This window comes from Malus domestica, chromosome 09 (assembly GCF_042453785.1).
Source record: "Malus domestica chromosome 09, GDT2T_hap1".
NCBI classification, from domain to species: Eukaryota; Viridiplantae; Streptophyta; class Magnoliopsida; order Rosales; family Rosaceae; genus Malus; species Malus domestica.
The window spans coordinates 17,526,744-17,598,832 of record NC_091669.1 but is presented as its reverse complement, the minus strand read 5'-3'; the positions used below and the strand labels follow the sequence as shown (position 1 = coordinate 17,598,832).

Sequence of the window (72,089 nt, the reverse complement as noted above, 5' to 3'; positions counted from 1 at the left end):
ATCTCACTCATCACAAAATATGATTTAAGCTTAACTAGATAAATGATCATCGTGGTGAAAGGGTACTCATAAGGTAGCTTATATGGTAAAAAAAAATCGTATTTAAACCCTTGTGAGGGAGTCCGTTAGGAATTAAGCCCCCAAAAATAAAATTTCCGTTAGTTGCCACTTAGTACCATGGTATAATGATATTCTTTTTCACTTGTAAGTAAGAGGTCTTAGATTCGATTTTCGCCAATACAAATTTGAACCACATTATTATGACTAACTTAGTGTGAGGCTTGACCCACTTCCGCATTACTTAGTGTAGATAATATTTTTTCTTAAAAACACAAATAAATTTAAAAAAAAAAATTTGTTAGTTTCTCCGTTAGGCTTTTTTTTTTTTAAGTACATGGGTTAGATAGTGCAACCTCTTTAACAAGTTTCTCATCAGTGTTGTTCCAAAACATATTGCACTGAAAGTGTTTGATTTAATACCTGAGAGACGGCTTGAATTAAGGGCTCCGACTTTGGGAGCTGCGGAGGAAGCAGAACGTAGCCTCGAAGTCCAAGAGGTCACTCCGCCATGGACAGAGAAGCTGTAAATTGAGTCGAAGAGACTTGAATGAGCTTTTCCTATCACTAATTTCCAACACCACCATTTTTAGGGTTTTGTTTTTGCTATTGCAAAAGTTTAGAGAGAAAGAAGGAAGATTTTAGGGCGGTAGCAAATGATAACATTTTTCAAGCTGTGGTTAGTTGCTTCGCAATTGGCAGCGGTGGGGAAAGAAAACTTGGTTGTTGAGTGCAGAGCCATGACAAATGGGGTTAACCACGGGGGCTACTTCCCAACTAATCACGCGGACATTTATCCAATTAGGCCTATGATTTATACAAACGTAGATTAAAAATAAAGTTACCAAACAAACCATTACACTAAAGTAACCCTATGTAAGGTTCAAATGACTTGAACCTTGACTTGTCAACAACTCCTAATAAGAAAACAGAAATTCAGGGATGCAAGAGTTGACGAAGAGAAATTAAAATGCTCAAGCCTGTATGCCCTACGTAAGGTTCAAATGACTTGAACCTTGATTTGTCAACAACTCCAAATAAGAAAAGAGAAATTCAGGGATGCAAGAGTTGACGAAGAGAAATTGAAAAGCTCAATTATGTGCTCAGCTTGTTCTTAGATGTGTGTTGGGGACGTTCTTTTCAGGTGGTTGGGAAGCGGCTTTCCGGCAAGGGCGTTTTAAAGATGCTAGGGCTTGCTTTGGTATTTTCTTTGTTTTGAGCTCAAAATTTTGCTTTGGAAGTCCAATTTTTTTGTTTGCGTGTTTGTATTTGGGTCTTTTATTATTATTATTATTATTATTATTATTATTATTATTATAGAGCAACCCTTCACAAAAAAAAAAAAAAAAAAAGAGGAGCATACATGGCATTAATCTTTATGTCTAGGTAATTATTAGGTAGATCAACTTTTTAGATCAAGTTTACAAACCATATAATATGTCACCAATATGAAATAAACACGTTAATCACATTTAAGTAATAACCTAGTCATCATCAACAACCATGTCATATGATTTACAAAATTTGATCTAAAATGTTGGTCTCACTAACATTACCATGTTCCATGTTTGACGGAGTTTTCATTTGTCTTAACCAGGTCTCTAGTTTCTTTGACTTGCACATGAAATAGGAGGAATTTTTCTTGCAAGTAAATTGAGGGGTACTAAAAATATAACTGAGACTGAAAATTAAAGATCTAATGATTATGAAAATCAAATCAAATAGCCTAAACACATTATTACAATGAAGCTAACACTCATTTTTGGGGTGAACAGAATGAATAATATACCTTAAAGTTTCATTATAACTTGTTGGAAAATTTAATAATAATATTATTATATTAAATTATTAATTGAATGGAAATTAGAAATGGATTCTTTTGGTAGAAAGATGTATCTACTCAAATGAAGAGTTGCAACTTTTGACTCTTCATGAATAGTTACATGCTTTCTAAAAAGGTATATTACATTCTATAAATAGGGAAGCCCCCTATAATCACAAAATAACTTTCATTCTGTATAGAATCATACATAGAGTCATTAAATATTAGAGAGTCTTATAGAGTCCATAAGAGAGAGTTTTCAACACAATTGTGGTTCATGGAGCCTTGTGATTTTGAGTGCTACTATTACAAGAACGTGGTCGTTGTATCTTGGGAGACATGTACCGATCAATCATGAGCACCGTAGTGGGGCGTAAACTTGTCTTAAGGACAAAGTATCTAACACTTGCCTCGACCGTATTTCCTAGGTTTTTCTAATCAAATATGTCATGTTCATTTAGCATTGGTTACTCATGTGCATGCATTAATTTTGATATATAATTGCATGAATTATTTCTTAAATTTTTATGTAATTTAATATAGCAATTAGACCCCAATTATTCCAACACAACTATTATAAACAAATCAAATTCGGACCACAAACAACAGCCCATGTTGAGGATGAGTCGAACACCTCTATCAACAGCCTAAGCATCTCATTTGTAACAATTTCTCCTGCTCGACAATGTTCCTCCTTTTTTTTTTTTTTTACAACAGAATATTTTAAACTATCCGAATTTAAGTGAGTATGATTCGAACTTGGTTGCAAGAAAGCTGAAAATACCCTGGCCAACTGACGCAACCACATCGACCTACAACATTCTCAATTAGCCTATAGTCTTCGGTGTGTTCTCTTTAATGTTGAGATTATAGATTCACTCAAAAATACTTGACACTACAACAGATAATAAACCAATTTTTTTCAAAAGAAAATGTTTGAGCTACTATATATTATGGATCAACTATCAATTTAGGCAAGAAGTTACAAGTCCTGAACGGAGGGCAATAGAAGATGTTGCCCCACACTAATCATGCTGGAGTCTTATTGAGGAACCAAGATAATGGTTCCGATACACCATACATAAAAGATAATTTTACACACAGAACTTTGTGAAATAACAAGGAAATACAAGTCTCAATCTCCAAATTTGTCAGTTTTTCTATAACTTTACTCAATAATTCGGATCTTGTTCTATATAATTTTGTTATTATAACATATGCAATGCTATAATATGTGATTGTTTGATATACCGTATACAATTTATTTCGAGTTTTGTTATAACAAACATCTGAAGTGTTGTTATTCTCCTCCTTCCGTCTGTATATCTTAAAAATTCCATATACTCTGAAATTGCTCCTACAAATAGAATTTTCATCTTTAAACTTTCTGATGTAATGTAAAGAATCAACAAAATCAACATATATGTACTAGCAAACTGCTTGGAGGCTTGACCTTCTAATTGCCATGCAATTCCAATAGTTCAAGTACACAAAGGGTTAACACTGATTTGAGATATAGTAATTAATCAAGTATCAACTTTAACAAAAGCATGGTCCAGTGGAAGTACAGGCTCCAACATATAGCCATTGCTGTTCAAAAGTGGCTTCCTCAACTTCTGAAGTTCTGTCAATAACCAAGTTGCAAGATAAATCGTCACCACAATTCACCCCCAAAAGCTTTGAATCTTAACAGATTCTAAGCAATGCCGCCAACATCTGATGTTCCCATCTACACAACACTTGGTATTTTCTTCCCTACAGATTAACTCCTCGTGCACCAACTACAAGATTGCACAAAAGACATCGAAACAGAAATATGTATATATGCATAGTGCATCGATTAGTATAACTCAACTAAATTCTCTAAATTAAAAAGTAATCTTATTGCAAATATTACCTTAGCAGAGTGTTTGACTGATCGATACCGCCACTGAAAGCTAGCAATAACACAAGTACCATAATTGATTGATAGAATATGTCCCACTGACAAAATTTTGGACTTCTGTAGGCAGGGGAATTTTTATTCTCTCAATTCATCCAGAGAAAATTTGATCTGCATATGTTAGAAAAATAAGATAAGGTGACAGATACAATTCCTGAACACAAACATCAGAAATAGTGCCATCTGCATTTCTGGACTCACTTTTCCTTCCACATTAGGCATCTCAAATGTTAAGGTGATTTCTTTGTGTGGCATGAACTTTGCAAGGAATTGTCGCAAATTGAGAAACCATGAAGTGTCAAGATGCTTATAATTAAAGCATCTTAGTTCAAGTTTTACTACACTTGGCTTCATAGAGAAACAAAAACAAATTTACTGGCAGTTTTTCTTTATATGATCACTGTACGAGTAAAAATGAAGACTTGGAGTATCGATGCTGTTCTTCATATAACTACAATGTATTTTTACTGTCTCGAGTTGATGAAGCGACATTTTCATCTCCACTGGTTTCCAACAATCAACCGTCAGTTCCAAATCCACAAGAGAGGGAAACTTCGAAATCCGTTTCTCAATATATTCGGAACTAATGTTAATACTTATGCGTATATTCAACCTTTTTAAATCACTGCAGCAGACTGCTTCAAGCTTTAAAGGTGACCGTGGTTCGTAAGTAAGAGTTTCCAAGACTGGCTTCTTCAATCTTGAACCTATTTCTTAAATAACTGTACCATTTTAACATTTTTGAGGTTTGGAAATTCATCACAAAAGTTGAAGATCTTTTGTGTTTTGACAGCAACACAAGGCCAAAGTCTCAAGCGCTAGCGAAGGGCTCCGAACTAAGGACCCAAGATCCAAAGTAGGAATACGAAAATAATCATCTCTTATTCTAGTATCTAGCAATTTGAGATAAGTGCTTGCTTACAAACTTGAAGCAGCGGTCAACAACATAGGCTAGACTTTTCTAGAAATAATCTTCCAATGACAGCGAAAATTAAATTATCCTCTTTTGATCTTCATGTTGATTGAGTCTTCTCAAGGATTTTTCTTTTCTTTTCAAGAATTCTTAAACACAAGTTTTTATATTGGTTTTACCATAGCTTGGGCCTCAGCCTCACCATTTATCCCATTTACTGTGAATAAGGGGTGGGGGGAGCTCTAGCTCTATTAAGGGATTCCTCACCCCTCATCTTAGAAGAAAAAACTCTAGCTTCTCTACTCTCTCAAAGCCAACAAGCTTCCATGTACAATGTAACTCTCATTCTACGTGGTGAAATTGAATCTACACCAACGTGAACATATGTCTAACTTAGGGTCAACCACGATATATTTTATGTTCTTGTGCATTTGTGTAATTTCAGTGGAATCTAAGTCGGGCCAAGATCAACCCGATTTTGGACATCAACAGTATTCTTTATTAGGTCATAAGAAACATGAACAGAAAGATGAGATATTGGTACTGAGTGACATGCCCTGGACAAGGAACTCGACAAGGAACTCATACGGGCTGCATCATCTTTAGGCAAGTAAGAAAGGATTTCCAGCATAAGGGGTTCCGGCAATTGTGACATTCGATCCATATTATCAAGGCCGGCCCGGAGGGTAGCCCAAGTAGGCGCCCGCCTAGGGCCTCCATTTCGGAAGGGTCTCAAAAAAAGTTTATATCCTGTAATTAACATATAAATATAAAACAAAAGTAAGAAATATCATAATTCATTTGTTAGTGCAATGGAAATGTTGGTTTTATTTTTCTTTGGGGTGTTGAGTTCGAAACACGATACTGCTTTTCAGTCACTAGATTTTTCTTAATTTTTCTTGTTTTTCAAATTTACTGTCATTCATCTATCCAAATGCATATAAAGTTATAAAACTCAAGTCTCTTTGCAATCTTTTTTCTTTCAACTTCTCATTCTCTCCATTTCTATTGAATGTTTAAACTAACAATCATATGATCTTAAAGATTGTACTGTAAGGTAATCAAAACTTTGAATTTTATATTTTTCTTTTCAATAACTTTTTATTCAATGGATTATTTTAATATTCAATTCGTTAGTGTGATGTTGATTTTAGAAGAAAAAAAAAACACAAGAGAAACAATTGGCGTTGAATTTATTATACTCGTCAATCAAGTTTTATTGTTATTTACTCTCTTGATCATCAAATTTTATTGTTCTTCACTCTCAATCTTAAACTCTTGACTACAAATATTTAGTACATTTGTGTCTAAAAATGTGAATCGTGTAATGTTTAAATAATGTTTGTATATTTATCTTCTTTTGATATTAATTTTTAATGATATTTGATGTGAAAATAAACTTTTTATGTATTTAGCGAATTCTTTTTTATACAAATCAATATACAAATAACCGGAGATAAGAGAATTTTAGGGCCCCACTTCGAAGGATCGCCTAGGCTTCCAAATTTTCAGGGCCGGCCTTGCATATTATGGGTGATCATGGCCACGACCAGTGGCGGATCTATTAAGGGACCAAGGTGGTCCCAGGACCACCCGAAGCTAGGAAAAATTGTTGTGAGGATCTTCAAGGACAACCCAAGTCTGGGCAGTGATGGAGAAGAACAGCAGCCATGGCTGCCGCACTCTGTGCAAAACCGGAGGAGGAAGAAGAAAGCCAAATTTTATTTTTTAATGACTTGGCCAAAATAGCGTCGTTTTGAGCCAAATCATTAAAAAAAATTTAAAAACTCACTCACCTCACGTGAGAACCTTCACACGGTAGAGCATTGGTTCCTTCACACGACAGAACCTTCACCTTACGAATACCTAATCGTCCGCCGCTTGCCCCGTTTCTGTACCTTACGGCATCGATCAACTCTCTGCACTCTCTGCAACTTGCACCGACGAGCGATGACATCGGAGGCTGGTCTGGACTCTGCACGACATCAATCTGTAACCCTTCTGCTGCTCTGCATTTTTTCTCTGTGTAAAGCTTTGGTTTGGACTCTGGAGGTTGCTCATCTTCTTCTTGGACGAAGAGGTTTGTACTCTCTTTGACTCTGTCCATTAAATAATCTATTGCTTTTTTCATATGTAGTTGTAGATGATATTTTGTGTGATTGAGAATTTGAGAGGGCAATTCGAATGATTTTTGTGAAAAGGTTTAAACTTTGATGTTGTAAATTGTGAAAATTAAGTCTTGATTCTGTGTTAGCTGTGTTCACTTATTCATGCATGTAGAATTTGCATTCTTGGAGTGAATAGAGTTACATTTTCCATGAAACTGGATGCTTTTACAAGTGTTTCTTCGATTGAGTTGAGACTGTTTGCATTCTTGGAATTAGCGAATTTAGAGGAAGATAGGTTGGGAAATCAACTGTGTTGGATCAAAGTCCAAGTGTAAAGAGTTTGTTTGTTAATATTGAGTTGAGTCTGTTTGCATCTCTATTAAAGCATGATGTAGCCGTAAACAGGATGTATTGCATTTGTTCTTTTGCATCATGTAACCCAAACATGTGTCAGTTTTTCTTCAATTTAGTTCATACCGCAGACAATTAAGTTTCAACAGTGTGATTACTAGCAAGTAATTGACATTACTGCATAAAACTCTGATTTTGGAGTTTGTTTTGAAGCATCGAACAAGTCTCAACCTTGAATACAAGTTATACAACCAAGGAGCTTAGCTAGAAATGTTAACAGTAAGATTGAAACTTCATTATAATTGAGTTTTAGTTGCAGAGGTGTGGGGTGATTGTTGACTCAAAAGATAGTTTCTTACCCAAACGACGTCGTTTTGAGTTTAGATGGTTTTCACAAAAAAAAAAGGGTCTGACAAGGCGCCTGGATGCCTTGAGGCGTGCCTCCGCCGCTTTAGCGTCTCCGGCGAAGCATTTCGCCTACTCCAGCAAAACTGAGGCGTTTGCCTCACCGCCCAGCCTCAAGGACGCCCTAGGCGCGCCCCGAGGCGAGTTCTTTAAAACATTGATTGGGACCACCCTAAGTTGAAATCCTGGATTCGCCACTGGCCACGACTCAGTGTTGCTAAAGTTGATGCCCATCTTATTAATTTACACTGTTATATATATCTTTCAAAACCTACTTTCTAGCTCTTAAACGTGTATGGGACGACTAATAAATGCATATGTTCTAATTATGGTTAGAATTTTAAACATTTCCTTCCAAATTTTTCTTCAGTCGAATCTTGAGGTCTTCCTAAACCCACAGAAAACATCATAACACATAAACGCCATAACCAATATTCTCACTAGTAAACTGCCGTTTTACCTCTTAACATTCACTCTGGTTGAAATTGACCATGTATACTATTGTTTTGGTGAATCTAGCAAATGAGTAATTAACTGGAAAAATTATCTGGCATGTATACTCAAATCCTTGATCGTGTCCTTCTTACTCACATGCACTGGCAGATCCGCATGTAGATACATACAGACAACTTCTGTGATTAAGGGAACAACAAAGAAGACTCCCTTTTGTCATTAAGGGGAACAACAAAGAAGACTCTTGAAACTTCGGCTTGTTTGGGTATCATTTAATTTTTAGTTTCTAATTTTCGCGAGCTATAGTGCCCTGTAATCGAGTTGGATTCCTTTTTTGTTCCATTCTTCCTATTGGCTGAGTAGTTTAAAGTGTAAGTTGCAAACAAAATAGCTAACAAGTCAATGTAAGAAAGAGAGTGAGTGGGATAATCAATAGAAAATATCCATTCATTCGGACTCCCAGTAAGAAAACGTGTGCTTAAGATATGTTTGGATGGGTGAAGAAGGCTGATGGGAGAGAGGAGAAAGGAAAGAGAACGACACAAGAGATAGAAAGCAAAACAAATTAATATAGTGTGTTTTTTTTTTTTTTTTTTTTTTTAAGTTTTCACGGATTGTGATTTTCCTTGTAATCTTTTTCTACTTCTCTTTCACCATAGTTCATCCACTTTTCTTCATCCCTTATTTTCCCCATTTATTTCTCATCTACCACTAACTAAAAAATGTAAAATCCAAAACCAAAAACGTTATCATACAGACTTAACTTGTGTTCGGTTACGGTGGTTTGGACATGTGCAAAGAAGGCCTACTGACGCTCCGATTAGAAGATGCAACTAAGGGACAGAGGTTCAGGGCCGAAGGGGTAGAGGAAGACCTAGGAAAACTTTGGAAGAGACTTTAAGAAAAGACTTAGAGTACTGGGATCTAACGAAGGACATGACTTAGGATCGAGCACAATGGCATTCTAAGATTCATATAGCCGATCCCACTCAGTGACTTGGATTTTCCAAGTCTCCAACCGAGAAGTTTTCCTCACTCGGGAAATTAAGGGAACACTACCCCAACCTACATGCTCCACTCAGAAAGCTTCAATATACAAGCTTCAACAAAAGAAAATTCAAAGAACTTAGCGAAGAAGGCTTTGGTGTATTTAACACAATACGTTGAAATGAAGGAAAGCTTATTTATTGATATCCCCGATAAGCTACAAATATGTACATATACATGAGTCAAAATAAACACACAAGAGGGAGCCTTCACAAATGTTGCTTAGGAGAAGTCTCAGCAGTCGGTAGAGCCCCAGAAAGAGAAGGCACCGGAGGGGGATCATTTGGAGCCTCAGTACTGGACAGAACCCTAGAAGGAGGAGGCATCAGAGGTTGATCATTCGGAGCTTCATTACGCGGTACAGCCCCAGAAGACGAAGGCAATAAATGCCTTTGGAACAAACCCACAAATCTTTGATGATCAAGTAAAACCTGACCATCAGTTTCCTTCATCTGGTCAAGCTTCCTCTTCATGTTTGTAGCATAGTCATGTGCGAGCCGGTGCAACTGTTTATTCTCATGCTTGAGCCCTCTAATATCCTGTTTGAGACTCATCACTTTAGCCGCCAATAATTCAACTTAGAGGGTTCGAGTAAATAGGCGTTGGGCCATATTAGACACAGAACCTGCACACTGAACACTGAGAGCCAGCGAATCCTTAACAGCTAACTCATCAGACCGTTTGGAAAGTAGTCTGTTATCTTTGGGAGTGAGAAGGTTCCTGGCCACCACCGCAGCGGTCATATCATTCTTCATCACGGAATCCCCAACGGTAAGAGGACCAGTAGGGGAGACGAAGGATGGGTGCCATATGTTGTCTGGAGAAGGCGGGGCTGCCTCTTCAACAAGGTTCAAGTCAAAACGACGGTCGGAGGGGCCAGACATTTTCAAAGGTGTTGAAGAGAGAAGAGGTCGGACAAATCAAGATCTTAGAAGTGCAAGAATGAAGCTTCTACTGGTGGAGATTCAAGTGTGCTTTGGAACTTAATGCCAGCCCCTATAAAAATCTGCACTCGACGGAGCTTCAGAAATCGAAGAGGCGCCTGCTCAGAAATCGAAGAGGCGTTTGCTTTCTCAAAAGCTGGGCTGCTTAGAGATCACGAGGGTTGATCTCAGAAATCGAAGAGGCGTTTGCTTTCTCAAAAGTTGGGCTGCTCAAAGACCACGAAGGCCAATCTCAGAAATCGAAGAGGCGCTCGCTTTCTCAAAAGCTGGGCTCCCCAGAGACCACGAGGGCCGATCTCAGAAATCGAAGAGGCACCTACTTTTCCAGCCTTGTCAGCACCTGTCACACGCACACTCAGCTTTGCGGAAATTATGGGCATTCTGTCGAAGACTTCTGGGGAAGTAGAAAACACATGAATCTTACTGTTCAATCACCCACTTCCCACACGCAACAATAGCTCATGGGTACCACAGATAACTTTGCCAAAGTTCTCTGCCAAAGTTGAGCACGTGAAGCTTGCAGCTCCCACTACATCGCTCTGACCAAGAAAGGTAAAAGAATAGCAAAGAAACAGCACTAACAAAGTTTAGACACATAAATTTTGAAGGTCTAGCTACCATATTATTACCCACAAGGGTAAAGGAACAGTACCATTGCTGGATAATTGGAAAGTTCCTGTGTGTCAACCTCTGTGCTTCGTGGCAAGGTAGACTAGCAAACATGCCCAACCTTTACTCACATTCGAGAAAACACTCCCAACAAGATTGCTTGCTCCAAAATCGAAGAGGCACCGTCCTCCGAATCTCGAGAGCCAGACTCCCAACATGACTACTTTCTCAAAAGCGAAGAGAGGGTAAAGGAACAGTACCATTGCTAGATAATTGGAAAGTCCCTGTGTGTCAACCTTTGTGCTTCGGGGCAAGGTAGACTAGCAAACATGCCCAACCTTTACTCACATTCGAGACAACACTCCCAACAGGATTGCTTGCTCCAAAATCGAAGAGGCACCGCCCTCCGAATCTCGAGAGCCAGACTCCCAACATGATTACTTCCTCAAAAATCGAAGAGACACTGCTCTCCGAATCTCGAGAGCCAGACCCCCAGCATGATTGCTTTCTCAAAAATCGAAGAGGCATCATTCTCCGAATCTCGAGAGCCAGATACCACAGACCACTTTTTCAAAGTGCTCTGACAGAGTTAAAACATGTGAAACTGGCAGCTCCCACTACCGTGCTATGACCAAGTAGGGTAAATGAATAGCATTACTACTTGTTGTTAGGGAGACTCCTATATATGTCGGCCTCCATCCCCAACGGACAGGCAGACTTGCAAAAATGCTCAACCCTTCATCATATCTGAGAGGGCACTCCCAACGAAGCCTTTCAAAATATTCAGCTTTCTTTCCCCCCAATACCTCTGCAAACAAGCTATACTAGAGCAAGAATATCTCATATCATCAGGGTTAAAAGCAAGAGTATCCCATATCATGCTTTTTCCCTGTCTTTTCTTTTGGCCTGTTTTTACCTGCAAGACAAGGAGAAAGAGAGCAATCAGTCAGCACTTGGAATCAAGCTTCCAGCCAGGAACTGACTGCCTGGAACCCCTTACCTGATTACTTACCTGGCATTGCTCTCAAGTACTCATCTTCAACATCTTATGTTTCCAAGGAAGATTCCGCATCTGCTTGAGGAACAGATAGGGCAAGTGCGAAGGATACAAGGAAGCATGTGGAGACAAGCGTAACAGCATACGTGCCGATACATCCATTACTCTGTCAAAAGCAAAAGTATCCCATATCAGCAGGGTGGAACGTACTCTAGATTTGATGGACTTGTTTTGACCCTCAAATTCTTCAGTCGGCCTTATACTCTGGAGGAAACCAGAAAGCCCTCCAGCTCAGTTCAAGAATAAGCCTGTGGAAAGTTACTTCTTCAAAAGCAAAAGTATCTCATATCATCTCTTCTCATTTTTCTTCTCTTTATCCTTCATGCTGCTGCAAGATGGGGAGAAGGTGAACAATCAGTCGGAGCTCTGATTGCTTACCTTGTCTGTCACCTCTTTCAGCAGACCCCCTAGCTCGGCGACTTGGGGGACTCCTACTACATGGTTTGTATCGCGCTTGACCAAGCTTGAAACTACAAGTAAGCTTCAAGTGAAATTGATACATTACCTTGTGCATCTCCACCAGTTAAAGATACCACCCCTGGATGGAGGAAGAGTACTTCCAGAGAAGATGCCACATCTACCTATGAGACAGATAAGGCAAGTCAAGACGACACCACACTCCGATACTTAGAAGTTTCGTGATTACGAGATCATTCTCCCACAATATTTCCTAATGTCATTTGTACTAAATCATTCACTTGTACTCACTAAAAGAGAGCTTGAACCTATGTACTTGTGTAAACCCTTCACAATTAATGAGAACTTTTCTATTCCGTGGACGTAGCCAATCTGGGTGAACCACGTACATCTTGTGTTTGCTTTCCTATCTCTATCCATTTATATACTTATCCACACTAATGACCGGAGCAATCTAGCGAAGATCACAAAAAGCGACCGTTTTCGCTACCTAGGATCTATCTTGCAAGAGAACGGAGAATTAGATGGAGATCTCAACCATAGAATACGAGCTGGATGGATGAAGTGTAAGAGTGCATCCGGCATGTTGTGTGACCGTCGTAGGCCACTGAAGCTCAAGGGAAAATTTTATAGGACGGCAATAAGGCCAGCGATGTTGTATGGCACAGAATGTTGGGCGGTGAAGCATCAACACGTACACAAAATGGGTGTAGCGGAGATGAGGATGCTTTGTGGGATGTGTGGGCACACGAGAAAGGATAAGATTGGGAATGAGGATATCCGAGGTAAAGTAGGAGTAGCCGAAATTGTAGGAAAGATGAGAGAAAATCGGCTCCGGTGATTTGGACATGTGCAAAGAAGGCCGACTGACGCTCCGGTTCGAAGATGTGACTACGGGACAGATGTTCAGGGCCGAAGGGGTAGAGGAAGACCTAGGAAAGCTTTGGAAGAGACTCTAAGAAAAGACTTAGAGTACTTGGATCTAACGGAGGACATGACACAAAACCGAGCGCAATGGCGTTCTAGGATTCATATAGCCGACCCCACTTAGTGGGAAAAGGCTTTGTTGTTGTTGTTGTTGTACATATCCCCTCTTTCTATTTATCTCCTCATGTATATTGGTGCATGCAAATGTTTATACGCGTTACAATTCAATACGATATGAGAGTGCAGGAAGACAAGCACTAGTAGTCAAGCACCTCATCTCTATATTTGAAAAAACAAACACTAGGAGCTAAAGCGAAAAAAAAAAACCCCTATCAGAAACCTTTTCGCCGCCGGCCTCCAGCTCCTACTTGGGGCCGGTGGCTGCTACCCTTTCAATTTTTGTGTTATCCTCCTCCCTCTTTCTTCCTCACTCGGCTATGGTCCAGGTTCTCGATATGGTTGGAGATCTATCTCCAGGGTTTTTATCCCTCCCCGCAAATGCGATCGCCCCGATCCTCTTCTTGGATCGGTGGAGCAACCAGCCATCTAGAGGTGGTATGGATGGAACTTTGTTTCCGGGTTTTGTGCCCATGTTTCAAGGTACTATTCCTTTGATTTGGGGTTTTTGGGATCAGAGTAGGGGTTCTTGGGGTCGACTTTGGGGTTCTGCTCTCAAACAACTCTAATACTTCTTATCTGCTCTCCAATTCCACTCCTGTTTTGGGGGATTTCATCTCATCTCTTGTATGCTACTTTTGGTCAGAGACAACTATATGTTGTCACCCCTACAAAGGTCTGGTATCTCTTTAGAATGGTGTTTACACCACCTGACCTTTTTGGTTACAGCTTGGTTTTGGGTATTCGTTTGCGCTTGTGTTCGTCTAAGGACCGAAGGTGTGGCGTTCAGGATGGTTTGGGGTCTTCTTGATATGCAGGTTGGGCTTCTTTTCTACAACTTTGAAGCTTTGATGGGTTTTTGTATTGCTCTTTGCGGTGGTATCTCACAGGTTTTCCGTTCGCCGGTCGTCTCCATCTTTTCGGCGGCGGTTGTGGCGGCTGGTGTTTTTCGGCTTAGGGTTATCGTTTTTTGTATAGGGGTCACTTTTGGGCCTCTTCGGGTGGACTCTGGCTTTTGGCCCGAGCCACATTTTATGTAATTTTTTTTTTGTTTTTGCTTTTAGGTATAATTGAGAACCTTTACTCATGCGATAAATGCATAAGTGGCGTCTCTCCTCAGTTATGAGGCTGTTGTCTTTGTACTGTGTCCGTTTGGACTTTGTTATAAAAATCCTCCTTGACCAAAACAAAAGTAGTCATGCACTACGAGTCTCCTCTTAGCAACACAACTGAATAAACAAACGGTGAATCAACAAACAAAAACAAGCCAGATAGTGCAGGAAGACGATTGAAAATGATTTCCCATTCATATATGGAAGCTGACGGAGTCAAGCACTACTCATCATATTTCAGATGTTGAGAGTTGTCCCACATCGATGAGGGATAAGGTTTATTATGTGCTTATATGGTCTTGGGCTACTCATCATATTACCAATTGGTTTTATGGTGGAATCTCAATTTCATCATGGTATCAGAGTGGGTTGTCCTCATGTGAAGCCAAACGACCACATGCGCTCCACGTCACCCAATTGTTGTCCACGTGTAGGCTTGAAAATCCGCCCCCGCACCGGTGAGGGACAAGGTTTGTTATGTGCTTATATAGTCTTGGGTTACTTTCCATATTATTAATTAATTTTATGATGAAACTTCAATTTCATCTTCAGATAATGGGTCCTTCAACTCCTACAATATTTTAATATCTGGTACTGCCCGTAGTCGTAAGATTTGACATTTCCATCTTGGATCCATAAACGCCATCTCTGATCAACTACAATAATATCCTCGATCTGCCTAAATTTGCCCTTTCCTTCTATGCTAGAAATCTAAGATCTGAGTGAATTAATAATGGGCAACATCTTTTCAATCTCCATATCATGTGATGACATACTTTCTCGCTGCTGGGATTCCACAGTTGGACAAATAGCATACCCTTGTATGTTCAAGTCCCACCTTCATGATCTGCAGACTGCTTTAGAAGAATTAACGGATCTAAAGAACGATTTGAAGAGAAGGGTTGACAATGCCGAGCAGCAGCAACATTTGAAACGCTTAGACCAGGTACAGAGATGGATAACAAGGGTGGAAGCCATGGAAGCTCAAGCCAATAACTTGGTGAACGGGAAAGATATCAGAAGTCAAAAAGTTGAGAAATTACGTGATTCAGGAGGTGGGTTGTTATGTAATTGCAAAACCCACTACAAGTTGGGGAAAAAATTGGCTAAGATGTTGATGGAAGTGAGTGCTTTACAGAGCAGGGGAGCTTTTGAAGTTGTGGCTGAACGGGTACCTGCAGCTATGGTGTATGAAAGAAGTGTTGAACCAACTGTGGGCATGGAGTCAACATTTGGCAAGGTCTGGGATTGCATTGAAGATGAGCAAGTGGGAATTATTGGCTTGTATGGGATGGGAGGTGTAGGTAAGACCACCCTTTTGACCAAGATCAACAACAACTTCCTTCATACCCCCAATGATTTTGATCTTGTGATTTGGATAGAGGTCTCTAAGGATCTAAAGCTTGAAAATATTCAAGACAGCATTGGGGAAAAGATAGGGAGTTGCGATGGCTCGTGGAAGGATAAAGATCACCTTAGAAAAGCTGAAGACATCTTTGCGGCTTTAAAATCGAAGAGATTTGTATTATTGTTGGATGATATATGGGAGAGGGTTGATGTAGCCAAAATCGGGGTTCCGATTCCTGACAGAGAGAATAAGTCTAAGCTTGTATTCACAACTCGCTCTGAGGAGGTTTGTAGCCGTATGGGTGCTCACAAAAAGATCAAGGTGGAGTGTTTGGCATGGGACAGAGCATGGACTTTGTTTCAAGAGAAGGTGGGTGAAGAAACACTTTATATTCATCCAGATATCCCTACACTAGCAGAGATGGTTGCCAAAGAATGTGACGGTTTGCCACTGGCTCTAATTACAGTTGGACGGGCCATGGCTAGCAAGAAGACACCCCAAGAATGGAATCATGCAATTCAAGTTTTAAAACGATCTGCCTCGGAATTTTCAGGTATGGGAGATGAGGTATTCCCTCTTTTGAAATTCAGTTATGATAATCTACCTAGCGAGAAAGCTAGATCTTGTTTCTTGTATTGTGCATTATTTCCGGAAGATTTTCTCATTCACAAAAGAAGATTAATATATTGTTGGGTTGGGGAGGGAATACTGGATGAGTATGATGACATGACTGGAGCTCAAAACCAAGGTTATGATATTATAGGTACTCTTGTTAATGCATGTTTATTGGAAGGTAAGGAAGATTATGTGAAAATGCACGATGTTCTTCGTGACATGGCATTGTGGTTGGCCTGTGAATGCGGGAAGGCCAAAGATAATTTCATAGTTCGTACTGGCGCTCATTTGATTAAAGCACCAGATTTGGAAAAATGGAAGGGTGTGAAAAGGATGTCACTAATGGCTAATCAGATTGAGAATCTGGTGGAAAGATCCACATGCCCCAGTTTATCCACCTTGTTTCTAACTGATAATCGTTTGAAGATAATTAGTGAAGGCTTCTTTCAGCATATGCCCAGTTTAAGAGTTTTGGACCTGTCGGAAAACAAGGGTATAACGCATTTGCCATCGGGGATATCAAAATTGAAGTCACTACAATATCTCAATCTATCACAGACAGGTATAAGAGGGTTGCCTGTTGAGTTAAAGGCCTTAGACAAGCTAAAATATTTTGAGCCTAGAGTTTACCAGTAAGATGGATATTGTTCCGAAGAATGTAATTTCAAGTTTTCTGATGCTCAGAGTTTTGAGAATGTATGATTGTGGTTCTTCTGACTATATTCTGTTTGGTGGAGAAGAAGCTTTAGTAGAGGAATTGGTGTGCTTGAAACATTTGGATGTGATGACTATGACCATGAGGTGTGTCTCTGCTTTCGAAAGATTATGTACCTCCCTCAACTTACTAGCATGTACTCAAGTTCTATGCCTTGAGTCCTTCACCTCTGGGATTTCCCTTGATATATCGGCATTGGCAAATATGAAACACCTTGACATCCGTAATATTTGCAACTGTGAAAGCTTAGAAGATTTGAAAACTGATTTGTTATGGAATGGAGGGGCTGTACAAGTACCTAATGATCCTTGCAACTTGATCATCACGATCAAAAGTTTCTTCCATAGCCTTCAGCGGGTAAGTGTGTATGAATGCCCCAAACTAAAGGACTTAACATGGCTTATTTTTGCTCCAAATCTTGTGACCATAGACATACACGACTGCCCTGAAATGGAGCAGATAATCAATAGTAGGCAGTTGAGTAAAATCGAGGAGGTTGTGGATGGTTTTAATTCATTTGCAAAACTTAACAATTTGATACTGCTTAATCTCTCGAAACTGAAGAACATATACGCAAATGCATTGCCCTCACCGTATCTGATGACAATTGTTGTGTTTAACTGTCCACAACTCAAGCAGCTCCCACTGGATTCCAGTGTGAACAGACGGAATATTGTCATCGAAGGAGAGGAAGAATGGTGGAATGGGTTGGAATGGGAGGATGGAACTACTCGAAATGATTTTATTTCCTGCTTTAGAAATTTAAATATTTGACGTACCTGACGTTGTTCTGTCATTGCCAGTTTTCCTTTCATATAAATTGATAAATATTCTTCCTTTCTGTACAAGTTTCTATTATAGTCTGTAACTTACCCTAATCAAAGAACCACAGGTTATGCCAAAACCCGAAACTTTTATGAAATTTACCATCATGGAGATTAGCTTATATCCGAGAATTTGAATTGCGGTTATGAGTTTGGCTTATTTGGTTAAGAACCGATTGTATTTTTGAAATAATCAGTTTCGACATGAAGAGCTACCAAGAAAAACAAAGACCAAACTACAGGCTGGGTTTTTTTTTGTTTTTTGGAGAACCAGGCTGGTTTTAGTTTCTAAGCGCAGAAGAGAGAATTTGTAATCGTAACGATCACCAATTCTCTACTTCTTAGAGGTTGTACTTTCATATGATTGTTTATGAGTTGAAGGTGCCGACATTACAGAGGATGCGCTTCCTGCTAAAATCGCTGCCAATGTTACAGCATGAAAGCACGTCCAGGCATCATAGACACTTCAGAAAAAACCACTAAATAGTCCTCTTAAAGCGCTTCTGAACATTTTTCGCCAAAAGAAATTTAAAAGCAGAGGTGTGAAGTGCTTTTAGTTAGACCAAAAGCAAGCGTAGCAGTGGTACCGTCCCAATAGATAAGAAGTCAGGATGCATAAAAAAATCAGAGCGGCTAATGCTATTAGTTGTTTTCCTTGAAAAACTAGACACCCTTCTACTGAAACGCCTTAGTAAATGTGGAACACAACTTCATCATCTTTGATAACTAAAATTCATTTGCTTTGGCAATACAGAAACACTAATTCTCCAACAACCAATTTAGCTTAAAAGTAGCTGCTTTAACTTCTTCAAGATCGGTTGGTAACACAGTTAAATCTTCGGCGTAGAATTTCCGTCCATTTTTTGTACCAATAAGTCTCTTAATCGTAACAGACTTTAAGCGCTGCTGCAAACAATCATTGTGGTTGTCACTCAAGTAATCGGCATTTTGAACTTCTTTAGACATTAAATGCTTGTATATAACCTGAAATCAGCAGAATCAAATAATGAATAAGCAGGGTCGATATCATAAACATACAACGTAAGACTCAAATAAATTTCCAAATAAAATTACAGAACTCTTCTTCTATGTATACATAGCTTGCTGATAGAGCTAATGTATGCGTTGCTAGAGGAGATAGGGACACAGCTGTTTAATTCCTACTTTCAAAAGGTTTCTATATAAGGCTTATGGAAGGGCTAACTGACACAACTAAGGGGCTTCCGACTACGTTTGGTGGAAAAATCTAAAAACACTTATGGGCCATAGAAATGCTTTATGAAAAAGCACATGCTAATGCACTTGAATTTATGAAGAACCACATGCTGAATCGTATTAGTCCAAATTTATGTTTTTTACAGTTTGATAGATACTGGGAATTATACAACTACGTACCTTTACCATGTAATTTATATTAGGTGGATAGGAAGCTGTCACAGATAGGGTGAGTGGATGACAGCACAAGAGCAAACCTTCAACAAGAGCTATAAAATCTACCATCACTGATGGATTGTCTACCACCCTCAAATGCGTGATTTTTGCTAATGACGATGAAGGAACTGTTTGAGCTTCACGTATATCTCCTGGAAGGAAACCCATCTGCAAATTTCAGAAAAATAATGCAAGAGGAAAATTAATACAAGCAAATTTTATTAGCAGCTTCCTTGGCACAATTTACACATGAACATAAGCTGGTATCAGGAATAAAGTTGTGTTATGAACTTACTTCTGAGTGAGGCTTAACTCCTAAATTCAATTCTTCAACTGGTGTGAAATTCCCAAGATATTCCCGCAATTTAAGAAACCATGATCGACCAAGAAGCATACCACAGCTAAAATTTAACTCAAGATTAGCTACTCTTAGCTGTGTAGAATTCAATGAAATCGTGGATGGGATATTGTTAGCTGTGCAACTGTACAAGTAAACGAGAAGATTTGGAGTATTTATGTTGACCTCCTTCACACAATTATTCCCATGTAATGTTATTGACAATTTCCTGAGTAGATGGCTAGAAACTTTTAGGATCTTTGCGGAATCAAAAGAGGCGGAGAAGGTCAGCTCCTCGAGATATGGAAACTTAGAAATAAGTGTCTCAATAATTTTGTTGGTAATGAAAGTGTGATATGTAGAGCATAAACTCAACTCCTTTAGATTACTGCAGGAGACTGCTCCGTTGAGAATTGACATTTCCAAAAATTGAGGAATTTCATACAAATGAAGAGTTTGAAGAGTGGTCGCATCAATATAGTACGTATAAGCTTCAGTTTGGAATCCAAGAACATTCTTGAGCTTGAAGTTGGAACTAATTTGAAGATGTTTTATGTTCCTGCATGACTTGATGTCTAAAGTCTCAAGGGAAGGGCATATTGAAAGGAGGTGTCCGGCTAGCCCGTTCAAATCCACATTTGACAATCTCAGCACTTGGAAGCAGCTAAGCCTCTTGCTCGCTGGGATTTCTAAACCACAATTACACAAATTTAAGACAACCAATGCCCCATCAAGAGTAGTAGGAGGAAAGTGGTACCATGACAGCGAATAGATCTTATAGTTCAAGTCTAGCTTCTTGACATAGTTTTTGGCGATTAACTCTATTCGATCATCAAAGATCGCTCTCAGCCTAAAGCATTCGATGATACATTTTTTGTGATTGCCATGTTCATGGCATACTCTCATTGATTTGTCAACCCATGTTGTAAGATGATTCCGGAGCCCCTTGGCCTTTTTACGTTTACAACCGTATGGATCCATTAGACAATAAAGCACGGAAGGAATTTCGGTGTCAACATCGAAATGAGAGTCTGGTACTGAGTTCAAAACACTCTTCCATGTCTTAGACACGACGCTCATGTGGACTTTATCTTCTAGAGGCTGCAAAACAGGATTTGATGCATAATACCTTCTGGCAACTGAGATATTCGATCTACAGTCTGTTAACATCATCTCCGCCATGTCGCGTTAAAGGTGAGGGACCATTGTCCCTCAACTTTAACTCAAATTTGCCTAGCTTCATTTTGAGACAAGATCATGAATTTGCCTAGGTCACAAGGTCCCTCAACTTTAACTCAAATTTGCCAAGCCTTGGGGAAAGTGGGACTCACTTGCCCTTTAGAATCCTAGCCTCATGCCTTTCACAACCAAAACCACAAAAATAATTTTTAGACAATATCATCAGTTTGAGGGGCTAGATTTTGCTTCTAGCCTCGGAACCTTGTCAACACATTAGATATGTTCTTACAATCCCTCCCCCATGAAAAGTTAAAAAATTAAATGTTATTTCTCTATTCACTATTATTCCTAAAATAACTTCTATGTTGTGGCCTATTTCTGAGGGAGAGAGGGTGCGGCAGCAATAGAGAAAATGAATAAATTAAGTAGCGTTGCTATTCCATGTAAAAAACTGGTAAGCTTCTAGAGACAAACTACATACATATACTAGGGAAGAAATAAATTAGACTTTTATATATACTATTAAAATTGTTGAGGAATGTGATTGTGTAAATCTAGAAGTAAAATTCAATAGGATTTGGGAGATCAAATCCCTTTATGACTTATTACTTGTAGGGCAAGTAAAGCCCACCACCGTGCATGTAATACGGGCAACATAGCATTTATAGCAGGATATAGGACAACAAATGTTGTCAGCTCCTCCTGTCGTTGTCGTGCATGTAATACACACGCCATATAAAAAAAAAGTGAACATGGCTGACATCATGCTAACGCCAACCAAGTCAGCAGGTGCAAAGCTAGGAAAAACTTGACGAGCTTTTAGACTGGCTTCGTGGGCCCTTCATTGGCCCTGCAAATATTGAGTACATTGTAGCAATGATCCCTCAACTTTAATCAAATTAGAGCAATGGTCCCCCAACTAAAAATCCATTACTATTGGTCCCTCGACTCATCAAAATGTATAGCTATAGTCCTTTTCATCAACTTCGTCAAAATTTTGTTAAAATAAGTTATGTTGGAATGACCATTGCTAAATTGGGGTCCCTCAACTCATCAAAACGTGTAGCTATGATTATTTTTGTCAACTTCGTCAGAATTTTGTCAAAACGAGTTATGTTGGAAGGACCATTGTTACAATTGGGTTAAAATTGAGGGATCATTGCTCCAATTAGGTTAAAGTTGATGGACCAATGATAATGAATTTTTAGTTGAAGGACCATAGATGCACGTTGTGATGAGTTGAGGGACCAATGGAAATGGATTTTTAGTTGAGGGATTAATGCTCCAATTGAGTTAAAGTTAAGGGACCATTGCTACAATTTACCCCCAAATATTAGACCACTGGAACTAGGCCTGGCAAACGGGTCGTGCCAGTCGTGTTCGTGTCGTTTTCGTGTAACACCTGTTATCTTAACGGGTCGTGTCGTGTCACACCTGTTATCTTAACGGGTCCTTAACAGGTCAGGTCACTTTACCCAACGGGTAAAGTGACCCGACCCGTTAAGAAAAATATTTGTTTTTTCCTAAATTTGCACATACCACACATTGTCACATAAATATTACTTCAAAACATTAAACCACATTTGTCGTTTAAGTACTACATCTACACTCGAAAATAAGAGCCTCATAAAAAATACATTCATACACTACTAATCTATTACAAATATTAAATGTGCAAGGATATGCAAAATGAAAGCGTTTTTGTTTTCAAGGTTGTGAAGCCTTTCTCAAAAGTTTAAACCTTGCCAATGGAACTCAAAGCTTAATGAAAGTGACCTACTAGTGTGTTTATTCGTACTTTCATTAAGTATAACATAAGATTTTGTGGTATCCACTAGTGTAAATATTTTAAATTGAAGATCGAATTCATTCATTGTATTCATATAGTTGAAAAGTTTTGTAAAAAATCATCAAAATCGGAGTTAAAATAACCGTTAAATTGTGATTTTTCGTTTATAACCGTTGAAAAGTTTTGTCCCGTTACTTAATCTTTAAATGTTTATTTTTTGCAATTTTTGGCGTATGCGATCTCAAAGCATATACAAAAAAGTTTGACGGTTAGATCGTTGAAACTAGTTTCGTAGAATGCATATCCCATCAAAACAATAGATTCACTAACACTTAAGAGTTTATTCTTACTTTCATTAAGTATAACATAAGATTTTGTGGTATCCACTAGTGTAAATATTTTAAATTGAAGATAGAATTCATTCATTGTATTCATATAGGGTCAAGGAGTGTAGCTGTAAAAAATCATCAAAATCGGAGTTAAAATAACTGTTAAATCGTGATTTTTTGTTTATAACCGTCGAAAAGTTTTGTCTCGTTACTTGATCTCTGAATGTTTGTTTTTTGCAATTTTGGCGTATGCGATCTCGAAGCATATACGAACAAGTTTGACGGTTGGATCGTTGAAACTAGTTTCGCAAAATGCATATCTCATCAAAACAATAGATTCACTAACACTTAAGAGTTTATTCATATTTTCATTAAGTATAACATAAGATTTTGTGATATCCACTAGTTTAAATATTTTAAATTGAAGATCGAATTCATTGATTGTATTCATATAGGGTCAAGGTATGTAGCTGAAAAAAATTATCAAAATTGGAGTTAAAATAACCGTTAAATCGTGATTTTTCATTTATAACCGTCGAAAAGTTTTGTCTTGTTACTTGATCTCTGAATGTTTGTTTTTTGCAATTTTTGGCGTATGCGATCTTGAAGTATATACAAACATGTTTGACGGTTGGATCGTTGAAACTAGTTTCGTAGAATGCGTATCCCATCAAAACAATAGATTCACTAACACTTAAGAATTTATTCATACTTTCATCAAGTATAACATAAGATTTTGTGATATCCCCTAGTGTAAATATTTTAAATTGAAGATCGAATTCATTCATTGTATTCATATAGGGTCAAGGAGTGTAGCTGTAAAAAATCATCAAAATCGGAGTTAAAATAACCGTTAGATCGTGATTTTTCGTTTATAACCGTCGAAAAGTTTTGTCTCGTTACTTGATATGTGAATGTTTGTTTTTTGTAATTTTTTGCTGATGAGATCTCGAAGCATATACAAACAAGTTTGACGGTTGGATCGTTGAAATTAGTTTCGTATAATTCGTATCCCATGAGTTCAATGGTGTGTGTGTGTGTGTGTATATATATTTATTTATTAAGTAGATTTAAATCTATTTATTTTGTATGTATAATTATTATAGTTTTTAGGGGTATAAAATTTAATTTAAAATTTAATATATATATATATATATATATATATATATAACTAGTATAGTTAATATTTTGGGGGTATAATTATTATAGTTAATTTAATATATATATATATATATATATATAATTATTATAGTTTTTAGGGGTATAAAATTGTTAAATTAATATATATAATTATTATAGTATTTTTTTAGGGTTATAAAATTATTAAATTAATATTTTGCTTATCGTGTATCGTGTTACCCACGTGTATACCCGAACTAACCCGTTATCTTAACAGGTGCTTATCGGGTTACCCGATAACGACCCATTTCGTTATCGTGTCGACCCGAACACCTGTTAATTTCGTGTCGTGTCATGTCGGGTTATCGGATCGTGTCAGGAATTGTCAGGCCTAACTGGAACAGGTTTTGTGAGTACTGGGCAATTGCCCTTGCCCAACCCCAATAGATGTAATTGCTCTAAAGTGAATTCCATGAAAGAATTGGTTGAAAGATTGATGCCAAACATGTCAAATAACGTTCATCCAAATTTTGGTTTTAAAAATTTGGTCTCCAAAGCATTACCCATTTTTAAAAGAGAACTTTAACGAAAAATTCCCGGTACTGTTCACTTTAATGAAAAACCACATTTTTACACCAAAAAGTCAATCTTGGTACTATTCACTTTACCTTTTATTTTGTCCTTATCGTTAAAACTCAAAGTTTTCAACTCCCTTTCATTAGTTTTCCTTTTTTAAAAACCTACAAACCCTTGTGAACAGTGTTTTAGGGGGGGTTTAAAATAAATAAAAATTCATTATAAATGTGAAAAATGTTAAATGAATACACAAACGCTTGTGATTGCATCCTCTACACTTAGACGATAGTTACATCGTCGTTTAGATTTTTAAAACGCTCCAAACCCTTATGAATAGTGTTTTTTGTTTGAGTGCAAAATTAATAAAAACTCACAATAATTAATGTACAAGTGTGAAAAATGTCAAAAAAAATGTACAAGCGCTTGTAATGACAAGCTTAACAACTTCTGTGAAGGGGTCAACTTTGAGTCTTTGATATCTACAACGAATCCAAAAAATGAATGGCTCGAATCTTTGATATCATGTTCTAATGTTTACAGTTAACTAAAATATGAGTCAATGTTATATAGTTTCTAGAGACTTTAGAAACTTCGAGTAATATTTTCATTAACTGTAAAAATCTGAATGCAATGTCAATGATCCGAACTGTTCATCTTGCATATCCTTGAAAATTTGATATTTTATAGTAATGTATTAATGTTTTTTCACTAGGCTTTTATTTTGAAGTATGTAATCTTGAAAGACAAATATGTTCTTATATTTTGAAATAATATTTATGTGAAATGTGGTTTGTAGATACTAATTTGGTATTACGTTTTTCATTTGATTATTATTGGAGTAAAATATATTTTCTTTAAGAAGTAACGAGACGGGTCCTATCCCTATCAATATTAACGGGTCAAGCTCGGATCAGATCATATTACCCATTTATTTTAATGGCAGTTACAAGACATTACTCATTAAGGTATCGAGTATATCATGAAAAACACGACACAAACACTATGTCTAATTAATACTTAAATAGTGAGGTGTACAAAATCAAAGGACTATGAGGAAAAATTGAAAATTAATAAGGTTTTTTTTTTTTTTTTGAACAAATGATATGATCTACACTAAAGTAGGGGAGAGCTGGCTAAGCCTCACAATAGGCTAATAATAATGTGGTTCAAATTCGCCTTTATCGAGAATGAAACTTAAGATCTTTCACTTACAAGTGAAGAGGAATACCACTAAACCGTAGTACTCAGTGACAAAATTAATAACGTTTACGTTAAAGAGTACTAGTGGCTAGAGATATCATCCAAAGTCTCTCTATCGGTAATTATTATTTTGTGCAAACAAATTTCTTAACGAGACCTAGAAAAAATGTGGGAGGGCCCGGGTTAGACGCTCCAAGCTAGTGAGTCTGCTTGACAGTGGCCACGGACAAAGTGAAATTCCTCATAGCATCTTCAGGCCCAGAAAAGGTGGATAACAATTGTCCTCCTTTTTAGAGAAAAAAAATTATAACTTAATACTATGGGTAATTTATTTATATAAAAAATTGGCCAAGTTGAATCCTAAACTTAAATTATCACTAAACTAAAATTATTCCTATATAGAGTATCACTATAAAGAGGATATAATCAACATATGTTATAAACTTTGTATTTAAGTATGATTGTGTAAATTTTAGATTAGATTCGATACTAGTTATTCTTCCCTATTAGGACTTTGAATTCCTTGGAGGAGAAGGATTTTTCTCTCCCTTATTACTATAAATAAAAGCACTCCGTAGGGGGAATAACACATCCTCTACACAACCCTACAAACACATCTATTTTCCTTGTGACAGCCCGTCCCGGAATTTACGGAACAAAATGGCATTTTTTTAATTTCACCAAGTTTTGGGTTTTTATTTTAAAAATTGTATTATGGGATTGGTTGGTGAGCCACGTGGGGCCTACCCTGGAACTTTTGTCCCTCGGCCTCTCTCCTCTATTCTCTCCCTAGAGTGCTTTCTCACATTTCACTCTCTCTCCTTGAGCTGCACCACACACACACACACGAATGCTCTCTCTCAAACCTTTCTCTCTCGCAACCCACCATCACTCCCTCCCCCATGCGAGTTCCACAAGCTTGGAACAAAAGGACAACTGTAGCAAGTGCACCGTGGCTACACCACCGTGCAGTTCATTCCCTGGCAAGCCCTTGATGTAGGTGAGTCCCCATGGCCTTTTATTTGGTGTTCAAGGATAGTTTAAGGCTTAGTTGTTGTTAAAAAAATGGTTTTGGGTGAATGTTTAAATTTGAAAACTACTCGGAGAGCATCCTCCATATCTTCCGGCGAATATCTAGTGGCTTTGAGCCATTTTCTAGCCAACTTCAACCACATTTGTGGAAACCAAAGGTATGGTTTAATTCCTTATTTTCTGGGCTTCATTTTGGTATATGGAGTGACATGTTTTGGTCGAGATTTGAGCTCCGTTGGAGCTCAGGAGTTACTACGATGGAGTATCTGTGAGTGGACATCCCTTTTAAAATGCATGTTATAATAGTAGAAATGCATACATGAAAAGCATGATTTAATGACTACGTTTTATGAAACGTTTTAGGAGATATTATGCTTGCTTGGAATATTTTGGAATACCATATTTTATATCAAACCCATGTTTTTTGTAAGATATTTGATGGATGACGATATACTATTTAGAACATGTTTTTACACACTTCTTTATCGTATAGATGATGGATGACTTTATACTAAGAAGATGTTTTTGAGATATTTATATACCTATGTTTGGAAAAACTATATTCAATGTTTTGTGCGTATCTAGTGGTTACTGTTCTGCCTCCGGGCAATGATATTATAACGACCCGTTTCCAATTTTACGGTTTTTTTTTATAATTTTAATAAGTGAATGTACGAAAATGCCATTCAAGGAAAATACGTTGATTTTGTTTGACCACCTTGTCGTGTCATGTAAGATCTATTTTCTTGACGTATCCTCGTAGTATTCGTCATTACGAACGCGTGGGCGCAACCGGAACGTAATTTAGAGTTATAACAAAGGAGATATTAATGTTTAAAGTCAGGGATATTTTGGTAATTTTAACCTTCTTTAGAAAGCTCCAGAAAATCTGAAGCCATGTGAAATGCCACGTGTGTGGCTGGGATGGAAGGAATAAATGGACGGCTGGGTTGAGAAGGAGAGAAGAGAAAGGAGAGAAAGGAGGGAGGGAACCGGCCAATCAAGAAGAAAGAAAATGAGGGGAAATGAGGGAGAAAAGAAAGAGATAATCGGACCCTCCCCTTAACCCGTGACCAGACCCATTTTTGGGAGATTTTTCGACGGTGAATCGTCCATTTTTCTGGCAAATTTCATCAAACCACCACTTGGAAAACCCTTCATGACCTTCCCCATTCCTATTTCACCCCAAAAATTAAGGGATTTAGCCTTGAAATTGGGAGAACCCGCACAGTGGGGTGCGGCGGTTTTGGGTTCGAATCACCAAAATTTGAAGCTAATCCTGTTGACCACCACCACCAGTAGACTCCCCGTAACCCTAGGAACAAAGCCCAAGCAATGGTTGAGGCGTTGAAGCTTGTTTGGAGTCGAATCATGAACACCCATTTCAAGGGTTTCCGGCAGATCGAGGTGGATTTCAGGTGTTTCCCAGCCAAATTGGACTTGGCCATATGTATGAAAATTGTTCCCCTTACTGAGATCTACTTGTCTATAAAATTTGGTAATTTTTAGAAATAGTTGATTTTTCCGGCGAGTCGGGACGGCCAACCGCCACCTGCGGTGGCGCATGGGCTAAGACGTCCCCTAACCTTCCTAGGCTAAATTTTAATACCTTAATTCCATTTGTGAAGTCCGATTGACGAATTTTTGTCGTTTGAACCTAGTTCCATTAAGGTCCGCCATTTGGTTAGAATAGTAATCGACGATCCGATCGTTAGATCGTCACCAAACTTTAATACATTAAAGCACGTAATATTTGACGACCATTGGAGCTTACAGATCGGAGATCCGACATATGGATCTTCCCAAATTGGATTTGTAAATTCATAAAATAAAACGTTAACCGCCACTTGAAATTGTAATTGGTGGAGATCCAATCGTGGGATCGTAATGAAACTTTAGTATGATGTTTTAGAAGCATAATGTATATATTTGGAAGTTATAGATCGAAAATCCAAGGTGCGAATCTTCCAGATCAAATTACGTAGGGTTGTAGACCCTACCGTCAATCTTTGACCGACGGTTAACTTTTGGTCAATGGGTCTCAAATCATTCTAGAACATCCTTGGGGATGTGTTTTATGTAAGTTACGTGTTCTATTTATAAGGATTCTGAGATGTGGTTTGATAATTGTTCTAGGCGCCAATCATTCGTGATGCCTCGATGTCAATTGCATTACATTTTAGTATATGCATTAGTATAGATATGCATATTATTGCATGACGCTGCGGACACCCATGTAAGCTTCAGGTGAGTGCATATTGATGATAGTAATTGCAGTGTTTATGGTTATGTTTAGATGCATTTAGTGCTCATTATCCTGCACTGCGGTGTTAGTGCTCCTTCCGAGGCCAAGGCCTAGCCTTCACGTGATCATTCACCTTTCACACCACATGCTCACCTTGGATCCAAGGCAGGTGCCACCCTGTTGTACAGGCCATATTAGGTGGTTCTTACTCGTAGGTGACTTGCGATACTTCGCACAGCCTTTATGTGATCGTAGCACTTGAGCGTATATATTTACACCCAACCTGTCATACAGATCACAATAGGTGGTTTCGACTCGTGTGCAGGAATTGGTTTATAAGCTATAGATTCAGCCATACAGGTTATGTTAGGTGACTCTGGCTGACATATCATTTTATATTGATTCACAGCACTTGGCTTACATATTTATTACTGAGATACTTGACATGGAACATACTTTGGTTTTCATTGCTTTCAAGCCTGATTTCTATATACGTATGTATTATTATTTTTTAGGAAATTATACGAGTTTTACAGTAAGGGGTTATTATGTTCAGAAAAGAGAAATGTGTTTTCAAACGTTTTGTTTTTGCCCACTCACCCTTTTGTTTTTCGCCCCTCCAGGTTTTAGTTACTGTAAGTTTGTATGGACGAGGATTCTTGGCGAATCTCAGTATATGTGGCTATCTCTGAAGGTATGATCCTTACCCACATTACTGTACTTTACTTATGCTCTGAAGTCGCGTGTGAAATAGGTTCATTCCCGCTCATAGTGCACTCTTGTCTTTAGGCACTTTTAGGTTTAAATTTATTCACATTTTCCACATCTCTATACTTTATGGCTTCGTCACCTTCCAGGTGTCGGCCAGCACGACTCGATTCGAAGTCATAGTGGACATTCCAGGTCAGGGTGTGTCAGATATTTTATTGGCATTTGGGTCGAGTGAGTAGGGGCCTTCAGGTCGATTGAAGATTATTATATTAGCCTTCGGGTCGGGTGATGTAGGGGCCTTCGGGTCGATTGAAGATTTATGTATTAGGCCTTCGGGTTGGTTGATGTAAGGGCCTTTAGGTTGATTATGATACCACTAGTTAGCACAATATATACGAGATATGTTTTATAAAAGGTTTCATGGCATGCTAAGGTTTTCGGGAAAAACCTAATACTTATTATACTATTGAGTTTTCATTAAACTTTGGGGGTTAGTATGTTGAATAACTATTTTATTATGATACCACTAGTTATCAACTTGGTCCACTCATGTTTGTTTCGCGCCCCCTCAGGACTTAGAATCGAGGTGTATAATCCAGGCATTAAAGCATTTCCGCATCCGCATCTTCGAGTCATCTCGGTGTAAGACCTTTCTCTTTATTCATTCAATTTTGTATTATTTCTGTTAGTGTTTAGGATTAGTTGTATGCTCTGAACATGTTCCTCATTTGCATAATCATTATATTTTAATTCACAACTTTTATTTATATTCGTTGTTCTCATGCATCATAATATGGCTTCATCACATTCGAGTGTCGGCCAGCACGTGCATATCCTGGTGTTCGGGGAATATCAGGGTCGGGCATCTCATTCCTACTCTCTCTCTCTCTCTGTTATGTTCCCTTCTCTCCCTATCAGATAAAATAAGCCATACCACCTTATCAGCATGTTCTTACCGCTGCACTTAGGAATCTGATGTGGAAGTTTTCTGCATTAAACCAGTTAATCAATATCATCACACAATCAAGTTTTTTTAATACAACAATTTCTATCTCGATATTTTTGCAACCCTGATAGCATGAACATTCACCAAGCATGACCCAACTTTACATTTTTCGAATTTTAGATTCTACATAAATTGTGTATGCATTATATTCATAATAGTTGAATTATGTGAATTGATATTGCCATGAATGACATCAAATATCTATCCCTGCATTAAATTATTTGTTAAATATGCATTGAATTAATTTAGAAATTAAAAAATTTTAAAACAAAATTCTAGGTTTCTTCGAACCTAAACTTAAGCTCCAGCTGAAGCCCGAAGCTCCAAGCCTTTGGAACCCAGCCCAAAAACCCTGACGCCTTTCATGGCATCAGACCCATGGCCAGTAGCAATGCCTAGCCACCACGGCTGCCATCCCCGATGACCTGTAGTTGTCGCCAACCCTATTTTTTTACCAACATTCGTATGAATCTCCATGGATTTCGAAAACCCAAATCGAATCCTAGGGTTTTTCTTGGTTTTTGGACGTCGAGATCTTCTCCATCATACCATCCAGGCTCCATGTTAAAAATCATGAATCTTTTTCGAGTTCTTTTTACTAGAACACAGCCGCCTAAAGCGGCAGCGCCGACCTTTATCCCCAATAACCACATCTAGCGAAGCTGGGGTGTTCTTTAGTTGAAACCCGAGCCCAGTAGGGCTCTAGTTTCCTCTCGGCCTGAGAATTTTTTTTCCCTTCGGGGCTTGCTTGTAATGGCCCAAGTAGTTATCTCGACCTAAACGTGACACCAGCCCTTAAGGCTATGGTGTCTCAGTGCACCAAGAAGTACACGATCATAGCTCCGTATGGACTTGGTGCTCCCCTGCATCACGTTACACTGGATCTCAACCCTACTCTGGTGCGTTCGTGTCCGCATAACACTAGATCAGAGCCATTTTTGGGCCTCTGTCTTTGGGCTTACACCTGCAGCCCATTTTTCTATGATGTTGGACCTGCCTACATGTTAAGCACATGCCTACTTTAGCCCAATTTGGGCCTGGACCTCATGGCATATATTTGCTCAGCCCACACGTGGGCTATGGTCAATGTTTTTAGGCCCCGAGCTTTATTGTTTATTTGTTATTAGACAATTTGGATTTTATAATTTTTCATCCACACTTTAATTTTAGCCCGAAACCCGAATAATTAATTCAATCATAATAATAGACCTTGAAGATCTATTTGCATATTTTCTTGTTGCATATTTATGTACATATATTTGTGTTTGTCTGCGGGAACATATGAATCTGAAATTCATAATTCTTTCGAAACCCGAAGTTTCTAGAAATATGCTTTGTTTGAAAACCTAAAGTTTTCCTCAAAAACATCACCCACGAAAACTGGAAGTTTTTTCATGTGGGACCAAGATATGAAGCTCCATTTATTTTGGGATAGGGAGATGTTGAATTTCAACAAACTCGACTTCACAACTTTAGAGGACTCTGGAAGACACTACCTTAAGTGGGTCCAAGATGTGAAACTTCACCTCACCACAAAGAATTTGCGTCCCACCATTGAAGATGAGACGGACAATCCAGTTTTCAAAGCTAAGAAAGCCACTGCTATGATCTTCATTTGAAGACACATTCATGATGCACTGCAAACTGAGTATCTTACTGAGGAAGATCCACGAGCACTTTGGATTGCTTTGGCTAATCGTTCAGATCACCAAAAGAACATCTTCTTGCCCGAAGCAAAACATGACTGGCAGCATATGTGCTTCTAAGACTTTAAGTCTGTGAATGAATATAATTCTGAAGTTTGTTAAATCTGATCACTTCTCAAGTTCTATAATGAGAACTTGACCGAAGAGAATCTCCTGGAAAAGACCTATTCGACCTTCTCTGCTACCAATATTGTCCGCAACAACAATATAGGGTTCAGAAGTTCACTAAGTTTTCAGATTTGATCTCTGCTTTACGTTTCGCTAAAAAGCAGAATCAGCTGTTAATGATCGACCTACTAGGGCAACTGTTGTGCCAGAAGCACATTATAAAAACACCCAAAATGCCAACATAGGCGTGATAAGGGCAGGCAGAAGTCACTATGTAAAGGTCAACATAGCTCACAAGGCCCCGAACTTCAAGAATAAGGGCAAAGAGCTTGAAACCATGGATGCGGACATGTGATATCGCTGTGGTTTAAATGACCATTGGTTCCGTGTTTGCCGTGCTCCCTAGAAGGTTTTAGCTGAATATCATTCTCGTCATAAGAAATTTAAATCAAACTTTATGCAAGTTGATGAACCGGAGAGTACCAAGATCGAGGTTCTGACTTTTAAGAGGCCATTACCACTATGGAATATTAGAATGCTAGACAAGAACTATTTTAGTTGAAATGGGGCCAAATTCCACCTAGTGGCTGAACCCCCCCTTGTTTTTTGGTTTAAGTTTGAACAATTTTTCCTTTATGCTTGGATTATTTGTTGGGGATTTGTTTTTGGATATTAAGTTTTTAGAACTTTTATGCATGCGACCAATTCAAATTAATTTTTATTTCTAGGTATGGGTAGTGGGAAAGTTAGTTGTCTGGCAGATAATGCAACTACGCACACTGTTTTGCGTGAACAAATCTATTTCACTAACTTCATACCTAAGAATGCACCTCTGACAACCCTCGTAGGCTTATCCAACTTAATCGAAGGATACTGTAAGTCACGTATAATGTTATCCAATGGAACAATCTTAACCATTCAAAAGGCACTTTATTCTTCATGTTCCGAAAGAACGTTGTTGAGTTTCAAGGACATTAGAGATAATAATTACCACATTGAAACTTATGTAGAAAACAGAGTCGAATTTATATGCATCACTTCCTACGAATATAGCCAAAATCGTATTCTAGAGAAGATGTAACGTATCCCAAGTGATCTTTATATTACAACGATATGTCTTATAGAGAGCCACTATGTGGCCAGCCCTACCTCTGGGACAACGCACGGAATTACATTTGGGCATGATTGTTTAGGACACCCTGGACGAACAGTGATGCGCCATATCCTTAAATTTTCACATGGGCATCCACCAACCTGAAGTTTACGTTCGATTCAAGGAATCGCATGTCAAACCTATTATATGGGAAGACTTATTATTAAGCCTTCTTATGACAAGATGCGCTCGAATCCTCCTTTTTTTCTACAAAGGATTCAGAGGGAAATTTATGGACGGATTCACCCTCCTTGCAGACCATTTAGTTATTTTATGATTTTGGTTGATGCTTCCACAAATTGGTCACACATGTGCTTCTTGTTCACAAAGAACGCTGCATTCTCCAAATTGTTGGCTCAGGTTATCAAGTTCAGGGCTCACCATCCTGATTATCCGATCAAATATATTCGATTGGATAATGCTAGAGAATTCACATCTAAAAATTTTGATGACTATTGCATGTCGGTTGGGTTGAAGTTGAACATCTAGTACCTCATGTTCACACCTAGAATGACCTGGCAGAGGCATTCAGTAAGCGCTTACAAATTATTGATCGATTGTTGGTCATACGTACCAAGCTCCCGATCGTTACTTGGGGCCATACAATATTGCACGCAGCCATGTTGGTCTACTTGAGGCCTGTTGCGACCCAACCACATAACGCCCTTTAGTTGGTTACCGGATACGAAGCCGACATATCGCATATGCACATTTTTGGTTGTGTGGTTTATGTGCCAATTTCGTCGCTCCTTATGTACAAAAATGAGGCCTCATCGAATGGTAGGAATCTATGTTAGATATGATTCTCCTTCAATTATTCTTTAATTAGAACCTTTGATAGGTGATCTGTTTACTGCTCGTTTCACAAATTATCATTTCTAGTAGGAGTGAAGAACGTCACCATTTTTGAAGAACGACGTGGACAACTCCTACTTTGTCTCATTTAGATTCCCGCACCACTCAATCTGAAACTGAACTGCAGCGCGTATTAGATCTTGAGAGCATAGCTCAGAGCATGCCATATACTTTCACGGATCTAGTGCCAGTGACAAGATCACAAATTCCAGCTGTGAATGTGTTTGCATAGATAGATGTACCAAATGTACGATGGACTTCCCTCCTAGAGACCCAGGACACCACTTTGGCCGATCCACATACATTAGCGGCTAGCCAATCCTCTACCCCTACACAAATGCGTGGTAGACCACTTGGTTCAAAGGATTTATACCCCCAGAAGAGGAAACCCATGACACAGGCTCCTGTTGAGCCTACCATGAACCCGATTGTCGCTTATCTAACTCATAAGGAAGTTCTAGTTTACGGAAGCATCCTTAAGAGACGAATCCACCTCTTGAGAGTCGTGAGATTTCAGTCCATTATGCTAGCTTAGATGATGTTTGCTGTAGAAATGAGATGATTATCGACGATGCATTAACATATGCAGTAGCTACTGAGATCATGTTGAGCGATGACATTGAACCTCGTTCCATTAATGAATGTTAACGTAGAACTGATTGATCAAACTGGAAACAAGCAATCCAAGTTGAACTCAATTCGCTTGCAAAACGTAAGGTGTTTGTACCTGTAGCTCTTACCCCTCCACATGTGAAGCTCGTTGGTTATAAGTGGGTTTTCATTTGAAAACATAATGAGAAGAATGAAACTATACGTTATAGAGTTCATCTTGTTGCACAAGGCTTCTCATAACGCCCCGGGATTGACTATGACGAAACTTATTCACCCGTTATGGATGTCATTACTTTTTACTACCTTATCAGTTTGGTAGTTTCTGAAAAATTGAGTATGCAACTGATGGACGTAGTAACTGTGTATCTCTATGGGGATCTTGATACGGAAATTTATACAAAAGTTCTCAAATAATTGACATTAACTGGGTCAAATATGTCCAAACCCTGGAACACGCTCTCAATTCGGCTGAAGCATTCACTTTACAATTTGAAGCAATCCAGAAGAATGTGGTATAACTGTCTGAGTGAGTATTTGACTAGTTAAGGAGTTCTAATGAGGTGGGTTGCTTATTTGATCTGCACAAGGCGCGTTCTCAAATGGCTTATGTCTTTACCGTTGAAGGCACCGTAATCTCTTGGAGGTCAACTAACAGCCCTTAGTTGCCACTTCGTCTAACCATGTTGAAATTCTCGCCTTACACGAAGCTACTCAGGAATGTTTCAAGCTGAGAGCATTTGTAGGTTATATTCAAAGCTCCTACGATCTTTACCTCGTCGTTGATGTCCCGACGATGATCTATGAAGACAACGCAACATGCATCAAACAACTCAAGAAGATTTACATCAAAGGAGACAACACCAAGCACATTGCGCTGAAGTTCTTCTTCTCACATTAACAGCAAGAGCATCAGAAGATTAAAGTCACGAAATCTGTTCACAAGACAATTTGGCCGACATCTTCACCAAATCACTATCGAAGGCGATGTTTTAGAAGCTTGTTCAAGGAATAGGTATGCGTAAACTTTCTGAGTTGTAACATTGCTAATTCTCTTCTGAATTATGTCAAATTTAAGGGGGAGTATTCTGAAGTATACTTGCTTGATCTTAATGTACTCTTTTTCCTTACGATTAGGAGCATTTTCTCGACTGTGTTTTTACTACCTAACGAGGTTTTGACGAGGCACCCACCTTGGGTTGATCATATCCCTGATGACGTCTTGTAGGCATTTAATTTGACTTTGCATTTCTCACCCATTTTTCCTTTTAGTATGGGTTTTGTCCCTATTGGGGTTTTACCATAGCCATAAGGTTTTTTGTGAGACTTAGTTCCATATGCAAGTTCCTACTTTACTTTGAGACTAGCGTGTTCCCAGAATCAGTGCTGACAAGTTGACTTCCTCAACTCTACATGATGTCGAATCTACTTGAGTATTTACACACTCAAGGAGAGTGTTATAAACTTTGTATTTAAGTGTGATTGTGTAAATCCTAGATTAGATTTGATAGTAGTTACTCTTCTCTATTAAGACTTGTATTCCTCAGAGGAAAAAGATTCTGCCCTCCCTTATTACGATAAATAAAGGTACTGCGTAGGGAAATAACACATCATCTACACAACCCTACAAACACATATCTCTCCCTACTCTCTCTCGCTGACACGCCCCTCTCTCACTGTCAGATAAAATAAGCCACAACAACAAATTATTTTTTTATTATACTAACATACTTGTTATTTTGACACATCATCTCAAGAAACTCTTATATCATCACAAGTTGATATTGGATTCAAAAACAAAGTCCATTCCCTTCTTGTCTCCCTCACCCTTTGCTTATTAAACAAGCTTCCACATTAACCATACTTATTGCTAATCACAAAATAGTACTTAAATCTCTGTGCAATTCTTTTGCGCAATTTCAAAAGTCAAAGTCAATCTCATCACCACAGTTTTGTGTTCTTTTGTGTTTTTTATTTATTTATTTATTTATTCTCAAAGCCATTGTTTGACATTATTTGTTTGAAGTATATATAACTGGAAGTTATCAGATGTTTTTATATATACAACTGGCTAAAGTTGATGCTCGCGGTGAGACGGTTACTCAGTAGGCGGCGATGCTCTCTAATGATGGTGAGGGAGTCCCTTTTATAGAATAAGGGCTCGCTCCTCAATACATAAATGATGGGCTAGAGTTGATGCTTGCGGCGAGGCAGTTGCTCAGCAGACAGCGATGCTCTCTAATGATGGTGAGGGAGTCCCTTTTATAGAATAAGGGCTTGGTCCTCAATACATAAGTGATGGGTTAGGAGTGATGCTCGCGGCGATGCTCTCTAATGATGGTGAGGGAGTCCCTTTTATAGAATAAGGGCTCGGTCCTCAATACATAAGTGATAGGTTAGAAGTGATGCTCGCGGCAAGACGGTTGCTTAGCTGGCGGCGATGCTTTCTAATGAAGGTGAGGGAGTCCTTTTTATAGAATAAAGGTTCGCTCCTCAATACCTAAGTGATGGGCTAAGAGTCTCTCTCTAATAAAGGTGAGGGTGTCCCTTTTATAAAATAAGGGTTCGCTCCTCAATACATGAATAATGGGTGCTCTCTAATGAAAGTGAGGGAGTTCCTTTTATAGAATAAGGGTTCGCTCCTCAGTACATAAATAATGGGCTAAGTCCCCCAAGTATTTTTCATGAGGCTCAGTTGCGGAATCCCAATATATGGTACATAGTGTAGTCCCCCAAGTCTTCAGTCAATATAGTCTGTTGGCTGGAGACTTCAAATTCAATCCATGTATGGGTCGAAGTGGCGGTTGTTCGGAGGCGGTCTTTGTATACCATGCACTGAAGCTTTCTAGGTGAAACTTTAAAAGTGAAGCTTTGAAGCTGGAGCTTTTGTAAATGAAGCTTTGAAGTCGGAGCTTTGTAAATGAAGCTTTCGAAGCTGGAGCTCTTGTAAATGAAGCTTTCGAAGCTGGAGCTCTGTAAATGAAGCTTTCGAAGCTGATTGACATGAGTAATGCTCATGAATGTTTATGTTGATTGACATGAGTGATGTTAATGGATGTTGACATGAGTGATGCTCATGAATGTTGACATGAGTGATGTTTATGTATGATTGACATGAGTGATGCTCATGTATAATTTTGGAGTACTGGACGTACTTTTGATCACCTAGTTGGTGATAATAGCGGCAGGTTGCTGAATAATTTTGGAGTACTGGACATACTTTTGATCACCTGGTTGGTCATAATAGCGGCAGGCTGCCGAATAATTTTGGAGTACTGGACGTGGTGATAATAGCGGCAGGCTGTCAAATAATGTTGGAGTACTGGACGTACTTTTGATCACCTGGCTAGTGATAATAGAGGGTGAACCTTAAGTGGAGGGATGGAGGTTGGAGTTTGAAGCCATAAGACATGGCTCTTTTGGGCATATGGGCCTTCGCCCTCCACATAACATTTCAGCCCACTATTTTAGGCTTGCCGACATTTTGCCCTTTTTTTTTTTTGCTGCCTTCTTTCTTTATTTATGATTAGCCTCTGGTGGGGTTATACAGATGTCTCTAAAAGATAAGAAAAGTAAATCACATCATTCAAAAGAAAAAAAAAACTACTAGGACTTGGCAACAACGAGATTTCTCCCTTCACATCAACCTCAGCGATCCAGCTGTTGGGGGAAACCTTCATCTTCATAAGTCTTTTTTCGGTGGTATTGCAGAAGGTGGGTATGGCAAATGGTTGGATAGTGGGATAGCATGTGCAGTTAGCAGTGGCGGGAGGCAGGGCCAAGATTTGAGCCAAAGTGAAAACCTTTCCGTCATCACCCATTTGCTTTTCTTGATCTCCTCGCTCCAATAGGACTCACTTCCTTTCACTCCTCGCCAATACATAAAAGATTCCACAGTGATAAAAATATTCGGAAAGCACTTTGGCATCAGCTGTTGCAGACATTATAATAAGTCGTAAACTAGACCGTCGACCAAGTAAATCTTTTAATAATGCCAACAAGAGATCAGTATTCAGGCTCTTTTCGTGAGCCTCATCGACTATTATGCAGGAAATATCAGACATCTTTTTTCTTTTTTCTCTACCTACATACCTCCTTTTCCTTTTGCTTTATTTTTCTTTCTTTTTATCTTTTTCCTTTTAGCATACGGCAGACAAGGGAATAATAATAGAATTGATAATAGAAACTTATCTTCTTCTTTCTCATGACTTCTCAGAAAGCCCTTTCTCCATTATTCTGAGATAGCTGGGGAAGGTGGCGACAAGGTTTCGGCAGGACCACCAGGGACGACGAGGTCGTGGGTCTGGGTCAAGTTCAGATCGATGAGTATGGACTTGCACGAGGTGAGCCGGTGAGCAGATTAGTAAAGCAGAGACGTCGAGCACCATGAACCAAATCAGGACAGCTTTTTTACCAGTAACTGTTAGCAAGAATCTTCCTGCACCTCGTCGGTTTCGGATCCATGGCAACTCTTCCCCAATACCTTGAATATCAAAGCCTGCAGCTTCAGCTCCTGCCATTGTGACAAGCTGAAATAGCTTCCCATTTTGGGAAATCCGTATTATGTCGCTTAAGAACAAGTCGGGAATGATGTCGAGCCGCCGGGCCATGGCGAGGCTGAGTAACTTGTTGAGCTGAGGCGCCGTGGAATGCAACATGAGATCTTCAATCTTTTCCAACTTTGCCTTCTTCAAAAGCGCCTTGTGATCTCCTCTCCTCATGTTAACCCCAGAGTTGGCAATCACCACCTTCTCCACTCTCTCCAGCCATATCCTCGCCAAGTGGTACGCCACAAAGCCGCTGTAGCTCTTCCCCATCACACTAAATCTCTCCACCCCGACCTTCTCCATCATCTTGGCGACCGAGGATGCCTGAAAAACCTTGGTTCGCTCTGGGGATGGGTGGTGGAATTCTCGAAGAAGACAAGGTTGGGGACGTAGACGTTGAAGTGGGGGGAGAAGAACTGGACTTGGTTCTGCCACTGCCACATGGCGGCGGAGCCAAAGCCGTGGATTAGAACGAGTGATGCTTTTTCGGGGTTTTGGGTTTGGTTAGAAAGTTTAGGGTTGGGACCTCAGAAGTGGAGTGTGGTTTAATCATTGTCGAGTTGTAGGGTTTGCTGGGAGAGGCCCGAGCTGGCAAAGCAACGGCGGACGCAAATGGTGTATAAGGAAACGGGGCTGAGAAAGAAAGGTAACATTTTAGGAGTTTTTGATCATGAGAGAGAGATCAGTTCTTTCTGTTTTTGAGGTTGTTTGGGTTTCTGTAGGTTCACGGTGGTGAGATGGAAAAATGAAAGAGAACTGACATAGCTTTTCGTGTCGTTTTCCATAGACAGTGCCAAATGTTGATGCATAAAACCGGAAGGTCTTGGAACAACGTAAATCCGACCGTGAATCTGCAAGAATGTAAAGAACACAAGATGTATCGTGATTCACCCCAATGTTTGGGCTACGTCCACACTGATGTTGATTGTATTTCTCTGTATGAATGTATGGATTACAAGTGTGAGGGGGAGTCCCCCAGAGAAAGAGAGAGTTTGAGAGTCTTTCTTTGTTTGTGAGAGGGTTGTTGGATGTGAGGCCCCTGATTGTGAGGGTGAGGAGTCCCTTTTCTAGACTAAGGGCTCCTCCCCTTTTACATAAATCATGGGCTTAATGTCTGGAAGCCCAAGTAATGAGGCCCAATATAATATGGTACCAACAATCTGCATCTTGGAGCTAACTTGTGGGATACATTAAAAAACAACACAATAAAGGAGATCATACATGTTCCCTTGCAGAACTATATACACGTTTGTTTGGTGAATAAGGGCTCTGGGATTCCGTTTATATCAGCAATAGAATAAGGCCTCTGGATAATTCAACTTACCAGACTCAAATGGGACGCTTATCAGTCTTCTCGCATTATGATGCTGGTACAATAACTAATAAAACATGCAGGTTTGCCTTCTCTTTTGTTATTGTAAGAACCCCAGGTCATTTAGACTTATGTGCCTTGCTTAAGCACCATAGTTCTTCCATGTATTTTCGGTGTGGGGTTCAGGGTATTTGAAATGTTCTCTTTGATTAAATTCTGACAAATTATTGTTTCCAGGTATACAGATGACATTTATGATTTCATATGGGATCCCCATCATTACAGTGAATGGAAACAAGTAACCACTTCACTGACCATCGACCCTGAAAATCAGAATGTCTACCAAGTGCCATCTATTGTCATGAGCTCAACGCCAAAAAATGCAACTAATTTAGATCTTTGGTGGAATTCCCCTGATGAAAATACCAAATATTATGTCTACCTTCAATTTGCTGAAATTGAAAAACTCCAAACCAACCAGACTAGATTGTTAAGCATTACTCGGAATGGAAAGCCCTTTCAGGAGCCTTTCCCTCTTCTGTACTTAGCCACATCGACAGTATCCATGACAGAGGCTTTAACTGGAGCAGCACTGCACAATTCGTCAATCTCTCATGATGGAAACTCTACCCTTCCACCCATCCTCAATGCCTTTGAGATTTATACGGTCATTGAGTTCTTGCAGGAAGAAACTAACCAACAAGATGGTATGCCAATATTTCCAAACAGATCATCTCCCATTACTAATTTACTTAGTTGAGGTTTTCTTTAATGAATCTTTGTATATTAGTTGACTTCATACAAAACATCAAGAACACATACGGAGTGAAGAGAAATTGGCAAGGTGACCCATGTGCACCTCAAGAGTACTTGTGGGAAGGGTTACACTGCAGCTATAATGGTTATGAGCCCCCCAGAATCATATCCTTGTAAGTGTAATGAACTAAAACTACATTTTCCAAATATCTTGTTTTCATTTCTGTCCGGCTTATAATCCATTGGTAAAGTTAAGCAAAATTTTCAATGCAGTAATTTATCCTCTACTGGTTTAACCGGGGAGATACCTCCTTCTTTCTCCAATCTTACAATGCTACAGACTTTGTAAGTGTGTTACCGTGTCAAATTATTTACTGAATGAAAGAAACGGTTACTAACTTAAGTCGAAAATCTGTTTTCAACAATTACATTTGAAAAATAATTCCTCGTGCCAGGGAATTATCAAACAAGTTATTCAGATTTGCAGCTGATACATCATATGTCTGTTTATGACTTCATTATGAGTACGTCTATATTTACAGTTGTTCTCCGTTTTCAGAAAATTGGAGAAAAACAACCTCACAGGTCCTGTTCCAGTTGGACTAATTCAAAAATCAAATGACGGTTCACTAACATTAAGGTGAAACCATTAGAACCTCCACTCATTCCTGAAACCGTGTTAAGGCTTATGTCAACCCCAAGGACTACCAGCTTTCTCTTAAATTATGAAATTTTCTTTTGGAACTAAATGATCTTCTGAGAAAAAATGAAAACTAAAAAGTATGTGAGGTATTTATAATCCCAAGTCGTACTTATGTTACCAACATCCATTTTTCTGCCAGCCTGTGTGAGAATCAAAATCTAAATGTACTGCTTCACTGCGAAAAGGATAAGAAAAAGGACAGTATTTTGGTTCCAGTAGCAACATCAGTTGTCGGAATTTTAATCCTTCTAACAATTGTAGCAGCTGTAATTTGGTGGCGTTTCAAAAACAAAGAAACCATGGTAGGATTCTATACTAGTTAAATAGTGTTGTCATAAATTTGATCACAAAGATGCATATATCGGAGCATAAAATGCTTTGTCCAGCAATTTTTGGTTATTCCTCTATTAGTGCCCTCAACAGATGTTACAGCTGATTTACCACCCATCATTCAGCACGGGCCAATGGAGCCATCGCAACGTCAATTTACATACTCTGAGGTACTCAAGATCACCAATAATTGTGAGAGGATTGTTGGTAGAGGTGGATTTGGATCAGTTTACCATGGCTACATAGGTGATACTCAAGTAGCTGTGAAGATGCTGTCACAATCATCGGTTCAAGGATATCAAGAATTTCATTCAGAAGTATGTAATAAGTAATAAAGAAAACTTTCTCAACAATCTTGAGCACTATCATATACTCATAAATAAGTTCTTTTCTTTTTTGCAGGTTAATCTTCTCATGAGAGTTCACCACAGGAACTTGACAAGCCTTGTCGGATATTGCACTGACGGAACCAATACAGGGCTCATTTATGAATACATGTTCAATGGAAACTTACACGAGCATCTTTCAGATAAATTAATAGCAGAGAAAGAAACAACCCTCAAAAGAAACTTTAACAACACTCTGAACAATCTAAAAGTGCACGTAAAAGCATACAGGGAAATCAACACTAGGCCACATGGTGAACAATCAAACAACTTCATCAACATGCTCTTAACACCTGTTAATTTTGGCAACAATCAATAACTCTATTAGAATTTAAATAGAATAACACAGAACTAATGACTGATTCATTATGTACAAACGCAGATAACAGGTCAAATATATTGAGTTGGGCAGACAGACTTCGGATTGCAATTGACGCTGCACACGGTCAGCGAGTTGAAATTTTCATAGTCCCTCTATAACATATCTACTTTCTTTTTTTTCTTGTGTAACAAGTGTTAAGAAAATTTGCATGTGGGATTGGAGTATCTGCACTACGGCTGCAAACCTCCTATAATCCACAGAGATGTGAAATCTACAAATATATTGTTGAATGAAAACTTTCAAGCCAAACTAGCGGATTTTGGCCTATCCAGAAGTTTTCCTGCTGAGGATGGGACTCGTGTGTGGACATGTGTTGCGGGAACTCCTGGGTGTCTTTTTGCCTTTTTACTTTACCCTTCATCTTTCGTCTGCTATACAAAGGAACCAGCAGGATGAAGAAAGATGTTGCAAATTGATGTTTTAGGAAATACTAGAAATATGGCCCGCGCGTTGCTGCGGGGTTAGTAACGGAAAAAAAAAACATATTTCGAAGCTATAAGAGATTATTAAAGAAGGTTCATGTATATTTACACTGAAAGATGTTTGAGCTTTTTGAAAGAATTTTAACATGAAACGCATAAATTGGGTAAATGCAGCTCTTAGAATCCTTTGAACCACTCTATGAATAGTATGACCTGTGAGTGATTGATAGTGTAACAAAAATTAGTAAAAGAGAGTGTAAGAGTATTATATATGAAACTATGTTATTGGAACCACTTTATGGAAAGCTGTGGTGCTAAGATATACTTGGTTATAGTTTCAAAACTAATAAAAGAATGCAAGACAGTGAGCAGCTCTAGTTTTTCAGTTTTTCTAATACAACAACAACAACAACAAAGCCTTTTCCCACCAAGTGGTTTCAGTTTTTCTAATGTTAGGAAAAATTCCACTTCATTATACATGCATATTATTTTCTTAGTTCATATATGAATTTGACATTATCTCTTTCAACCAGCAACCAAAATCACTTCTCAAAGAAATTATAAATAGAAGAGAATGGAAGCTTACCCAAAGCCAATTTCGAGTAGTGTCGTGTTACTCTCTCCATTTTCTTATTTTTAGACCCAACAATCTCTGCAGTTAAATGTCAGAATTGGGTTCCATTGGTCTTTCAAAATATCCAGACAAATTGCTCCATTTTGACTACTAATATTAGGGTGCCTTCAACATATGAGATACAAACACACAAAAAAATATTATTAGTGATCCAGATGCATATCGTTTCTCTGAGTATTCCAATTCAGCAGTCCCTAGAATCTTACACAGTGGCACCTGGCTGTTTCTCCTACTTTACGAACTGTTTTTTTTTTTCTTCACAAAAATTATGCAATACAATTGTACATTAAGTGCTAATAATCTTCATAAAATGGCTATTTACATTTCTTCACAACTTGAGTGATCTCTCAAATAAATGATGGATGAGGTTATAGTTTATCAGTACTTTCACATTTAAATTTGCCCACAGTTTAAGTGTTATATTTAAACTCCAAACGATGCATAGGTTATCATGCAATTACATCATTATACTAAAATTCACATCCAATAAGAGTATAAATACACCTAATTGGTAATATCTTGAGAGAGAGAGAGAGAGATACCTGGCAATGGGTCGATTTGCAATGAACTAAAGAACTCGACTTTTTCTTATGATTACATCACCACCTTCAAGAAATACATTAATCAGTAAAATCAGAAGTGACAACACAAAAGAAAATCATAGATAAAGTTCTCATTAGCAGTGAAATTATTAGTATTGCACTAAAATATTTAGTGATAAGGAGATAATGATTTAAACAATATTATCTCAATCATCATTCTGATAAAGAGAATATGTTCCAGATCACTATTACAAATTATAAATGTGAACGGTATATTTCTTACCTTGCGAAAATATAAAAATGTATATACATTTTTACATATTCACATGAATATAAATGCGGGATTAAAGATTATATGAGATATTTTATAGCTTCAATTTTCATAAATAATGTTGAGTGAAAACAGAGAATTATGAATGGCAATTCAATTTATATGTATTATCATGAACGGAACAAAGTAATTCGACTTGTGAAATTCACAAATCAAACATTTAAATAAAGTTCAATCAAAATTTAGAACGAAATGTTAATTAGAAATATGTTAAAATGGAAGTAAAAAAGATTGAAACTTGCCTAATGTGATGTGTACAACTTTACCATCTGTTTGTGAAAAATATACTGCTGTGACATATCATATGTTGATCTTACCTTCTTGGAAGTGATATTAGTTGTTGATTGCCAGGTAGCTAAAATATTTACAATATTTTAAATTATGAGACAAATTATTCTATCAAAGTTGTGTGATAAAAAATAATTTATACTTCTATATTGACGCAAGTTATGATTTTAATTTGCATATACCTTGGTGGAGTTATTCTGTGTATGAGTTTCTTGCATTCATCATCCATGTTATGTGAAAAGCTGGTTCCAAGTTCTACAAAAAGTCACAAAGAAATGAAATATAAAATTGGACCAAAAGGAAATTTGAAAAAACAGAAGGAAGTAAATATTATTTCAGTCATTTTCCCATCTTTGAATTGGAATGACACATAACATATGACTAAAAATATGACTAAAACTTTCTAATTAAAGTGTTAACTATTTTATAAATTTTTATCAGCCAATACTGGAAAATGAATGTAAGTAACGCTGAAGGAGGCAAACAATAAAAGTCGAAGTAACATGTAAAACCCAAAACGTTAAAAACATGGCATACCTTTTTCAAGGACAAAAAATACTGCAAAGGGAAAAAATGTGGTCTGCCGAAAATCTGAAAATGAGAAAATTCAAATTTGATAAAAATGTGTTAAGAAAATTATTAAATTTGCAGTCAAAACAAAATTAATACAGTTTTTGCAAAACAAACTCCATGAGTGATTTATTCAACCAACCTGAGTTTATTTGACCATAATGAATGTCATCTTTGATAAATATCATTTGCGAGAAAACAATTTGCTTTCTACACATCAGTAACCACTCATCTCTTGAGGCAGTATCTTTCTCTAGCTCCGCGAAATCCATGTGAATCCATATGCCTTTTTTTTGGATTATGCTTGCTTGGATGAGAGGTTTTAGATCTGCTGAGGTGAAGGTGGATTCTGCTACTGTTGTGACTCTTGTTAAGCAGCAGGATAATTTTCTCCATCCTCTCCACAGCCTGATCTATGGTTGCCAAGCTTACTTGAAGATGGACTGGCAACTCTCCTCCTCTGCTTCTTCAAAGCTCAAAACTTTCACACTCAATGGATCAAATAAGCCTTGTTTTTAATACCCTTTTGGAGTTTGATCTTTAAGTCTGTTAAATTTTTTATTTATTTTTTTTGTCTGATTTGAATTTGTGGGTTTTGTCTCCCAATCTCAAAAGCTTATAGTTTTATATATGTTAGTAATAATCCACAATATATCAATTTTTTTCCAAGCAAAAATAAATATCTCAACAAATCAGTGCTTCATTTGGTATTCTTCTTTCCAGTTTCATATCAAAATCTATCTACATCCCTATGTTCTATAAAGAACAATTGATATGTAAAAATTATCTTATTTACATCCATGTAGTTATAATACACATTAAAAATATCTTGTTTTCTAGGTCCCAACTTTTCACATTGTTGTTCAGTACTTCACTCTTCTTTGCAGCAAAGAAATGTTTTTCTTGTATCATGCATAGGATTTTTAGAAATGGATCAAAACTAACATGCGATATAGAACTTCTGTGTTTCACTTTTTTTATTGATTGGGTTACAATCTCAGCATGAGAAACTCATTCCATGATCTGAAAAACATGGAAAAATTGTATAGCTACAGTAGACAATCTAACCTATGATTTTTGAACTACAAAGTAGGATAAATTTGCTATATGGAGATCCCACAACAGAACCAACTTATAAATATTCTAAACTCTCATCCAAAATTCAAACTGTCTGCAATTCTATACAAAAATATAAACTTGTATGACAATTACTACAATTTGACGTAAAATTTAACCTATGCAATAGTCGAATTTAATAACTCAACAATATTAATATTCTCAAGGGAAAAAAAAGCACAAAAAATGAAACCCCATATAAAAAAATCTAAGACTTTGTACAGAACATAGGCTTTACCTTTCTTCAAGAACTGCAATTGAAATTGTAACAGTTGCGTTTGTTGGGTGGTGGGAGTCATTTCGCTGTGCAAGAGTTGCTCAAAATTTACCAAAATCTTAGTAAGATAAAGAACAAAAATAGTAATCACAAAACTCAAATTTAAAGCATACTTTTGTAGCTCCTAAATTTTTTCTAAAGAATGCAAACACTCTTGCGTATCTCAGATGGCTATAACTCATGAATCCAAATCTCATCGAATCAAGCCTATTCTCTTAAACCAAACATGAAATTGTTTCATGATCTGCAACAAATATGATTTACAACTGAAAAAAAAAAATTTTAATCAACTCGAATCACATACAAATCCAATTCAATTTAAACCTACCAAGCATAACAGAACAAATCATAGATAAACAATCAATCAAACAGAACTGAATGAGATTTAGCTGCTTCAAAAACTTTCACATTAAACCCAATTATAAAGCACAAAATCGTACCCAAAAATGAAAACAGAGATAAAACAAAGCAAAAATCGAACAAAAGGGGTTGGGTACCTCTGCTTTTGACTCGAGATCTCTGCGTGCTTTGAATTTCTGCATACAAAATATATTACTTCTGTAACACTTGACACAATTTCGAACGTCTTTAATAGCTCTACTCTTCGTATCAATTGATTTTTATGATAACATCCTGAGTTGGTATAAAATAAGATTCATGTTTGCTTATGATTATTTTTATTTAAATTCCCAAGCAAGAGGATTAGTAATGGTAAAGCTAAAGTTTGGGGATCCACGTGTGATTTGGCTTTTGATGTTCAAATGAAGGAGAATGGACTTGTCAATGTAAGTTGGTAAATATTTGATCGAGTAAAAACTATGTTTAGCTACAAAATACTACCATGTAGTCAGATGGAAGCATTAAGGATTAATTTTCATTAATAGTATTCGATCTATTTGCAGACACTTTGTATGATAATCCTTTTTGGGTGGTTAGTCAGATCAATTAGGGATTAAATTTAACTAAAATGGTAACGCATTTTAACTAAAATGAAAATATAATTCAATATCCTACTCTTTGAATTGGAGATTAAGTAGAAAATATTACCCAAATATTCATAATTATGCATGAAAAGTAGAAATTCGAAAAGCAAAAACTAAATCACTTACATGGCAGGTCTTCAGCAAGAACAGCATTGCTGCAACCAAAATTGATACCAATAAACCATATGAATCTTATTGATTATGAGTCCCAATTCTCTGGATTGAGCACTGCGGGGTAAGATCTGCACTTGTGGGTAAAATCAAATTAGGTTGTATTTAATCACAGGTGCATCAGAAAATTATAAGACTAAAAAAATTATAAAACCCTAAGATGAATTTAAGCAAAACTAAGATCAAGATTCTAAGTGGATTTATCGAGAATAATATTAATCAGAAATTAACACTGAAAATAAATATAAATAAAAAGAATTGAAATTTTCATACCTTTAAGTTTCAACGTTTTTACTCTGGAATCCAAGCAAAACCCAGATCAGTTTATCACAAATAATAATTTAATCAGAAATTAACACTGAAAATAAATCAAAAACACAAAAAAAACTGAAATTTTCGTACCTCTAAGTTTTTGGGTTTCTACTGTGAATCCAATTGAGAACTAAGGGCGGAAATTGCTGGAGGAGAAGACAAAGAGGGAGGCAGCGTGGGTTTGTTTTGGCGATGAACGGAAAAGCACGTCAACTTCCATAAAAAAAAAGGGAAATCTAATGATCAAATTCAAGAAATATTTAATCTCACAAAATTTTAAGCCAATCAGTTACGCGGCCAAATCAAATTCTATGAAATTCTAGCAAAATACAACCCCAATAGAACACTAATGAACGATAAAAAAATACGAAATATCAACAACCAAATTCGGTAAAATAACAAACCACGGCGAAAAATCAAATATTTGGCTCCTGGGTAGTTGAGAAGAAGTGAGATTTAATTACCTGTTGAAGGCTAGAGAAATTGAGCGCACGATTAGACGGCAAGGAGATCGCAAAGCAAAGACCAAAAAGATGAGGAAGCAGAGATCGAAGGATCACGAAGGAGAGATCGAAAAGATCAGAAACAGAGATGGAAGAGATCTCGAGGAGGAGTGTAGGACGCATGATCGAAATCACCAACCCGTTGCCGAGCAGCTGAGAATTCTGTAGTTTAAGGTTTCTAGTGTTTTCGGAAGAAGTCGAGACATTTCCACCGGAAACCATGGTCAAAACCGTAATTTTACTGTGGAAAACGCAAAAGAACCTAGACTTGAAGAGCAGCTGAAGGGTAAAAACGGAAAACACTGACGAATGAACAGTAAGAAGAAAAAAGAAGGGAAGCACGGATGAATGGTCCAAAAGAAATAAACAAAGCAAGCAGGGTTAAAATCGGTATCACACTGCTCTATGAACAGTGTTTCAGTTATGTTTCTCTTTTAGTATATATATAATTTGTTGAATATATGGCCAAATTGTAGTGGGTCTTTATTTGTAAGCCCATCAGCCCATTTAAAGGGCCTTTCTTCTTCGGCTTATGTGAAAAGCTACGGGTGTGGCTAGGGTTTTAATTGGCAGCAGCTGCCTTTGTTTGACAGCAACAGAAAAGAAGAAAAAAGGGTGCCGCAGACCCCATTTGAAGAGAAGAAAGAACTGTGATTTTCTTTCTTTGTTAGTACTCACTCAATCAAAGTTGTATTTGTATATTAGCTTTGAGCTTTGTATAGAGAGGAAATTATTCACTATATTTCCTTATCTATTTGTTTCTTTGGTGAGTGAGAGTTATTGGATGTATTGGGGTTTTAGATTGTGAGATTGTCAACACTTTGTAAACTCCCATTTGGTTGATAGTGGATTATTAGATGAGCTCCTACTGCTCCGAGGACATACTCTAGTTACACTGATTGTTGAGAAACCTCGTTAAAATCTTGGTATCTTTTATATTATGTTCTTGCATTTCATTTGATATATTTCATGTGGGTTAGCTTGAGTTGGTTTCAATTGGTGGTGTTATCCTAGCACAACAATTGGAATTTGAGCACTGGTTGCTCTTGGGTACCGTCTAGTTGCTAAAGATATCAGACGGGCAAGATGAGAATCTTTTTGGAAGCAGCTCTGGGTTTGCAAGAACTACGGTGCAAAAAGAAAAGTTCGAAGTGGAAAAATTTGATGGCACAAACAACTTCGGAATGTGGCAATGTGAGGTCAAAGATGTGTTGGCTCAACAAGATCTACTTGCCGCTTTGGGAGATAAGCTAGAAGCTATGTCGAAGTTGAAATGGGAGAAATTAAATTTGTGAGCTTGCTCCACAATTTGGTTGTGCCTTGCAAAAACTCAAAAATATTTTGTGATGTGGGAGACATTAGCAAATTTGTTGTGGCAAAAATTAGAAGACAAGTAAATGACGAAGAGTGTGGAGAATCGGCTACACTTGAAGAAAAGCTCTACCACTTCCAATATAAAGAAGGTACAAAAATGATTAGACACCTCGATGCTTTTAATAAGTTGATTGCCGATTTGATGAATTTAGATGAGGATATTAAGGATGAAGATAAGGCCTTAATATTGTTGAATTCTTTGCCGGACTCTTATGAGTATTTTGTTATCACTATTATGCATGGCAAAGAAATTGTGAAATTTGAAGATGTGTTAAATGCCTTGATGAATTATGAAATGAGGCATAAAGATAATAATAATGATAGTACCTTTGAGGCCTTGTTTGTTAGAGGCAGATCATCAAAAAGGAGATCTTTCTCTAGTAAGAAAAAATCACTTTCTCGACCTAGGGGAACTTCTAAAGGTAGAAAAAGTTCAGAAAGAGATGAATGTGTTTTTGTCATAATAAAGGCCATTGGAAGAAAGATTGTCCTAGGTTGAAGACCAAAGGCAAAGTAAGTTCTGAAGCTAATGTTGCTGAGCTTGAAAATGATTTTTCTTATTATCCTGTAACCGCTTCCACATCATTTGATTGTGCTACTAAGTGGGTGTTGGATACGAGTTGTACTCATCATATGACTCCTCACTAGGATTGGTTTTCAAGCTTGAAAGAGTTTGATGGTGGTGTTGTTTTCATGGGAGATGACAATCCTTGCACAACAAAAAGGATCGGTACAATTTGTTTAAAGTTGCATGATCATATGGTTAAAGAGTTAATAGGTGTTCAGGATGTACCGAATTTGAAGAAAACTCTTATTTCTTTGGGCACTTTATAATCCAAGGGCTTCAGGGCTTCAGGTTTCATTCAGATGGGCGACATTGAAAGTTACTTGTGGTGCACTTGTTGTGATGAAAGATCCTCGATGTGGTCATTTGTATCTATTACAAGGAAGCACGGTGACATGTGAAGCGTCTGTAGTCTCAGAAAATATGAGCACATCTGATTCAAATACTACTAGACTGTGGCATATGAGATTAGACCATGCCGATGAGAACTCTACAAGGACTTGTGAAACAAAGTCTTCTAAAAGGTGCCATGACTTGTAAGCTTGATTTTTGCGAGCATTGTGTCTTGGGGAAGCAAACTAGAGTGAAGTTTGGTACTGCATTACATCAGACGAAAGGTATTCTTGATTATGTGCATTCAGATGTTTGGGTCCTACAAAGACTCATTCTTTAAGTGGTAAACATTGGTTTGTGACCTTTGTTGATGATTATTCAAGAAGGTCTTGGGTCTACACTATGAAGCACAAAAGTGAGGTATTGAGCATTTTCTTAGGTTGGAAGAAAATGATTGAGAACCAGACTGTGAGGAAGATTAAAATTTTGCAACCAGATAATGGTGGAGAATACACATCCGACTCTTTCTTTAAAGTTTGCAAAGAGGAAGGGATTGTGAGGCATTTTAGTGTCCGAGGAACTCCATAACAAAATGAAGTTGCAGAAAGATTGAATCGAACCTTGCTTGAGAAGGTTAGATGTATATTGTCTTAGTCGGGTTTGAGCAAATCATTTTGGGCAAAGGCAGTTATCTATGCATGTCATATCATCAATCGGTTACCCTCAGCTGCTGTTCAGGGTAAGACACCAATGGAGTTATAGATTGGAAAACCTTCTTCTGATTATGACTATATCTATATTTTTGGTTCACCTGCTTATTTTCATGTCACTGAAAATAAACTTGATCCTAGAGCCAAAAAGGCTATCTTTCTTGGTTTTAGTAGTGGTGTCAAAGGTTACAAATTGTGGTGCCCAGAGATGAAGAAACTTGTAATTAGCAGAGATGTGACATTTGATGAAGAAATTATGTTCAGAGACTCTGAGAAGAATGTGAAAGATGTCCAATAGGTGGAGCTTGAGAAAGTTGCTTCTAGCACTTCAAATCCTATTTTCACTGATGTTGAAGCCACTACAAGTGAAGAAGTGGGAGACCATGAGGATGTTGAAGAAATTGAAGTTGATAACTCTTTTCAAGATGAAGAGCAAGTTTCACCTCACGAGTCTAAGAATAGAGGAAAGAGAAATATTACCAAGCCAGCTTGGTATAGTGATTATGCTTCTTTTGCTCTTCCTATTATTACTGATGAGATTTCATCCAATTTTGAGGAAGCTATTGAGAGTGAAGAAAAGGAGAAATGGTGCAATGCCATGGGTGATGAGATGAATTCTCTCTTGAAGAACAAGACTTGGGAGTTAGCTAAATTGCCTAAAGGTAAGAAAGCTATCGGTTGCAAATGGGTGTATGCCAAGAAGGAAGGTGTTGATGGGAAAAGCAATGTGAGATTCAAAGCAAGATTAGTTGTTAAAAGGTATGCACAAAAGGAGGGCATTGACTACAATGAAATCTTTTCTCCGGTTGTGAAGCATTCTTCAATTCATATTATGTTAGCTCTTGTTGCACAATATGATCTTGAGCTTGTGCAACTTGAAGTGAAGACGGCTTTCCTACATGGTGATTTGAATGAAGAGACATCTATGTGTCAACTGGATGGGTATAAAGTAAAAGGGAAGGAGAATTTGTTTTGCAAGTTGAAGAAATCACTTTATGGCTTGAAGCAATCTCCAAGACAATGGTATTTGAGGTTTGATAAATTTATGAGAGGCCAAAATTATTCTAGAAGTCAATATGATCATTGTGTGTACTTCAAGAATTTGCAAGATGAGTCTTTCGTTTATTTGTTAATATATGTTGATGATATATTGATTTCCTCAAAGAATGTCAAAGAGATTGAGAAATTGAAGAAGCAAATGAAGAATTATTTCGAGATGAAGGATCTTGGTGAAGTGAAGAAGATCCTTGGCATGAAAATCACTAGAGATAGAGAGAAGGGATTGGTATGCTTGAATCAAAGACAATACCTTGAGAAGTTGATTAAGAAGTTTAGAGTTCATGATTCAACCAAACCAGTTAGTACTCCTTTGACTCCTCATTTTAAATTGAGTTCTCTACAATGTCCTAAAACTGATAAAGAAAAGCTGCAAATGAGAAATATACCATATGCAAATTTGGTTAGTAGTTTGATGTACGCAATGGTATGCTCTAGACCGGATATTGCTTATGCAGTTGGTATGGTGAGTCAATATATGCATAATCTTGGTAAAGAGCATTGGCATGCAGCTAAGTGGATATTAAGGTATCTCCATGGTGCTCGAAATGTTGGTTTATGCTTTGAGAGGGATGGCTCTGGTATTGGTCACTTTCCAGTTGGTTGTGTTGATTCAGATTATGTAGGTGATTTGGATAAAAGGAAGTCTACTACAGGCTATGTGTTTACTATGGCTAAAGGACCAGTTTGTTGGAGGTCCATTTTGCAGTCGTCTGTTGCCTTGTCAACTATAGAGGCTGAATATATGGCAGCTGCTGAAGCTATAAAGGAGGCCATTTAGATACATGGACTGATTAGAGATTTTAGGGTTTATCAGAAGCATGTGGAGGTGCATTGTGACAGTCAAAGTGCCATTTATTTGGCTAAGTATCAGGTTCATCATGCGAGGACCAAGCACATAGATGTGCGTTATCACTTTGTCCGTGAAGTTGTTGGTGAAAGGGATATCTTTCTCCAAAAGATTCCAACTAAAGACAACCCCGCTGATATGTTTACTAGGTTGTTGGTGTAGCCAAGTTTGTTCATTGCTTGCACTTGGCTCACATTCTGCCTATATAAAGAAGACATTGAGCAGTAGGAGTTTTGAAGCAGTAGGAGTTTTGGAACATTTTTGCTCGGCTTGAGTTATTCTCTTGCTACTTTTGGGAGTGGTTTTGTGTTGATTGTTGATTATGTTATCATGGCGCATTTGGAAATTTGGCCAATGTGGAGATTGTTGAATATATGGTCAAATTGTAGTAGGCCTTTATTTGTAAGCCCAGCAGCCCATTTAAAAGGCATTCCTTCTTCGGCCCATGTGAAAACACCACGGGTGTGGCTAGGGTTTTAATTGGCAGCAGCAGCTACCTTTGTTTGACAGCAGCAGAAAAGAAGAAAAAAGGGTGTCGCAGCCCCCATTTGAAGAGAAGAAAGAAAAGTGATTTTGTTTCTTTGTTAGTACTCACTTAATCAAAGTTGTATTTATGTATTAGCTTTGAGCTTTGTATAGAGAGGAAATTATTCACTATATTTCCTTATCTATTTGTTTATTGGTGAGTGAGAGTTATTGGGTGTATTGGGGTTTTAGGTTGTGAGATTGCCAACACTTTGTAAACTCCCATTTGGTTGATAGTGGATTATTGGTGAGCTCCTACTGCTCCAAGGACGTACTTCAGTTACACTGATTGTTGAGGAACCTTGTTAAAATCTTGGTGTCTTTTATTTTCTGTTTTTGCATTTCATTTGATATGTTTCCTGTGGGTTAGCTTGAGTTGGTTTCAATTGGTTTGGTGCTATCTTAGCACAACAATATTATTAGAAGTATGATTTGAATTGCGTGGTATGGTTTTTCAGGTACTACCAATCAAACATGTTAAATGAGAAAAGTGATGTTTATAGCTTCGAGGTTATGCTGTTGGAGATTATAACAAGTCAACCAATCATATCGCAGACACATGAAAGAGTTCACATTGCGAAATGGGTTAGTTTCACGGTTGGCAAATGGGACATCAAAAGTATTGTTGATTCAAGGCTGAAAGGAAACTTTGATAGCAATTCTGTTGGAAAGTTGTTGAAAAAGCTTTGGATTGTGTATCTTCTTGTTCTATCACAAGGCCAACCATAAGTGAGGTAGTGATAAAGTTGAATGAGTGCTTGGCAGCGGAGTTGGCTCGGAAAAAGAAGAGTTGCCATATTGATTCAGAAGATTTCATGGAAATGATGTCATTAAAATTCACCACCGAAATGAGTCCCTCACCTATGTAGTGGTACTTCTCTATCATATTATATAGGGTGTGGAAAATCTTGTTGGAAATTTGAATAGTTTGAGTAGAAATTTCTTTGTCTCATATTGGCCATTCCCAAAAGATTTTATCACTTTATAAGGCTTTGTCCTGTATAGAAGGTGATTTGAGTAATAGGGTTGGGCTTTGGGTGCACTAATTAATTAATTATAATTAATATATATATATATAATTAAATTATTTAATTAATTATTTTTAATTAATTTCGAATTTAATTAATTAATTATGTATTTTTTACCAACAGACTCATCATTTCAGATGAAGTATGAAGAGTTCAAAAAGAACACAGAGCAAAACACCCTTCTGGAGAAGATGTCTCCCAACAGACACATCCCATTCTCATACCTGTTGCGAACAGGCATCCTTCTATTATATAAACATCCATCTGCATGGCATTTAGGACACAGAAAATCAATATTCTTCTTCTACAATTTCAAACATCCTTTCTGAGATAACCACATAGAAGTTCGCCAGAAGTTAAGTTTTCTAGTGCTGGAATTCTAACTTGATCGTTGAATCCTGGTGAAGCAGACATCCGTATAACTACAAGCACTGAGTAGGGATGAATTTCTATTTCAAGGACATATTGTACCCAAGCCTCGATCTTCAATCTTTCTTTTTTAAATTATTTTGTTGTTCATACTCTATTCAATATTTATTCGTATTTATTATTTATTAGTATATATAAATTTATCATAGATTGTTGACATATATCCAACAATCTTGAAACAGAAATTTATGGATCAACAATCTGTAAATGTGAATGGCGCTGTGCCAAAATACTCTGAAAAGCCTGAGAAGTTCAAAGAGCTGGACTTCAAGAGATGGCAACAGAAGATGTTGTTCTTCCTGACAACAATGAATCTCGCTTATGTTGTCAAGGAAGAAGCTCCGAAGTCTAATGAGAATCCAATGATGAAAAAGACTGTCATAGCAATTGAAGCTTGGAATCATTCCAAGTTTTGTTGCAGGAATTATATTCTGAATAGTTTGGATGACAATCTCTACGACATTTATTCTCTGTGCAAGACAGCAAAGGAGTTGTGGGAATCCCTAGAGAAAAAGTATAAGATTGATGATGTCGGCTCAAAGAAATTTGTTATCGGTAAGTTTCTTAAATATACAATGGTGGATTCAAAATCTGTTGTCTCTCAGGTCGAAGAAGTCCAGAAATTGATCTATGAACTGCACTCCGAGGGATGCGAGATCAATGAGCATTTCCAAGTTAGGGCGATAATTGAAAAATTGCCAACTTCGTGGAATGACTTCAAAATTTATCTTAAGCACAAGCGTCGTGAGATGAATATGGAGGATTTGATCCTGAGGCTACGAGTGAAAAATGACCATAGAAAGGCAGACCGTTCATCAAGCCAATGCAAATTATGTTGAGGGAGGAAACTCCAAGGCCAAGCCGAAGAAGAATAAGACTTCTAAAACCAAGCAATTTGTACAATCTGCCCTTGCTCCCAAAGGCAAGAATCTGAAGGAGATTAAGGGCGCATGCTATGTGTGTGGCAAATCTGGTTACAAGGCATAAGATTGTTATCATCGCAAGGATGGAAATCATGCCAACGAAAACAACAACAACCATGCTAACATGGCAACCACCAATGAAGAATTGGCTGCTGTTGTGTCCGAGGTCAACATGGTCTCAAATGTGAAATGGTTGTTGGATACCGGTGCTACTAAGCACATATGCGCTGACAAAAATCTATTCACTGAATACCATCCTACTGCCCATGGAGAAAAGCTGTACATGGGCAATTCTGCCTCATTTGCGGTGGAAGGCAAAGGCAAAGTCGTACTCAAATTCACATCTAGAAAGAGTTTCACCTTGCTGAATGTGCTCTGCATGTTCCTGAAATAAGGAGGAACTTGGTTTCTAGACCTATTCTGATTGCTAAGGGCTTTAAACTTGTAATGGAATCCAACAAATTTGTACTTACCAAGGGTGGGATGTTTGTTGGAAAGGGTTATGTGGCTGATGGCCTAGTGAAACTCAATGTAATTTCCATTGATGATGCTAATAAAATAAATGCTTCTACTTATATTGTTGAGTCTTCTAATATTTGGCATGCTAGATTAGGACATGTTAATTTTCGTTCCATGCATAGAATGGTTAAATTAGAATTATTACCTAAATTCGAAATTGATTTTAATCATAAGTGTGAAACATGTACTGAATCGAAATTTGCTAGGCAAACGAGAAAGTTAATTCTAGAAAGATCAAATAATTACTTGGATTAATTCATAGTGATCTTTGTGACTTTAAATCCACACCAACTCGTGGAGGAAAGAATTATTATGTCACTTTTATTGATGATTGCAGTAAGTATTGCTATATTTATTTGATTCATAGCAATGACGAAGCTTTAAATATGTTTAAGACATATAAAGCCGAAGTTGAAAATCAACTTGAGAGAAAAATCAAAGCACTTAGATCCGATAGAGGAGGAGAGTATGAGTCTACTGCCTTCTCAAATTTTTGTGCACAACATGGAATTATACATCAAACAACGGCTCCATACACACCACAACAAAATGGTGTTGCCGAAAGAAAAAATAGAACATTCAAAGATATGATTAATTCCATGTTAAATAGTTCAGGGCTTCCACACAGTTTGTGGGGTGAAGTTTTACTTACTGCAAATACCATATTGAATAAGGTTCCTCTAAAGAAGATTGACGAGTCACCTTATGAACTATGGAAAAGACATAGACCCACTTATAAAACCCTCAAAGTGTGAGGTTGCTTAGCAAAGGTGCAAGTTCCGTTACCAAAAAGAACGAAACTAGGACATAAAACTATTGATTGCGTATTCATTGGATATGCAAATAATAGTGCTGCTTATAGGTTCTTGTTGTAAAATCTTCGATTTCTGACATACATGTCAACACTATATTAGAATCAGCAGATGCAAAATTCTTTGAGGATATATTCCCTTACAAAGAAAATGAATCTGGTTCTAATACCAAGAGGGTTCATGATCATAGTCATGATAAAGCCTTTTCTTCTGGTGTCCAAGGAAATGATGTGGAACCAAGAAGAGGAAAAAGAATCAAAGTTTTTAAAAATTTTGGACCAGATTTCATTGCTTTCTTGTCCGAGAATGACCCTAGAACTTTTAAAGAAGTAATGTCTTCTTCTAAGGCTCCTTTATGGAAGGCAGCAATTAAAAGTGAAATGGAATCCATTATGGAAAATAACACATGGGAATCGGTTGATTTACCTCCCGGTAGTAAACCAATTGGTCATAAATGGATTTTCAAGAAGAAACTTAAGGCGGATGGAACCATTGATAAGTTCAAGGCACGTTTAGTAGCCAAAGGTTATCGCCAAAAAGAAGGGTTGGATTATTTCGACACCTATTCTCCAGTTTCTCGCATAACGTCGATTAGGATGTTAATAGCGATTGCGGCTGTATACAACTTTGATATACATCAAATGGATGTCAAAACAGCATTTTTAAATGGAGAACTAGATGAAGAAATATACATGGAACAACTTGAAGGGTTTGTGCTTAAATGACAAGAAAGCAAAGTGTGCAAATTAGTTAAGTCATTATATGGACTTAAACAAGCACCAAAACAATGGCACGAGAAATTTGATCATACTTTGTTGACACATGGGTTCAAAATAAATGAATCTGATAAATGTGTTTACATTAAGAGTAATGATAAAACTTGTGTTATTGTCTGCTTGTATGTGGATGATATGCTCATAATGGGAAGCAATAAAAATGTAATAAACAAAACAAAGAAAATGTTGAATTCCAGTTTTGACATGAAAGACTTAGGTCAAGCCGATGTCATTTTAGAAATTCAAATTAAGAGAAATAGTGAATGATATGTCCTTACACAATCCCATTATGCAGAAAAAATATTACGAAGGTTTGGTCAATTTGACTGCAAACCTACTGCAACTCCTTTTGATGTTGGATGCAAGTTGGAGAAAAATAAAGGCGATGCCATATCTCAACTTGAATATTCTCAAGTAATTGGAAGTCTAATGTACTTGATGAATTCAACTAGGCCTGACTTAGCTTATGCAGTAAGTAGGCTTAGTAGATATACAAGTAATTTGGCACAAGAGCATTGGGATGCTTTAGTACGAGTGTTAAGGTATTTGAAAAATACACTTGACTACGGATTACACTACACAAAATATCCACCTGTTGTAGAAGGCTTCAGTGATGCCAAATGGATTTCTAACACTACAGAATTCAAGTCGACAAGTGGATATGTTTTTACCTTGGGAGGTTCAGCAATATCTTGGAAATCCTCTAAACAGAAATGTATAGCTCGGTCCACCATGGAGTCCAAGTTTATAGCTTTAGACTTGGCTAGCGAAGAAGCCGAGTGGCTCAACAATTTTCTGGAGGATATTCCAATGTGGCCAAAGCCGGTAACGGCTATATGTATACATTGTGATAGTATGACCGCGCAATCAAGGGCCAAAAGTCATGTATACAATGGGAAGTTATGTCATCAAGCGTCGACATAATACTTTTAAGAAGTTGCTCTCCAATGGAATAATATTCATTGATTATGTAAAGTCAACGGAAAATATAGATGATCCTTTGACAAAAGTGATGCGAGAATTACTTGACACACAAATTAAACCCTCTTTTTGACAATTGTAGTATAGATGTAAGTAGGGTATCGTTCTAGACTGGGGATTAGGAGGGATTGCTAATCTATCCTAAATTAATTTAAAAATATTAAACAAGACTCAAGGACACAAAACTAGGCTAAAAACTCTAATAACTCGAAACACACTTAGAATGACTCAAAATAATGAAAACAATCAAATTAGACACTAGGAACTGAAATGGACGGAAATTGAATTAAAAGACTAACAACAATGAAAACTAACTAAATAAAATAATTTAATAATGGGGGTAGTTTGGTTTTGACGAGAAGTAAATTAAACTTAAATAAATTACAGAATTGACAAAAACATGAAATTAAGGTGAAAGGATAGGTGACGGACTAGCTAGAGGGTTCTTCTCCACACATGACACATATGCAACCTAAATTGATTTTTCAGTTGTTCTTTCAATAAATTGTAAATCTCAACGCCCCAAATTAACCGTGAATTGCACTAATTAACCCTCAGTTTTTCCACAAGTTATTGGGTTGGATGATTGCATACGACAACCCAAAACATTCCCTACAAGTTCCCTACATGAATTGCATAATAGAGATACAAGCAAGAATCATTAAGTTCTATGAAAAACATAAGCATTGACGAGGCACTCGTTACTATGATTTGCATGAAACTTATGCCAAGAATTTACTTAACGTGATTGTGACTAGCAACCTTCACTACCTGTGAATATAAGTTCATAACGATTAGGTGAAACTCCCTTATATTCTAGCATCAAATTCATGCATGTAAATTAAGTATGCATCCTTAATCGACATACAAAAATAAGTTATCAATCAAGCAGTTAAGCAAATTAAATCACAACTCAGAAATCACAACTGAAGATAATCAATTCAAATTACAAATATATTCATGGCTTTGAATTAACCTCTAGCCAAAATAAGTTTATTTACACATTATTAAAATAGAAATAAAATAGAAGTTTGGAAAGATTAAACCGAGAGAATCTGCTGCGTTGTGCCCACACTGCCAGTCTTTCTCCACTCTTCCTGCCTGACCTTCTTCCTGTGTCTCCCCGCCAGTCTTCTTCCCTCTATTCTCTTTTATTCTCTTCCGCTACCCACTTTGACTAACCTCTGGCTGCGCCAGTCTCTCGCTGCCAAAGGCAGCACTTATTCTCTCCCTCTCGTTACTGACTTGCTGACCAGTCCTTGCTCAAGCTGCCAAATGGCAGCCCCTGACCTTCTCCCAGTACTGCAAAGCAGCTATCTCCCTTGCGTCTCTGCGAGCTGCTCCCAAGGCAGCTCCCCCGTTCACACCTGCTTTCCACTCCTCACGTTTCCACCCTGGATTCCTTTCTGTCTTCATATTTTATTCCCTGCTTAATTATGCCGTGTCCCTCTTTTCCTCCAGCTGCCTAATTTCCTTTCCGCCTTTTAATTTTTATTCCATCCCCGAGGCTCATGCTTCACTTCTTCTTTCCCCCCGCATGTCCCCCGTTTTCTGCCTTTTTCGTTTCTTTTCCGTAGCTGTCTCCACTTGTTTTCTCCTTTTCGTTATTATAGGCCACATACTCACCAGATTCAATATAAGGGATTTTTTTCTACACAAAAACCACAAACAATACCATGATTTTCATCTACTTCAAATACATGCACACATTTACACACCTACTCAAATATAAATGTGAAACAATAGACCAACAGAAATGCAACCATAGTAACTAAAGTCATTATTATATCAATTCAAATATAATTAGCAGATTCAAGTAACAAATCCAAAACCAATATTCTATGAAACAATCAATTCAATGCATATAAAATAAACCAAAATAAACCAAAATAAAACCCAATCCAAAAATAAAACCAATATTCTTTCAGTTTATTATTTAAAACTCATTTGTGCTATTTTTATTTTCTTTGCATAACAGATCCTATAAACACAAAAATAACGTAAATAGCTCAAAAATATAAGGAACTAACTAAGAAAAGACGAGTGAATTCGAAGTAAAAATATATATAAATATGATCCGATCAAAAAGGCCTACCAAAAGAGCAAATATTATTTACATCGAGGGGAATGGGTCTTAAGCCAATTCAATGAATCGAACTGGGCGGAAACCTAACCTAGCTGATTGGAGATCCCATGGTCTAGGTTCAATAGGCAAACTGGTTGAGTTTGATTCCAAAGTTGAATACACAACTTACCCATTCTTATGATAAAATGTGTGTTGTCTGTTGACGTTTGAGGGGTTATGTTTTATACATTTAATGACATTAATATCTTGTTATCAAGAGGAATATGGCAGACTATTCTTAATTAATGTCACTTATATAGGAGCAAATGGGGCCACATTTATGAGAATTGACATGGCTAAATTCTAAAGCTCCTACGAAATCCGGGATCTGTTTAGGGCCAAAATGAACATAACCGTATGAATTTACGTGTGGCAAACATGATATGTGTGTAACATATTGTCTCGGTTTACTACTGCGGTGGACAGTTCAAGATCTTCCACATCCACTGCATCACCAAGTAAACCCAATATGTTTTCACTAGGGTAAGTTCAAGTCCAAAAGACACTTCACTCGATGCATATCATGTCTATTCTCTCTCATTCTTAGGCAGCCTAGTCATCCATTTGCATTTACATTTGCATTCAAATGTGGGGTAATTGTTGGAGTTTGAATGAAATTTCAACTCAAATGTGGGGTATTGTTGGAAATTTGAATAGTTTGAGTAGAAATTTCTTTGTCCCACATTAGCCATTCCCAAAAGATTTTATCACTTTATAAGGCTTTATCCTTTATAGAAAGTGATTGGAGTAATAGGCCTGGAGAATAAAATTGAGCTCATCCTTGGGGTTGGGCTTTGGGGTGCACTAATTAATTAATTATAATTAATATATATATATATAATTAATATAATTATCAAAAGATGGGCCTTGGGCCTTGGGGCTCGGGCTTTAATAATTAAATTATTTAATTAATTATTTTCGGATTTAATTAATTATTTTTAATTGATTTCGAATTTAATTAATTATTTATTTTTTACCAATAGACTCATCCTTTCAGATGAAGTCTGAAGAGTTCAGAAAGAACACAGAGCAAAGCACCCATCTGGAGAAGATGTCTCCCAACAGACACATCTCATTATCATACCTGTTGCGAACAGGCATCCTTCTATTATATATACATCCATCTGCATGGCATTTAGGACACAGAAAATCAATATTCTTCTTCTACAATCTCAAACATCCTTTCTGAGAGAACCACACAGAAGTTCGCCACAAGTTAAGTTTTCCGGTGCTGGAATTCTAACTTGATCGTTGAATCCTGGTGAAGCAGACGTCCGTAGAACTACAAGCACTGAGTAGGGACGAATTTCTGTTTTAAGGATATTACGGTACGCAAGCCTCGATCTTTAATCTTTTTGTTTTAAATTATTTCGTTGTTCATACTTTGTTCAATATTTATTAGTATATATAAATTTATCACAGATTGTTGACATATATCCAACAAATCTTGTCTCAATTTCAACTCTCTGGTTGCTGTATACAATAAGTACAAAATAAATGGCGCACGCCATAATCTATTGATGGACCAGCTGTTCTATCTTGATCCAATTAATTTGCTGGATTAGTCCTCTATGTTATTTTTGTTTCTAAAAATAGTTTGATCTACCAATTTACTGCAACTAAATTTTTGGATCTATTATTAGCGTTTTATGTTTAGATACATTGAGAATGACTGAAGATGACGTGAATTATTTTAAGATTATTGAATTAGGGGTTTTATTTTATTTTCTAAGTTATTTGTTTAAGAGATAAGATATGATATGGTTAATTTTTTTGTTATTCCTGTTCACTTATGTTTGATTCTTGTCAAAAGCGAATTTGAACCACATTATTGCTAACTCATTATGAGGTTTAGTCCACTTCCCCACCTAGTGTAGATAATTTTGTTTGTTCAAAAAAAATAAACAAAATAAAAAAAAGTAGCTTTATCAACAAAAATATCCCCCAGAATATAGGAAACCAACTGAAGTAGCTGAGATGCTGAAGAGGACGAGGGGAACAGCTCCTTGTTATAGCAACAGAGGTATGCCTTGCTTCACGTCTTGCGGTTGTTTTCTTCAATAATTAGTCAGACTTGTTTAATTCTCAACCTTCAAAGCCCACATAATCTAGGAACGGCCAGCAAGAGCAGCTCGTGAGCCCTCGAATATTAAAAAATTGGGGTCTTGAAATAACTCAAATACTTCTTCAGCTAATACGTGAAATTATAAAACATGAAGTAGTACCATGAATAAATTACAAAACATGAAGTAGTACCATGAATGATAAGTTGGTAACTCGTATAAACAAACTAAAAGTTGCACACGCAGATTGCATATCATAGGTATCAATTATGAAGAGAGAGAGAGGGCCTCAGGGATGTGATTAAAGTTGGAGGAGCAGGGATACCAATCTAATTTGATTTTTAAATCTCGAATCAACCAATTACTAAAATCTCGAACATCAAAAGCTAGAAAGTTTTGAAGCTCTATACGAGCATAGAAAGCAATCAAAATCTGAAATACATTTGAATTCCGAAAGATTGTTCTTCAAGACACCATGACAAAACATAAAAACCCTCATCTTTTGTCTGTGCGAAATCTCTTATAATTATTGGTGCGTTGGTGTTTAAGGGAAATTTGGTAACAAATGTTGTGTGCTTAGAATAAGTTAAATTAATTCAAAATTTTTAGTGAGGTGTAAATAGAAATCGGAGTGAACTTAGATAGAAGGTAGTGTTAAATAGAAAAACTTATTAAAGAACAAACATTAAGGTGAGTAGTGATTAAGAGAGAATTCTAAATTTTTTCAAGTTACGGATTGATCCCCCAAAAATATGTCGATTTTCGAACTGGTTTTTAAAGAAAAACTTCATACCTCATGTCTATAACTTTTTTATTTTTTATTTTCCATCTCGTGCAATTGTAACTGAACAATCCTGCATAAAAACAGCCCACATTTTCAAATTTGAAGGTTCAAAAAGTGACAACGTTGCTCACTCTAATTAATCAAACTCTAAATGTAAAATCTGAGGCAAGTGGTGAATTGCTCTGGAGGATAGTCTTTCTTCAATTCACTGCATTCCGAATTCAAACTCTCAATTTGCCTTAGTGTAGTCTAAGGAGTTATATAGTTTGAAGTAGAAACAAATAATGAAAAATGTAGGAGAAAAAATTGAGAAGATTAAAATTATGTCATAACTGTTTAATGAAAATCAATATCTCTCCCACTTGTGAAAGCTTACAAAATGTGAAATTTGTTATTTTGAGACGTGTAAAAAGCAAAAGCCAAAGCCAGGGATCCAGGTTCCTTTGAGAACGTCAGAAGGTCTAGATTTAGCGAAAGATCTCCAGCAAAGTATCATCTTCGTTTATCCAATCAAATCCAACTTTTCTAAATTACATGACGAAGCCAAATGAGACCCGCAAATCATGCATATTCATGACACAATGCATTACCAGCTTTAAGCTCACCTTTAAAGGGAACTTCCTTTCTCATTTCAAATTTTTCTCTTCCTTCTGGTCAAATTCCCAGTATCATCAAGGACATCATCATTTGGAATTTGTGTAGCTTTAAATGGGAATTAGATTTTAATTTGCAAAAAAAATGAAAAAGGTTAATCCATGCCATGCCCAAAAACGTATTAATTTATAGAGGGAAAAGAGAACTTGGGGTATATATTTTGCCAATAGGGCGGATGTTTTTTTTTCTTTCTTTTATATAAGATCGATAGGTGGGATTCACTATCTCCAATAGATCCTGGATAGTGCATCAAGGGTACACAAATTTTCTCTATACAATGAAGAATAAAATATAATATCACTTTATAGGCTGGTCTGGTTTTCGATTTTCGAATTCATGTTCCTTTTTTTTCTTTTCTTTTTTAACAAATAATAGGATAATCTATACTAAATTCATCTAAACTACGGAGAGGGAGAATCGAACACGAGACTTCTAGTGCAAGAACAAATGTTTTTAACAACTAGAGCTACAAACCACTTGCAAATTAATGTTCTTTTGTTACTTTATTTCGCAAGGTTTTGGTTGATGTTCCCTTGTTTTGTCTTTTCTTTTTATTATTAGTTAATAAAATAAATTTATGAAGGGGACAATATTTCGAGAGAAAAGGTAGGTACCTCGCACGTGACTATTGGTGTAGAACTAGTCTTGCATAATTCTGTTATACAATTTAATTTAATTTTGTAATTTGCAGTGCTGACCATTGAGTTTGAGACTTTACGTACAAGCCAAATTAGGTTAAGCCATTTGCAAAGGTTCCAAAATCGTAAAATTCATAACACACATCATTACAACCAGAATAATAGACCAACATCAGCATGAAGAATATCATTAGTTGCATAATCTATCATTGGGATGAAGTTTCTTGATAAAAGGAAGGTTTTATGCAAATTAATTAACAAACCCACCTGTCCAGAAGAAAAGTAGTATAACATGTGCTAAGCAATGAGGTTGGGGTGATTTTCTAGAGCACGCTTTGGGTTGAATCAAGGAGACAGGACCACTGACTAGGATTCACAATTCTTAAGAGAATGTCCCTTGCATTGGTTAGCCCAACACTGACATTAAAAAGAAATACCTATACACAAAGATCTCCATGAAAGCTGAGCTTCAAGGACATAAAACACATTAAACAATTGTACAACAAAAGCTTAAAGTGGTAATCGCTTTCTAGCCCTTGATCTTAATCATAGGTGTTATAATTGCTAATCCCTTTTGTATAAAAGCAAAATCATGTGCCGCTAAACACTATTTCCACTCGTTGTTTTGCTACTTCTACTATATCATATCTTAATATTCCTTCGCTGAAACATGATGCATATGGATATATAGTGGAAGCAGCAAAATAGTATAGTACTGGAAATAGATTCATTTCCAAGTTTTACTTGTGGAAGCTGATCTTGGGTGGTGGGTGTTATGATGGCATGGGATGAGCCTTAATAACTCAAGATACATGTAATGATGAAGAGAATGATTTGGATCTTAGATAAAAAATTTGCTGCTAATTTTTTTTTTTTTTTTTTTTTTTTGGTAATAAAAAACCGGTTTTGGGAGTTAATCATTGGGGGATGAAATGATGATGATGAAAATGATATAGTAAAGGACAAAGGACATTGGGTTAGGGATTTTTTCCTGATTTGAGATTAGTTTTTCAACTGTGGGGTTGGTCGATATGATAAGGGTTTTGGAGTGGGTTATGATTATGGGTTTGCATGGGAAAAGATGGGTTGAAAGAGAAAGCAAAGCTTGTAGGAGGAATATTAAAATTACTCATGGACTCAATTTTTTGGCCTAAATTTTCAAGTGCCTTGACCTGTGACCTCAAGAACTTGAGATAATTTGCAGCCTCATCAAGCATTGATGCAGTGTCCATCTTGCTTCCACCAGGAACCAGCCTTTGCAAAACCCTAATTCTCTCACTGATCCTCTCCCTCCTTTGCCTTGCAGCCGCAGTCTGTGGATCAGATGATATTTTCACATTCTTCCTCTTTGGCCTCTCCACCATCTCCAGCCCCAAGTTCACAGGTCTGAAAGCCGCAGCGCGATAAATCATCTCTTTCATCTGTGCAATGGCCTCGGGATCAGGTTCTTCAATAGACAAAGTTGGCACAGATGAAGATGGCTGTCGAAAGCTGATGTTGGATGAGCTTGGACGCTTGTTATCGGATCTGAGTTTCTTCGGCTTTGGTGGGGTTTCAGATATGAGCCTAAAACCGCCTTCACTAGTAGAAGAATAATCTGTTTGAAGAAGACCGAAGTGACTATAATTTGTTTCGTGCAATTTGGGCTCACTTTGATCATGGCTTCTCTTTGTGGAATTTGGCTTACCTTGGATTTGGACATATAAATCTGATGAGCTTTGAGAGACTACAGTTTCGTTGTTCTCAGAATCTCCAGAAGAGATTGCACTATTATTGCCTGCTCCAAAGTTCCACAAGTTTCTTCTGCAATCCGAAAAAAGCATAGAAATACCATCGTCGTCTTCTACAGATGTGTCGGTGTTGCTATTAGTGCCTGAGAGCAAGCAATCCAAGGACTCAATAGAGCAAGTCGTTGCTGGCTTAGCCTTGACATGTTGATCTTGTAAGCCATGAAAATTGGCTTGTGGTTGTACATGTTTCCCAATAATGCCATAATGATCAGCAGCCATGAAAGTACTAGTGCTCAGTGAACTCATCAAATTATAAGGCCTGCTGATATTCAAAGGGGATTGACACAATTCATCAGCTCTCAAAGTTGGCATATCATGCACTGAATCCAAACCACAACGATTTTTCTGATGAGCAATTTGATGAGTGCCAATATTGCTTGGTCTTTCAGCATTTGAATTCATAATCACATGCGATGTTTGGACCTTCGGAAGCTCTTGGATTGGAATGAAGGCACTGGAACTTGAGTTGGACAACAACAAGCTTTCTTCAAGATCATGTACTTGATGATTGCTCCATAATAAGGTTGATGTATTTGTGATGTGTGAGCCGTCCCAATCCAAACCGTCCATTGATTGCAAACCTACATTAAGTTGTTTTGTAGATTTCTGTTCAGAAAGGGTACAAATATGATGTAATAATACTTGAAACAATGCCCATATGACATAATGAACTAACATATTGATGCATGTATATAATATACATATTTCTATATTTCATCTCTTAATGATATGTTATTGGCATTCCAAAAACGTCATTCAAAACTACTTTCTTATACAAATTTTTTCTTGTGTTTTTCTCATAATGACATTTTTAGAATGTCAATAACAACTCTCTTAGTTAAATGTGCCAGATTTTAATGTTTCTAATCTATCCATGTAATACCAAAGGAAATTTCATGATGACATACCAGTACCAGATCCAGCTGCCAACCGATATTAGAATATCAAGGGAGGAGCCAAAAAAGACCAAGAAATGAGTTGCTTTAGTGACTTCAATGCTTTCTTTCTCAACAGAGCCAAAATCAAACCTCAGCTTCAGCTTTGTATTTTGTTAGCAATTTTGTCACTTTTAAAAACTGCATGCCATCTTTAATTTCAGCTGTATCATCAAAATTGTGATTGCCAAGGGAACAAAACAACCATATCTTAGGTCAGTTTCGGCAACTTTAAACTGTGCCACACATAGGGTCAATCACAGAGAGAAACTCAAAGAAGAAGCAGCTCAAAATTAAATTCATACATGAAACATATTTAAATTTAAAAGACAAGTACGTAATCAAATAAAGAAAGAAATACATGAGAGCAAAGAAAGATGAGATAAATATATTGGGAAATGAAATGTTGAGGATGAAAGCTTTTCCCTACCTTAATGAACAGCCATGGAGCACCTATACATATATTGATAGTGTTTTGTTAGTTGGTTGTGGCATGCTTATATAGATAGGGAGTTTTTAAATAAAGGCCAAGGAAACAAAGGGTAACTCCAATTTTTAAATATATAAAAAAATATTGGTAATAGTACTTGAGCATGTAGAATATGAGGAAAAGAGAGAACTTATTAAAATATCAATTTTAACAGTTGAAAAGAAGTATATAATGGGTTCGGAAAAGATAAGGCTTTTGGTCAGTTTGGTGGGGGTGTAAGAGTATATTTTTGCAGATGGGGAGCATGATCAGAGAAGCATTTTGAATCTTAAACAATTGAATTATTTAAATATTTTGTTTGTTTTTTTGTATTGTTTTACTGGGAAAGTTAACTCTGACCTCCTTTTGCTTGCTTAATTATACCATTCCATGCGCACTGTAAAGTTGCAGTAGTAATTTTAATTGCAGTTAGAGAGAATAGAGTGATCACAGCAGCATCATTACAGTACCACTACTGTCTTTCTAAAAGATTTCTATTAATCATAGTTTTAATCATAACTACTTTTAGAGTATGCACTTTCTACTAAATTACTTTTTCTTGGTAAATACTTGCATATGGTACCACAACTAGATAACATTATAGATAGTAACCTGGCCGCAGGGTCTGAAAATTTGATGCGTTTAAGATCTCTAAATTTTGTGAAAACATTTGTGATCTTATGAGAAAGGGTACTGGTACACTTTAATCAAACCATTACTATTTTACAATGTAATCAAGTTCACATATAATGTCTACAACTTAACTATAATGACAATATCATTATATGTTATTACAATTTTTCTTCAATAGTAGTATAGTATAGAAAATGAGTGATCAAAATTGAATTGAGAAAATACTATTTTTACTTATTTGTCAAATGGATATAAAACGGACTATCTAGTAGTTCGGACTATTGAAGACTTGCCCTTGTTATTAACTATATAACCTTACCATTTCTATATAAACTTGGATTATAAGTTATAACCTCATCTTTCTTGTAGTCCAAACATTGTAACACCATTAAACGTGAAAGTAGGGAGTTGAAAAGTAAATAATTAACAAAAATAGGTACTTCCACGATGTCCACTAATAGCGACTTACAACTATATTGTATTAAAAGTTTCATGGTGTAATATTCATTGTTGGTACATAGTATAATAAACAATATCATTTTATAACATTTATTATTATTACGTAATTCTAAACAGTAAATTTTGACGATTATAATGTAATTTTTTAACAAATGGTATTGTAAAATTTCACTATGATAATACTTCCTAACAAGTCATTCACGATTAATTGATATGGCTTTTTAGCCAAAATAGTATTTGAGATTGGCATAACTCATCATTTTGGTCCCTGACATGGAAGTCGATAGAAATGGTCCTTGAGTTTGTCCACCGTAAAATCATTTTGATCATTCCGTGGAAAACTTGTCAATATATGTCCTTGATGTGGAGAGGTTGGTTTAACAAACATACCCTTAAAATGTGGTCACATGGGTCATTCACATGATAATTTAACGAGGATATTAATAGATTTTTCACGGAATAACCAAAATGATTTGTGGTGGACAAACTAAAAAATTACTCCTATCGATTTTCATTGTTAAGAACTAAAGTGAAGAGTCATTTTGGCTAACAAGCCTAATTGACATACATGCTTAAAAACTTAATACTTATATGACTTGTGTATGTGCACTTAATAGACTGTAGAGAAACATAGTGCAATTGTGTACTTCACCGTCTACATATTCAAAAATTATTTCTATTCATGAGTTATATTTTTTTATTATAAGTTGTATTCTATACCAATCTACATATTAAGAGGAAAAAAAATATTTAAATCCTAAACACAATGAGTTAAAAAGAAATATCTTAACTATCATCACAATTCACTACTTGCCTTTTATCATCTACATTATACATCAAATATTTACCAAACGTGGTGCGTAGTAAAAATGATGATTGATGATAGAATACAATGTGTAAACACTAAAGATAATATACTCAGTTA

The 72,089-nt window shown here is 37.1% G+C and overlaps 6 protein-coding genes and 1 pseudogene across 26 annotated transcripts; 3 read left to right on the top strand and 4 right to left on the bottom strand.

Moving 5' to 3' along the window:
- Window positions 1-14,871: 14,871 nt before the first annotated feature.
- LOC103443756 (probable disease resistance protein At5g63020) lies at window positions 14,872-17,905 on the top strand. The gene is given in 2 exon segments (XM_008382648.4): window positions 14,872-16,856; window positions 16,858-17,905. Coding segments are annotated over 2 exon segments (2,718 nt in total). The 5' UTR covers window positions 14,872-15,014; the 3' UTR covers window positions 17,734-17,905.
- Window positions 17,906-18,542: 637 nt separating this feature from the next.
- Window positions 18,543-20,733, bottom strand: LOC139187807 (uncharacterized). Its single transcript, XM_070804404.1, has 3 exons — window positions 19,510-20,733; window positions 19,179-19,382; window positions 18,543-18,767 (listed from the first exon to the last, which is right to left on the bottom strand). The coding sequence occupies exons 1-3, from the start codon at window positions 20,731-20,733 to the stop codon at window positions 18,543-18,545; spliced, it is 1,653 nt and encodes a 550-aa protein (XP_070660505.1).
- An 18,624-nt stretch (window positions 20,734-39,357) lies between these two features.
- LOC103443719 (uncharacterized) lies at window positions 39,358-41,013 on the bottom strand. The gene has a single exon (XM_008382611.4). The coding sequence runs from the start codon at window positions 40,019-40,021 to the stop codon at window positions 39,371-39,373; it is 651 nt and encodes a 216-aa protein (XP_008380833.3). The 5' UTR covers window positions 40,022-41,013; the 3' UTR covers window positions 39,358-39,370.
- On the top strand, window positions 40,036-56,015 carry LOC103443755 (probable LRR receptor-like serine/threonine-protein kinase At1g51860; annotated as a pseudogene).
- Window positions 43,278-49,979, bottom strand: LOC139187996 (uncharacterized). Of its 21 annotated transcripts, none has more exons than XM_070804760.1 (12): window positions 49,695-49,971; window positions 49,321-49,443; window positions 49,192-49,214; window positions 48,874-48,989; window positions 48,262-48,300; window positions 47,726-47,790; window positions 46,514-46,831; window positions 46,339-46,392; window positions 45,984-46,056; window positions 45,183-45,246; window positions 44,593-44,745; window positions 43,278-43,495 (listed from the first exon to the last, which is right to left on the bottom strand). In XM_070804760.1, the coding sequence occupies exons 4-7, from the start codon at window positions 48,898-48,900 to the stop codon at window positions 46,600-46,602; spliced, it is 363 nt and encodes a 120-aa protein (XP_070660861.1). In that variant the 5' UTR covers window positions 48,901-48,989; window positions 49,192-49,214; window positions 49,321-49,443; window positions 49,695-49,971; the 3' UTR covers window positions 43,278-43,495; window positions 44,593-44,745; window positions 45,183-45,246; window positions 45,984-46,056; window positions 46,339-46,392; window positions 46,514-46,599. The 21 variants fall into 21 exon arrangements, with proteins under 21 accessions (XP_070660861.1, XP_070660874.1, XP_070660877.1 ...); XM_070804759.1 differs by lacking the exon at window positions 43,278-43,495 and adding an exon at window positions 43,503-43,952; XM_070804762.1 differs by lacking the exon at window positions 43,278-43,495 and adding an exon at window positions 43,503-43,952 and having other exon boundaries at window positions 44,593-44,658.
- A 776-nt stretch (window positions 56,016-56,791) lies between the features above and the next one.
- On the top strand, window positions 56,792-57,442 carry LOC139187806 (uncharacterized). The gene has a single exon (XM_070804403.1). It carries the CDS (start codon window positions 56,792-56,794, stop codon window positions 57,440-57,442), a length of 651 nt encoding a protein of 216 aa, XP_070660504.1.
- Window positions 57,443-67,205: 9,763 nt separating this feature from the next.
- LOC103443718 (transcription factor bHLH87) lies at window positions 67,206-69,840 on the bottom strand. Its single transcript, XM_029107527.2, has 2 exons — window positions 69,577-69,840; window positions 67,206-69,249 (listed from the first exon to the last, which is right to left on the bottom strand). Exon 2 carries the CDS (start codon window positions 69,236-69,238, stop codon window positions 67,889-67,891), a length of 1,350 nt encoding a protein of 449 aa, XP_028963360.2. The 5' UTR covers window positions 69,239-69,249; window positions 69,577-69,840; the 3' UTR covers window positions 67,206-67,888.
- Between the last annotated feature and the right edge of the window lie 2,249 nt (window positions 69,841-72,089).

Excerpts from the sequence above, each read along its gene's own strand:
- LOC139187807 (XM_070804404.1), bottom strand. The coding sequence starts at position 20,733 with ATGGCGGAGATGATGTTAACAGACTGTAGATCGAATATCTCAGTTGCC. Across the intron at positions 19,383-19,509 it reads GAGTTAAGCCTCACTCAGAA|ATGGGTTTCCTTCCAGGAGA; the intron begins GTAAGTTCATAA and ends TGAAATTTGCAG. Across the intron at positions 18,768-19,178 it reads ATATAAATTACATGGTAAAG|GTTATATACAAGCATTTAAT; the intron begins GTACGTAGTTGT and ends TGCTGATTTCAG.
- LOC103443719 (XM_008382611.4), bottom strand. The coding sequence starts at position 40,021 with ATGATGGAGAAGGTCGGGGTGGAGAGATTTAGTGTGATGGGGAAGAGC.
- LOC139187996 (XM_070804763.1), bottom strand. The coding sequence starts at position 48,900 with ATGCTGTTCTTGCTGAAGACCTGCCAT. Across the intron at positions 47,791-48,261 it reads ATCTCGAGTCAAAAGCAGAG|CGAAATGACTCCCACCACCC; the intron begins GTACCCAACCCC and ends ACTCTTGCACAG. Across the intron at positions 46,832-47,725 it reads ATTGCAGTTCTTGAAGAAAG|AGGAGGAGAGTTGCCAGTCC; the intron begins GTAAAGCCTATG and ends TTGAAGAAGCAG.
- LOC139187806 (XM_070804403.1), top strand. The coding sequence starts at position 56,792 with ATGGATCAACAATCTGTAAATGTGAATGGCGCTGTGCCAAAATACTCT.
- LOC103443718 (XM_029107527.2), bottom strand. The coding sequence starts at position 69,238 with ATGGACGGTTTGGATTGGGACGGCTCACACATCACAAATACATCAACC.